Raw genomic sequence first — 71,899 nt, forward strand, 5'->3', positions numbered from 1 at the left:
GAAGAAGAGAGTTGGATTCAAGCTTAAACACACACAAATAACAACACTTAAAGAGCAAAATGAAAGAAGAAACAATAAAAATGGAAAGCATAGAAGATGAAGCAATGGAAGAAGCACGCCACTCATAGGGGGGATCTAAGCCAACCAAGCCCTAGAGATGAGTGATGGTGCCGCCACTTGCAAGCAAGATAAGGCAAAGGTGAGTTCACTTCTAGGAAGGAGAGCTCACGAAAATTTAAAGGTTGAAACACAATAGTTTAGAAACAAAATGATCAACCCTTTTACAAGGAGCACCCCTTATATAGAAGAGTTTAGGGGCCTCTAAGCAAATAAAAGATACCTAAGGATGTCTCTACAAAAACCTAACCCAAGCTTCTAGAAACTAGGTTAAATAAGGTTACAAAAATGAGAGACAAAAGAGCCAACTATGGTGTGTGCAAGGCTAATTTCGTTCTAGCACAAAAGGAGAAAAAGAATGTGTCTCATATGTCTCCAAAAAGTGGCCAAAGTGTGCTAAAAATAAAGGAGACCAAAGGTACATAGGTACACTTGTTTTATGCCTTTTATTTTATGCTTTATGCTTTCCTCTCTCTTTCACTTCATCCATGTGCTCCAATCACCATGTGCCACCTAGCCATGCTCTACTTTCTCTTAATTACCTACAAAACAAGACAAAAAAGGATTAGCATGTTGGTTTAAAGTTAATATAATCTTGGTCAAAAGTCAACTTTAGGTCAAAGTCAACAAGTCAACCAATTTAGGGAATTCAAACTAAAGTAATGCAAAACAAATATAAAGGTGATGGAATAGAAGACTCCCCTCTAGACATGCTTCTAGTGATCCTTCTTGAGGGAGCTTCTAAGGAGGTGGTGTAAGACCCGGGAAAAATTAATTAATTAAATAAATAATTAATTAATAAATGCGGGTAAAAGGCACTTTTATGGCATTAATTGTTGTTTGATGTGATGTGGAAAAGTATTAGCTCAAGTGGTTGAGAGTACTTGGTTTGTGTGAGAGGACTTTGGTTCGAGTCCTATGTATGCCAATTATGTGTTGTTGTTTTATGATTTATTTTAATAATATGTAAGAGTGTGGAACTTGAAATGTAAACATATGTTGATAGTGTATATCACCAAATGTGAATTGGCATGGTGGTGGTGCTTTGGCATTGTGGGTGGAAGGTCATGGGTTCAAACCTTGATGAGAGCAAATTAATCTCTTTATTTTTGCTATAATGCTTGTGGTCTGAATGTGAAAGGGTGGGAAAGCCCTAGAGAAAGTGGGCAGCCAAGGGAGTTGGAAAAACAGTCCATAATAACTTATGAAAGGTAATAATAGGCATTAAAAGGTCAATTTTCGTTTTATTCTTTTTACCATAATTGGGAGTCATATAAAAAGGGAGAATTAGGCCATTAGAAGGGTTTTGGAAGTCTAAAAATTGGAGTGAGAAAGGATTACGAGTTTTGAGTGCGAAAGCTAAGCGGGATTGAGAGAAAAGCGGTGGTGGTTGAGAGAGCAAAAAAGGGAGGGTTCTATCAATCACAAAGTCAAGGATTAGGCAACCTTTGGAAGCAAAGATTCACAGGTTAGGGGTGCTGTAATTAATTGTATATGAATTTTGTGTGTGTTCCCGAATTGTTGTGGTCAAATGAATACTCTGTGGTATGAATTGATCTTATACGTGTGTTGAGATTGAGAATTGGATACTTGATGTTGTTGTCGAGTCCTTATTGTTTAGCAAGTGTTGGATGAGGGTTTTGGGGTATGGTGTGGTTCGTTTGGGTAATTTTCGAGTTGAGGTATCTCTAATGGGTACAATGCATGTTATATGGGTTTAGTGTTGCATTAGAGTGAAGGGGAATGTTATACATTGTTTTGGAATGCTTGTACTGTGTTTTGGTATGGTTGTGCAATATTAGAGTGAACTGTGCGCGTAATCAGACTTGAAACCCTGCAAGTCTCGCCCAAGCGGGTCCATCTCGCCTAAGCGAGAGTTGCAGAGTCGCACATTGAGTTCTGGTTCGTGATTTCTCGTCTAGGCGACCAAGAAGGGGTTTGAGCGACATGGTCTCTCGCTTAGGCAAGAGGCACTCGCCTAAGCGAGTTCGCGAGGAGAACCTGGAAGTTTGAGCGCGATTTCTCGCCCAAGCGAGAGGCTTTGGAGTTTTGAGCGATTGACACTCTCGCCTAGGCGAGAGTGGCTCGCCTAAGCGAGTTCTCGAGGTGTGTTCTTGTGTGTTTTGTTGAATACTTGTCTAGGCGAGGTTTTGTTGTGGTTTTGGGCGAACGGGTGGCTCGCCCAGGCGAGCGCATCTCCCCTAAGCGAGAGAACTTGATGTTGTTGTTGTTTAAAACCCGCTCAGGCGAGGTGAGCTAGCTTAAGCGAGGCTGAGGGCTTAGCCTGGGCGAGGGGTCCCTAGCTTAAGCGAGTTTAAGTGGATTGTTATGTTTTTCATGCCTTTGAGAGTGCGTTGGCTGTTTTATGCTAAGGATAAGATGTGTTTGCATGTGGTTGGTGTTTGGACTTGAAGGACTAAGTCCAATAGGGGTCTGGGATGTGCTCGGTGGTTGGACACATGATGGGCATGGAACTGGTTAAGTTCCCATCGGCTACTAATGGGCGAGGAGTCCTTAGTATGGTGATTGCATGTGTCGGGCGCACGATGGGCAAGGAACTGGATGTTCCCGTCAGCTACTATTGGGCGAGGAGTCCATAGTATGGTGATTGCGTGCGTGCCAGGGTCCAAGTGTGAGACTTGGATGTTTATGCTACAGGCGAGGAGTCTGTAGGGTAGGACTATGAGCGGGATAGGCTCATAGGGTTGGACCACGAATGAGTCAGTTTCGTGGGAGCACAGGGAAGTCCCAAGACCTAGTTCATGCATATGACTCATGAAGGACTATGAGGTCATGGTTGGGTGATTTGGAAATTATGGGTTTTGTACTTATATGATTTGGGTGGGGAAGTATATTTATTTCAGATATATCTATTTATGTTTTATTGTGCATAGCTCACCCTATCTGTGTGTGTGTGGCGATGATCGAATATCTTGTTATCTGAGAGCAGATGATTTGACAGGTGAGCCAGGAGACGCTTAGATTCGGAGCGTGGGCTAGCTTGGGGATTTTTGTACATGTATTATTATTTTGGTTTTTGAGATAATTATGTAATCATTTCTGGAGCCATTGGATTTTATTTCAGTTTTATACATATGGACTCCTGGTTTATGATAGTTATTTTTAAGTTTTCAATTTCCCTCGTTTTTGGGAAATAGTTTATATTAAATGTGATATTTATTTTATTTCGAATTTTATTTATAAAAAAAAATTAGTAATATTCCTTACGGATGTTACAATTGGTATTAGAGCAAATGTTTTGAAAATATTTTGAAAATATTTTGGGGCTTTTGGGAAGTGAGCTTACTGTTTGATTGTGTGTGATTTAATTGTATGTAATAAAGATTTCAGTGGTATTGTTTAACTAAGTGAGTTGATTTTAACAGTTGTAATGTGGCATATCCAGGCTATGGCTGCTAATAGGAGGAGGAGGAATAGTGGTGCTGATAACATCACGGAGGCCATTCATCGGATGGTGGATGCAGACACCGGTAGCGACACAGCCCAGGGCGGCAATTGCACCAGTTAGGGTGCCAACTGTGGAGGACTTTCTACGCCACAAGCCAGCTGAGTTCACTGGCAAAGCATCTCCTGATGAAGCGGAGGCCTGGCTTCGCAAGTGTGAGAAGATATTCACGGTGATGAGCTGCGCAGATGAGCAGAAGCTCCTTTTTGCCACCTACCTTCTGAATGGTGATGCTGAGTATTGGTGGGCGGGTATGCAGCAGCAGATGCAGACCCGAGATGAACAGGTGGAGTGGACTAGCTTCAGGACGCGGTTCCTGGAGAAATATTTCCCCGACACAGCCAGACAGGACAGGAAGGCAGAGTTCCTCACACTGTAGTAGGGGGACATGACTGTGCAGGAGTACGTGAATAGGTTTGAGTATCTGGCGAGATTTTCTTCTCAGAATATGACAGAGGAGTGGAAATGCTTGAACTTTGAGCGAGGACTCAAACATGAACTTAAGAAGGTGGTGACTCCCTTACGAGAGAGGAGATTTCCCGTCTTGGTGGAACAGGCCAAGAGTGTCGAGCATTTGGAGAAGGGCTGATATCGCTGTCGTTGACGCGATCAAATTACCACTACTTTAGCAACTTCAGTATTGCCAGTTTGTAGTGAAGAAAATAGTTAGGGTTAAGATAACCCTGAGTCGTCTCACAACGAATACGGAATTGATCTCAAATATTTGATTCTTAAAAATGCAATTAAAACTAGCAATTATAAAAAATAGGGGGTTTTGATATGCAAATAAGATGACACGGAAGATTGTAAACACAATAATAGTAAATAGGTCAATTCCACTGCTTTTTCTAAGTAAGATTCTTCATTGGTTATCTAGAGATTTTTGTTAAATTAATTATTGTTGTTGATTTACAAATCAATCAATGTAAAGACTCAATTAATTTGTTGGCGTTCTCACTTTTAATCAAAGTACAGTCTCAATTAAAAGTTAGAACTTTTAGATTATCCATAGTAAATTCAATCAAAGTACAGTCTCAATTAATTTTACTATGCCTAATCATGTCTATTCCTTTGTTTCTTTACCAAATAGAAAACTTAATTAATCAAAGTAAAGTCTTGACTAATTTTAGTTAAAGTAATTACCTCTAATCAAATTAAAGTCTCAATTATTGGCAAAAACTTATTTAATCAAATGAAAGTTTCTAAACAAAATCAAAGTAAAGTCTCAATTTAATTTAAAAACCTTTTAACTCATATGATTAGCATGCATGTAGATTCAAAATCATTATTTTCTATTCGATTAAGAAGCAAAGGACATAGATAAACAAAAACCACAACAATAATCAAAATAACAAACACATAAATTCATCTAACTTCAGAATCCATTTAAGAAATTACAGTGGAATCAACCCTTAAAGCTTAGCCCTCCATGGCTTTGATGAAATACATGATGATATGAAGGAAAGAAAATAAAAGAAAGAATGAGAGATGTGGTGGAGACGGTATCTGCCAAAACTAGAGAGTTCTAAGTGTCTAAGCTGTCAGCTGTAAATTGTCAGTCCCTCTGCTTCTGCTCCCTTAAGTCTCTTTATATAGGCTTCAACTGGACTTTGGGCTTTATCTGTCAGTTGCTAAATTCTTTCATTTTTATTTAATTAATTAGCAACTCAATTTCTGTCCAATTTCCAATTCTGCCCCTCTTATTTAAGCATTTTTACAAAATTGACCAGAATTTGACCAGAGTTTGACCAGTTTGACCAGAGTTTGACCAGAGTTTGACCAGTTGACTGTCTATCAGATGCTGACACGTGGCAGTGCAGATTCTCTCTCCAGAATTAGGGTTTCACTCTCACACTCTTCTCCTTGGCTGCGCGGCTGACGGCGGCTGCTCCGGCTTCTTCTCCGGCGAGCGTGGCGCGACGCGGTGGTGACGGAACAGTGGCGGCACTGCTGCGTTTTTTTTTCTTCCTTCACGATCTGCAACAGTGCAGAGACGAGTGTGGCTGCTGGTGGTGGCTGACGGAGCTGCGCAGGTCGCGCAGGCGGTGTTGCGCGCGGCTGCCATGGCTGGAACAATGGCTGCTGCAGTTTCGTGAAGGTTGCGGGAAAGACAGAGGCGGCACGGTGGCGCGGTGGTGTTACGAACAGGTGCAAGTGCGTTCTGCGCGAGAAGATGGACGCGATGGTGGGGCGTCGCGGTGGCTGCGGAACGCGGGTGCTGTGACTGGTACGTCGCCGGTGACGCGAAAGAGGAAGATGGTGGTGGAAGCGCGAGGTTGCTGCTGTGCGCGAAGGTTGTTGCTGCCGCTGGTTTTGCTCCTGCATTTTCCGGCGTGGAGGTGGTGGCCGGCGAGGTTGGCGGCGGCGGCTGCCGTGGAGGGTGGAAGGAGAGGAGAAAATTAGGGTTAGGGTTTTGGGAGATGAAGATGATGACGTGGCATAATCTGATTGGTTAATTTGGTGAGTGGAGGATTATGACACGTGGCAGCTTATGGTTGGCTAATTTTAAAAGGTGAGGATTGCCACATGGCATGATCTGGTTGAGTGGAGTTTAAGTGGTAGGAGGGGTGCAACTTAGTGAAAACTGGGGGTGCAGAACAGGTTTTTGTGGTCCACTTGAGGGAGGAGTGTGCAAATAAAATCTGGGGGTGCATTTAGCTCCTGATTTATTCTTTTTCAGAATTTCTTGATTTTGGACTTATTTTGTAACTTTGAATATTTTAAAATCACACTATTAATTGACCAAAAATAAATTCCAGCTGCATCAACAAACGTTAGAATATCCAATAATATTTTATGCAACTAAAATCAATTTTTACGCCACTTTTACCAAACTTACTCAATAAATCCAATAATCACAAATCCTAATTAAATAAATCTTTAAGCACAGAAAATTCAATTAAATCCCCAAATTTAAATATTAAATGAGGGCAAAAATTTGAACTCATCACACACCCACACTTATCCTTTTGCACTCCTGGGCAAAATTTAACAATTTCAAAACTTTTTCTGAGGTCTTTTATTCCATATTTTCAGTGGATTAAAGAAATGAATACCAATGGAAACAGATCAACCTTCTAGAAATCATGTTGTCACGCACAAACAAATGGATAATATTTGTTTTTCACACATGAGTTAATCTTTTGAGTTTACAAGATAATCAAATATGAAAGAGAAACACTCAAGTCAATGTATATTTTCTCACCAAGATTCGCTCAAGTGTTTTGGCTTGTGTTTTCACTCAAAATACCCATGCAAGTAAACACTCTCAATGCTTAGCAAGACTCTAATATTCACAGCTTTCAGAAAACATGCATTCAAAAATCATGAGGACTTTTCAAGGTTATAATGAGGCCAAGGCAAAGGTAGGAAAAACTTTAGGATTTGTGTGTTTTTGAAATAGTAAGGAAGAAAGAGTTATGGAGCATAGTTTCAAAAACAATCTTTACTTCTTCTTTTTTTTCTCTTTTATCCTTTGTTTCTCTTTTTCAGACAGCAATCATTTTTCATTTCAACACTCTGTCATCAACAATTATTTTCCTTTTTGCCATTTTTACAACTTTGTGGGGGAAATACTCACCCCCACACTTTATTCCTCAACCAATCTCAACATAATCCACTAGCTCCTTCTTTCTCCCTAAGGTAAGGAAAAACATGGTCTTTTTCTTTTTAAGGTTTAGCAATATGCTCAAAACAAAAAAAAGGTTTAAGCTCAAGGGGCTACCAATGGATCAATGTCATGGTTAGCTTATTTGGCCAAGTAGCTAAAAACAAGAAATGCCTCAGTCATATCAAATCATGCATGTTCACCTAAGATGCAAAACAACAGAATCAAGCTAAACATTTAAGTACCAACAAGACATGAGCAAATCACACAAGAAAAATAGGAATGACACATGGTAGTTCATCCTTACAATAAAGCTCAAAACTCACAAGGTCAAAAACTCTTTCACAAAAGATTTATTCCAGAAACTCTCAAATCAACTCAATCAGTAAATCACAGAAACAATCCATTCATAGCACATGACTCTTATTTTCCCAGAATTATGATCGTTCCAATTAGTAAATCAAATCCAAAATCCAATGTCAATATGTTTTATTGAAACAAAACTTTTTTTTTAAATAAAAACAAACAGAAAACAAAATTAGAAAAGGAAAAACAAAACAAATAGAAAACAAAACAGAAAAGGGGGAAATCTCCCCACACCCCCACACTTTATCCATGCATTGTCCTCAATGTATTCAATATGTATAAAATGCAAAGAAAAAGTATGAAGTGTACTTACCTCCTCAAGGTGGAAGGTATGAGGGAGAAGTCAAGTTCATCCCATCCATCGTCTTGTTCAGCATATCTTGATTTTCATTGAATATCCGAAGACGATGCCCATTAACTTTAAAAGTTCTTGCTGAAGATTCTTCCTTGATCTCCACTGCTCCATAAGGGAAGACTTCTGTAACAATGTATGGTCCTTCCCAAGTAGACGCAACTTACCACTCATGTGACCAAGCTTGGATTTGTATAGTAACACCTTCTGGCCTACCTTGAAATCCTTTCTAGCCACAAGCTTTTGGTCATGGAACTTCTTGGTTTTCTCTTTGTAGAACTTTGAATTTTCATAGGCTGCAAGCCTAATCTCCTCTAGTTCTTGCAACTGAAGTTTTCGCTCATTTCCTGCTTCTTCCAAATCCAAGTTGCATGCTTTCACGGCCCAATAGGCCCGATGTTCAATCTCCACAGGTAGATGACAAGCCTTTCCAAAAACCACCCTGAAAGGTGACATACCTATAGGTGTTTTGTAGGCTGTCCTGTGTGCCCAAAGTGCTTCATCCAATCTTGTGGCCCAATCCTTTCGACTAGGCTTCACTACTTTCTCTAGTATCTTTTTAATCTCTCTGTTAGAGATCTCTGCTTGTCCATTGGTTTGGGGGTGATATGGTGTAGCAATGCGATGTGTCACCCCATACTTCTTCAACATGTTCTCAAGTAGCCTATTACAGAAATGAGTCCCCTGGTCACTGATGATGGCTCGTGGTATCCCAAATCTGCAGAAAATGTTAGACCTGACAAAACTCATAACAACTCGAGAATCATTAGTCCTTGTAGCTATGGCTTCCACCCATTTGGAGACATAGTCTACAGCAAGCAAAATATAAGAAAACCCAAAAGAAGGAGGAAAAGGACCCATAAAATCAATACCCCAAATATCAAATACCTCACAATATAGCATGGGTTGTTGAGGCATTTCATCCCTTCTTGTAATGGATCTGGCTGCCCTTTGGCACTGCTCACAATTTTCATATACCCTCTGTGCATCTTTAAAAATAGTAGGCCAATATAATCCACAATCCAACACCTTCCTACCTGTTCTTTGTGTGCCATAATGTCCACCAAAAGGAGACGAATGACAGAACTCAAGCACATGAGGTATCTCGATATCTGGAACACACCTCCTTATGACTTGGTCACTACCAATGCGCCATAAGATTGGGTCTTCCCAGATATAGTACTTTGCCTCACTTTTTAGCTTGATTCTTTCATATTTGGAGAAGGAAGGAGGAATAGCAGAAACAACCAAATAATTAACAATGTCAGCAAACCAAGGTTCAGGAAACATACCTTTCACAGCAGTCAATGCTAGGAGGACTTCATCAGGAAAGTCATCCTTAATAGGAATGTTATCTTCTCCATTTTCAATCCTGCTAAGATGATCGGCTACTAAGTTATGTGCTCCACTTCTGTCTAGAATCTCAATGTCAAACTCTTGGAGCAGTAGCATCCATCTGATCAACCTTGGTTTCGAATCTGCTTTCTTCAGAAGGAATTTTAATGCTGCATGATCAGTATAAACAATTACCTTGGAACCAAGTATATACGGTCTGAATTTGTCCAAGGCAAACACAACAGCCAATAATTCCTTCTCAGTCGTGGTGTAGTTAGCCTGCGCTGTGTCCAACGTTCTGGAAGCATAATATATCACATGTGATAGCTTCCCATCTTTTTGTGCAAGCACCGCTCCTACTGCAAAGTTTGATGCATCACACATCAACTCGAATGGTAATGTCCAGTCAGGTGGCTGGATGATAGGAGTGGTGGTAAGCGCCTTTTTCAATGTATCAAACGCATCTTTGCACCTCTCTCCAAAGTCAAATACTACATCCTTTTGCAACAAGTTGGAGAGAGGGTTGGCTATCTTGCTGAAGTCCTTGATAAACCTCCTGTAAAATCCTGCATGTCCAAGAAAAGATCGAACCTCTTTCACAGAAGAGGGGTAAGGCAATTGTGAAATAATATCAATTTTAGCAGGATCTACAGATATACCATTCTTGGAAACAACGTGACCTAAAACTATACCTTGTTCCACCATAAAATGACATTTTTCAAAATTTAGAACAAGGTTAGTTTCTTCACATCTCTCCAAGACTCTAGCAAGATTAGACAAGCAGTGATCAAAAGATGAACCATATACACTAAAATCATCCATAAAAACCTCAATACAATGCTCCAACAAATCTGTAAAAATACTCATCATACATCGCTGAAATGTTCCAGGAGCATTGCAAAGGCCAAATGGCATTTTCCTATAAGCATATGTACCGAATGGACAAGTAAAAGTAGTCTTATGTTGATCCTCTGGGGCAATACAAATCTGAAAATACCCAGAGAATCCATCAAGAAAACAGTAATGAGACTTACCTGCCAATCGATCTAACATCTGGTCCATGAATGGTAAAGGAAAGTGGTCCTTCCTGGTGGCCTGGTTTAGTCTTCTATAATCAATACAGACCCTCCAGCTATTCTGAATACGAGTAGGAATCAACTCGTTCTTCTCATTCTTGACCACGGTGATCCCAGATTTCTTGGGGACCACATGTACAGGACTCACCCAAGTGCTGTCAGAAATGGATATATAATACCTGCTTGTAGCAACTTGGTGACTTCTTTCTTCACAACCTCCATCAGCTGAGGATTCAGTCTCCTCTGAGGTTGCCTCACTGGCTTAGCATCCTCCTCCAAGAGTATTCTGTGCATGCAGAAAGAAGGACTAATACCAGGAATATCTGCCAAAGTCCAGCCTATTGCTCGCTTGTGATCTTTGATAACCTGCAATAGCTTTTGTTCCTGCTCGTCAGTAAGCAAGGCAGATATAATAACAGGGAGTTTCCCATCCCTCTCAAGATAAACATATTTCAAATGAGATGGTAAAGGTTTCAACTCCAAAGTGGGTGGCTGTTCCACAGATGGCAACATTTTACTGCCTAAGGTAATTTCAGCCACCTCAGCATCACACTTGGACGCCACAGAGGTATCAAATAGTGACACCGCGTCCTCAACATCACCTGTTTTACAATTTTCTCTTTCGTCTAAAATTGAGCCCGAAATATTCGAAAAAGAAAAATCCAAAGAAGAAGAAAAACCAGATAAAACGTCCAAAAGTCCAAAAGCATAATTGTTCACTACATTACTCAATAAATCAATACAAAACAAAGAATGGTCTTCAATTGGGTGCTTCATGGCTTCTAGCACGTTGAACTGCACCTTCTCATCTCCTATCTCCATAGTCAAGGATCCTGCATGCACGTCTATCTTGGTACGTGCTGTCATCATGAATGGTCTTCCCAAGATGATTGTGGTTGAACTCATTCCTTCATCATCCTTCATGTCCAAGATGTAGAAATCTGCAGGAAAAATTAACTTGTCCACACGGACAAGCACATCTTCTAGCACACCTGCAGGGTTAACTGTGCTACGGTTGGCCAATTGAATGACCACACCAGTAGACTTAAGAGGTCCAAGATGAAGTGAAGTAAAAACAGATAAAGGCATTACATTAATGGAAGCTCCTAAATCTAACATAGCATTGTCAAACTTAGTACTTCCTATAATGCAGGGAACAGAAAACATACCTGGATCCTTACACTTTTGCGGCATTCTGACTGCAGGCTTCTTAATTAAGCTAGAGACGTTTCTTCCCATGTTCACTACCTCTTTGTCCATAATACGCCTTTTATGTGTACATAATTCTTTGAGAAACTTGGCGTATTTAGGAATTTGTCTCACAGCATCCAACAAAGGAATGTTTATCTCCACTTTCTTGAAAGTATTCAGGATTTCTTTGTCTAACTCCTCCATCTTTTTAGTTTTTGGTTTCAAACGGTTTGGATAGGGAGGAGGAGGAGAATAAGGAGAAGGATTTTCAGAGGAAGTATTAGGGGATACCAACCTGGAGTTATCACTGGGTGCAGGCATCTCAGATGTTGCTTGTGTTGCTTCATCTGATCTTCCTCTTTCATCATTAGGTACAACTTCATTGTCCTTATCTTCATCTTCTTGGGCATCCCCAAGACCTTGTATTTGCTTACCCGATCTTAAAGTAATAGCACTTACATTTCTCGGGTTGATTACAGTTTGTGCAGGCAAATTGCTTGAGCCTTGTTGAGACTTCATCTGATTTAACTCATTTGCCATTTGTCCAATCTGGTTTGCAAATTTTGATTGGTTGCTTCCATCGTCTGTTTCAACTCATTGATTTGTCCCTTCATCATGTCAGCCATCATTTTCATCATTGCTCCATGTTTGAATCACCAGAGGTTGCAGCTGGTTGTGGTTGTTGCCTCTGTTGAGGTGGAACATAGACTTGTTGGTGTTGAGGCTGTTGATTTCCCCATTTCTGGCTGGGATATTCCTTCCAATCTGGGTTGTACTTGTTGGAGGACAAATCATGGTTGTATTGCTGCCGAGGTGGTCTATTATTGCCATAGATGTTTGCAGCATATGCCTGAGGTTGTTCATTGTCTAACGTCCCTGTCTCTTTTAACATAGAACAAGCCTCTGTAGGATGATTAGTAGAAGCACAAATTCCACATAAAGTAGAAGGGATAGGCTTTTTCTGTAAGTCTGTCAAGGTCCTTACCATGGCTGCTAAGTCATCCAACTTCCCTTCTAATTTCTTGTGATCTGCAACATATGAAGCTTCTACTCCATGGGTTCCCTTCAATAGAGTTATAGAATTACTCCTTGTGGAAAATTGTTGATGGTTCGACGCCATAGTTTCAATCAATTGTCTTGCATTTGTTGGCGTTTTGTCCACCAATGACCCTCCACTTGCAGCATCTATCATTTGTCTATCCATGATACTCAATCCCTCATAAAAGTATTGAATGAGGAGATGCTCGTTTATTTGGTGATGAGGACAGGAAGCACATAACTTTTTGAATCTTTCCCAATACTCGTGAAGACTTTCTCTTTCTTGTTGCCTTATCCCATAAATATCTTTGCGAATAGCAGCAACTCTAGATGCTGGAAAAAACTTTTCCAGAAATAATCTTTTCAGAGTCTCCCAGTATTGATGGATCCTGGCGGAAGGCAGTATAACCAATTCTTAGCGGCATCTTGCAATGAGAATGGAAAAGCCTTAAGCTTGATATGTTCCTCTGTCACTGTTGTAGGTCTCATGGATGAACAAACAACATGAAATTCCTTCAAATGATGGTACGGGTCTTCTCCTGCTAATCCATGGAATTTGGGTAAAAGATGGATTAACCCAGACTTAAGCTCACATTCTCCATCTGGATATTGGATGCACATGTTTTGTGTAATTGCTGCATCCGGTGAAGCCAACTCTCTTATTGTTCTTTCTTCCATTCTATCTTCTTGAATTTCTGGTTCAGGTGATGGATCAGAAGATATGTTAATCACCGGAGGTGATTCTAGTGGTACACTTTCAGTGGTAGGTTCAGATGATGATGGTGCTCCTTCAGTAGAACACCTGAGTTCAAGTCTCCTACGTGATTTACGCAAGTTCCTTTCAAGTTCTGAATCAAGTTGATAAAATTGACCCGGATTGGCCCGAGTCATGCACTATGCAGTCCACCTGAAAGTGTTTCCCTGTGTGTTTTTTTTTCTTCCTATTCTTGTTTTGGAGAAAGATTTCAAGAAAGAAATGAGTTAAGATGTCGTTGGGTCTACTCCCAGGAAAGAGAGGTGCGTCACAGTGGACAACTTAAATACCAAGTCTTTCCTAGACAGAGTTTTCCAAACTAGTCTCAAAAATTTCTTAAAAGAAATTCTTAATCAAAACAAAAATAGAACTTTGCTTGGAATATATTAACAGAAAACTAGATACTACAAAATAACAAACTATATCAAACGTATATGCGTAAAATAAATAAAAATAAATAAATAAAATAAAATAAATAAAATAAAATAAATAAATAAATAAAAACAGAATCAAAATAAAAGAAATACTAACCGTATTCCCCGGCAACGGCGCCAAATTTGATATCGCTGTCGTTAGGCGATCAAATTACCACTACTTTAGCAACTTCAGTATTGCCAGTTTGTAGTGAAGAAAATAGTTAGGGTTAAGATAACCCTGAGTCGTCTCACAACGAATACGGAATTGATCTCAAATATTTGATTCTTAAAAATGCAATTAAAACTAGCAACTATAAAAATAGGGGGTTTTGATATGCAAAGAAAATGACACGGAAGATTGTAAACACAGTAATAGTAAATAGGTCAATTCCACTGCTTTTTCTAAATAAGATTCTTCATTGGTTATCTAGAGATTATTGTTAAATTAATTATTGTTGTTGATTTACAAATCAATCAATGTAAAGACTCAATTCATTTGTTGGCATCCTCACTTTTAATCAAAGTACAGTCTCAATTAAAAGTGAGAATTGTTAGATTGTCCATAGTAAATTCAATCAAAGTACAGTCTCAATTAATTTTACTATGCCTAATCATGTCTATTCCTTTGTTTCTTTACCAAATAGAAAACTTAATTAATCAAAGTAAAGTCTTGACTAATTTTAGTTAAAGTAATTACCTCTAATCAAATTAAAGTCTCAATTATTGGCAAAAACTTATTTAATCAAATGAAAGTTTCTAAACAAAATCAAAGTAAAGTCTCAATTTAATTTAAAAACCTTTTAACTCATATGATTAGCATGCATGTAGATTTAAAATCATTATTTTCTATTCGATTAAGAAGCAAAGGACATAGATAAACAAAAACCACAACAATAATCAAAATAACAAAACATATAAATTCATCTAACCTCAGAATCCATTTAAGAAATTACAGTGGAATCAACCCTTAAAAGCTTAGCCCTCCATGGCTTTGATGGAATACATGATGATATGAAGAAAGAAAATAAAAGAAAGAATGAGAGATGTGGTGGAGACGGTATCTGCCAAAACCAGAGAGTTCTAAGTGTCTAAGCTGTAGTGTAAATTGTCAGTCCCTTTCTGCTCCCTTAAGTCTCTTTATATAGGCTTCCACTGGACTTTGGGCTTTATCTGTCAGTTGCTAAAATCTTTTATTTTTATTTAATTAATTAGCAACTTAATTCTGTCCAATTTCCAATTCTGCCCCTCTTATTTAAGCATTTTTACAAATTGACCAGAGTTTGACCAGAGTTTGACCAGTTGACCAGAGTTGACCAGTTGACCAGTTTGACTGTCCTATCAGATGCTGACACGTGGCAGTGCAGATTCTCTCTCCAGAATTAGGGTTTCACTCTCACACTCTTCTCCTTGGCTGCGCGGCTGACGGCGGCTGCTCCGGCTTCTTCTCCGGCGAGCGTGGCGCGACGCGGTGGTGACGGAACAGTGGCGGCACTGCTGCGTTTTTTTTTCTTCCTTCACGATCTGCAACAGTGCAGAGACGAGTGTGGCTGCTGGTGGTGGCTGACGGAGCTGCGCAGGTCGCGCTGGCGGTGTTGCGCGCGGCTGCCATGGCTGGAACAATGGCTGCTGCAGTTGCGTGAAGGTTGCGGGAAAGACAGAGGCGGCACGGTGGCGCGGTGGTGTTACGAACAGGTGCAAGTGCGTTCTGCGCGAGAAGATGGACGCGATGGTGGGGCGTCGCGGTGGCTGCGGAACGCGGGTGCTGTGACTGGTACGTCGCCGGTGACGCGAAAGAGGAAGATGGTGGTGGAAGCGCGAGGTTGCTGCTGTGCGCGAAGGTTGTTGCTGCCACTGGTTTTGCTTCTGCGTTTTCCGGCGTGGAGGTGGTGGCCGGCGAGGTTGGCGGCGGCGGCTGCCGTGGAGGGTGGAAGGAGAGGAGAAAATTAGGGTTAGGGTTTTGGGAGATGAAGATGATGACGTGGCAGAATCTGATTGGTTAATTTGGTGAGTGGAGGATTATGACACGTGGCAGCTTATGGTTGGCTAATTTTAAAAGGTGAGGATTGCCACATGGCATGATCTGGTTGAGTGGAGTTTAAGTGGTAGGAGGGGTGCAACTTAGTGAAAACTGGGGGTGCAGAACAGGTTTTTGTGGTCCACTTGAGGGAGGAGTGTGCAAATAAAATCTGGGGGTGCATTTAGCTCCTGATTTATTCTTTTTCAGAATTTCTTGATTTTGGACTTATTTTGTAACTTTGAATATTTTAAAATCACACTATTAATTGACCAAAAATAAATTCCAGCTGCATCAACAAACGTTAGAATATCCAATAATATTTTATTCAACTAAAATCAATTTTTACGCCACTTTTACCAAACTTACTCAATAAATCCAATAATCACAAATCTTAATTAAATCAATCTTTAAGCACAGAAAATTCAATTAAATCCCCAAATTTAAATATTAAATGAGGGCAAAAATTTGAACTCATCAAGGGCCCTGGCCTAGTGTTGAGCAGAAACTAGAGGAGTGTCGCAGAGGCGCGGCAAATGAAGAAGTCATATAGTCGGCCACAGACATATGGGGTCACACTTGCTATCATTGTGGCGGACCTCATTTGAAGAGAAACTGCCCACAGTTGACCAGTGGAGTAGGGGGATCCGGTGATCGTCGCAAGTGCTTCATCTACGATAAACCGGGCCATTTTGCTAACAACTGCCCTGAGAAAAAGAGTCCTGGTGCGAAGAAACCAGCAGTAGCCTCGCCAGCAGAACGAGCACGAGCAGCTGGGCGAGGTTTTGCCATGACATCTACCGAGGCGACTCAGTCAGGTAATCTTATACTTGAGTCTTGTTTACTTATGGGGCATGAGGTATTAGTTTTATTTGATTCTGGCACAACCCATTCCTTTATTTCTAATGTATGTGTGGGATGATTGAGTCTGATGACACGTGACTTAGGGTGTGAGTTGCTTGTTTCAACTCCTTCCTCGGGACAGGTAGCTACCAGTTCAGTCTGTGTTGGGTGTTCAATGGTTGTGGCAGGTCACAGATACAAGGTGAACTTGGTGTGCTTGCCCTTGGAGGGACTGGACGTGATATTGGGAATGGACTGGTTGTCTATCAATCACATCCTAATTGATTGTGGACGGCGCAGTTTGGTATTCCCAGAGCATGAAGGGTTGGAATTAATATCATCTCGGGAAGCGGAGAAAGCATTACAAGATGGGGCTGTGTGTTTTATGGTGGTGGCCAAGTCAGAGAAGAAGAGTGCAGTGGAAGTGATTCAAGCTATACCGGTGGCTAATGAATATGCAGATGTGTTCCCAGACGAAGTGCATGGGTTGTCGCTGAGTCGAGACATTGACTTCACCATTGACCTCATTCCTGGTGCAGGTCCAGTGTCTATGGCTCCGTACAAAATGGCACCGGCTGAATTGGCGGAACTCAAAAAGCAAATTGAGGAGCTATTGGAGAAGCAATTCATTCGGCCGAGCGCTTCACCTTGGGGAGCTCCAGTTTTGTTGGTAAAGAAGAAGGATGCGAGCTCGCGGCTATGTGTGGATTATAGGGAGCTGAACAAGCTGACTATTAAAAAAAAATATTCGTTGCCAAGGATCGATGATTTGCTATATCAGTTGAAAGGAGCAGGAGTGTTCTCTAAAATCGACTTGAGGTCGGGATACCACCAGATTCTAGTGCGACCGGAGGATGTGAAAAAGACAGCATTCAGGTCACGATACGGTCATTATGAATATGTGGTAATGCCATTTGGAGTGACGAATGCGCTAGCTGTATTCATGGATTACATGAATAGAATTTTCCGACCTTGGTTGGATAAGTTTGTTGTTGTCTTTATCGATGACATTCTTATCTACTCGAGGACACGGGAGGAACATGCCGACCACTTGAGGGTAGTGTTGAAGATACTCCAAGATCACCAGCTGTCTGGGAAGCTGTCCAAGTGTGAATTTTGGCTAGAGGAGGTGCAGTTTCTTGGACATGTCATCTCAGCTAAGGGTATTGCAGTAGACCCGGCTAAGATTGAAACAGTGCTTAACTAGGAAAGGCCTAAGACAGTGACAGAGGTGCGAAGTTTCTTGGGCTTGGCAGGTTACTACCGACGGTTTATGAAGGGGTTCTCAAAGAAGGTGAACCCATTGACACAACTGACAAGAAAAGATCAGTCGTTCTCTTGGACCGAGCAGTGTGAAGAGTGCTTTGAGAAAATGAAGAAATGTTTGACTACTGCTTTAGTGCTAGTGATTCCAGATACTGAGAAGGTGTTTGAGGTGTACTGTGATGCATCATATCAAGGTTTGGGGTGTGTACTGATGCAAGAAAAGAGAGTAGTGGAATATGCTTCTCGTCAACTGAAGGTGCATGAGAAGAATTACCCGACTCATGACTTGGAGCTAGCTGCCATAGTGTTTGCTCTTAAGTCTTGGAGACATTATTTATACGGCTCTCAATTCCGAGTGTTCAGTGACCACAAAAGCTTGAAGTACTTATTTGACCAAAAGGAACTAAATATGAGGCAACACAGGTGGATGGAGTATTTGAAAGACTATGACTTTGAATTGCTCTACCATCCAGGCAAGGCAAATGTTGTAGCCGATGCGTTGAGTCGGAAGAAGATACATGTATCTTGTATGATGATAAAGGAGTTGGAGTTGATTGAGAAACTCCGAGACATGAATCCGGGAATGCAGTTTGGGTCAGGCTCGATACAGTGTAACTTGCTAAGAGTTACCAATGAATTTTTGAAAGAAATTCGTGTGGCTCAGGGACATGACATGGAATTGCAACAGTTTGTGGGGTGGTTAGGTACTGAAAAAGGGAAGGACTACCAGATGGGAGAGGACGGCATTCTACGGTTTAAAGGTAGAGTGTGTGTACTAGGAGGGCCTCATTTCATGAGGCAGATACTGAAGGAGGGGCACCAAAGTCGTCTTAGCATACATCCCGGTATGACTAAGATGTATAAGGATTTGAAGGAGTCCTTTTGATGGAATGGTATGAAGGCAAACGTAGCAAACTTTGTTGCTCAGTGTTTAGTATGTCAAAAGGCCAAAATTGAACACCAAAGGTCGGGAGGTACACTGCAACCACTGGACGTGCCTCAGTGGAAGTGGGATAGTATCTCTATGGATTTTGTGACACATCTTCCGAGGTCGACGAAGGGTCATGATTCAGTTTGGGTGATAGTAGACCGATTGACAAAGTGTGCACACTTCCTGCCTATGAATCAAAAGTGGTCGATGGACAAGTTAGCAGAGTTGTATGTGCGAGAGGTGGTGAGATTGCATAGGGTACCCGAAAGTATAGTGTTAGATCAGGACCCTAGATTCACATCACGATTTTGGCAATCATTGCAGGCGGCCTTAGGTACACAACTGAGGATGAGTTCAGCGTATCATCCTCATACGGATGGACAGTCTGAGCGGACCATCCAATCTCTAGAGGACTTATTGAGGTCTTGTGTGTTGGATCACATGGGAAACTGGAATGATGTGCTGTCTTTTGTGGAGTTCACATACAATAATAGTTACCATTCCAGTATTGGTATGGCGCCCTATGAAGCATTATATAGAAGGAGGTGTAGAACTCCATTGTGCTGGTATCAGGACAGTGAAGCCTTTGTGCTTGGTCCTGAGTTTCTGCAACAAACGACCAGTAAGGTCAAGTTGATCCAAGACCGGATGAGAGCAACTCAGAGTAGGCAAAAGTCCTATGCAGATAAGAGGAGACAACCACTTGAGTTTGATGAAGGAGACCATGTGTTTCTCCGGGTGACGCCAACCACAGGTATCGGAAGGGTTCTTAAATCGAGGAAGTTGACTCCGAGATTTATAGGGCCCTATCAGATTACAAGGAGAATAGGAGCAGCGGCGTATGAAATCGCTTTACCACCTCACCTATCCAACTTGCATAATGTGTTTCACGTCTCCTAGTTGAGGAAATACATTGCAAGTCCAGATCATGTTTTAGAGTCAGATGAGGTGCAAGTACGCGAGGATCTGACTATGCCAGTTGGACCGGTGCGTATATTGGATACTCAGGTCAAGCAACTGAGAGGTAAGGAGTTGAAAACGATGAAGGTTCTCAGGGACGAGGCGACTCAAGAGATGACTTGGGAGATGGAGGACCTCATGAGGAAGTCTTATCCTCACCTCTTTGCTGGTAAGTTCTATTTTCGAGGACGAAAACTTTTAAAGGTGGGGGAATTGTAAGATCCGGGAAAAATTAATTAATTAAATAATTAATTAATTAATAAATGCAGGTAGAAGGCGCCTTTATGGCATTAATTGCTGTTTGATGTGACGTGGAAAAGTACTAGCTCAAGTGGTTGAGAGTACTTGGTTTGTGTAAGAGGACTTTGGTTCAAGTCCTATGTATGCCAATTATGTGTTGTTGTTTTATGATTTATTTTAATAATATGTAAGAGTGTGGAATTTGAAATGTAAACAATGTTGATTGTGTATATCACCAAATGTGAATTGGCATGGTGGTGGTGCTTTGGCATTGTAGGTGGAAGCTCACGGGTTCAAACCTTGATGAGAGAAAATTAATCTCTTTATTTTTGCTATAATGCTTGTGGTCTGAATGTGAAAGGGTGGGAAAGCCCTAAAGAAAGTGGGCAGCCAAGGGAGTTGGAAAAACAATCCATAATAGCTTATGAAAGGTAATAATAGGTTAAAAGGTCAATTTTCGTTTTATTCTTTTTACCATAATTAGGAGTCATATAAAAAGGGAGAATTAGGCCATTAGAAGGGTTTTGGAAGTCTGAAAATTGGAGTGAGAAAGGATTACGAGTTTTGAGTGCGAAAGCTAAGCGGGATTGAGAGAAAAGCGGTGGTGGTTGAGAGAGCAAGAAAGGGAGGGTTCTATCAATCACAAAGTCAAGGATTAGGCGACCTTTGGAAGCAAAGATTCACAGGTTAGGGGTGTTGTAATTAATTGTATATGAATTTTGTGTGTGTTCCCGAATTGCTGTGGTCAAATGAATACTTTGTGGTATGAATTGATCTTATACGTGTGTTGAGATTGAGAATTGGATACTTGATGTTGTTGTCGAGTCCTTATTGTTTAGCAAGTGTTGGATGAGGGTTTTGGAGTATGGTGTGGTTCGTTTGGGTAATTTTCGAGTTGAGGTATCTCTAATGGGTACAATGCATGTTATATGGGTTTAGTGTTGCATTAGAGTGAAGGGGAATGTTATACATTGTTTTGGAATGCTTGTACTGTGTTTTGGTATGGTTGTGCAATATTAGAGTGAATTGTGCGCGTAATCAGACTTGAAACCCTGCAAGTCTCGCCCAAGCGGGTCCATCTCGCCTAAGCGAGAGTTACAGAGTCGCACATTGAGTTCTGGTTCGTGATTTCTCGTCTAGGCGACCAAGAAGGGGTTTGAGCGACATGGTCTCTCGCTTAGGCGAGAGGCACTCGCCTAAGCGAGTTCGCGAGGAGAACCTAGAAGTTTGAGCGCGATTTCTCACCTAGGCGAGAGTGGCTCGCCTAAATGAGTTCTCGAGGTGTGTTCTTGTGTGTTTTGTTGAATACTCGTCTAGGCGAGGTTTTGTTGTGGTTTTGGGCGAACGGGTGGCTCGCCCAGGCGAGCGCATCTCGCCTAAGCGAGACAACTTGATGTTGTTGTTGTTTAAAACCCGTTCAAGCGAGGTGAGCTAGCTTAAGCGAGGCAGAGGGCTTAGCCTGGGCGAGGGGTCCCTAACTTAAGCGAGTTTAAGTGGATTGCTATGTTTTTCATGCCTTTGAGAGTGCGTTGGCTGTTTTATGCTAAGGATAGGATGTGTTTGCATGTGGTTGGTGTTTGGGCTTGAAGGACTAAGTCCAATAGGGGTCTGGGATGTGCTCAGTGGTTGGACACATGATGGGCATGGAACTGGTTAAGTTCCCATCGGCTACTAATGGGCGAGGAGTCCTTAGTATAGTGATTGCATGTGTCGGGCGCACGATGGGCAAGGAACTGGATGTTCCCGTCAGCTACTATTGGGCGAGGAGTCCATAGTATGGTGATTGCGTGTGTGCCAGGGTCCAAGTGTGAGACTTGGATGTTTATACTACAGGCGAGGAGTCTATAGGGTAGGACTATGAGCGGGATAGGCTCATAGGGTTGGACCACGAATGAGTCAATTTCGTGGGAGCACAGGGAAGTCCCAAGACCTAGTTCATACAACTCATGAAGGACTATGAGGTCATGGTTGGGTGATTTGGAAATTATGGGTTTTGTACTTATAAGATTTGGGTGGGGAAGTATATTTATTTCAGATATATCTGTTTATGTTTTATTGTGCATAGCTCACCCTATTTGTGTGTGTGTGTGGCGATGATCGGATATCTTGTTATCCGGGAGCAAATGATTTGACAGGTGAGCCAAGAGACGCTTAGACTCGGAGCGTGGGCTAGCTTGGGGATTTTTGTACTTGTATTATTATTTTGGTTTTTGAGATAATTATGTAATCATTTCTGGAGCCATTGGATTTTATTTCAGTTTTATACATATGGACTCCTGGTTTATGATAGTTATTTTTAAGTTTTCAATTTCCCTCGTTTTTGGGAAATAGTTTATATTAAATGTGATATTTATTTTATTTCAAATTTTATTTATAAAAAAAAATTAGTAATATTCCTTACGGATGTTACAGGTGGTATGGTGGGTCACGCCTTCATCATTTCCACAACTTGTTCGGCGCTTAGTTCATCTTCCTCCATCAGGCGACCATCGATGAATCCTTGTTAACGTTGTATTTAGGATCCACAGCATCCACCTCCTTACAAAAAAAGGCTGCCTATGTTAGACCTTTGTTGAAGTTGTTAATATGCTCTTGGATTTCATGGTTCTTTAAATCCTCCAGTTCGCTCTCAATGCCAGCATATGTCTCGCTTAGTTCCTCATTATCTTCCTCCAGGTCTTTAATTTTTTCTTTCATCTTTTTCTCATAATCTAGACATCTAACTTTCCATGAACCAAGGTGCTTTCTCTCAGCCGCCCACTCCTCCCTCTCTTTATCCCAAGACGCCCTCTCTTCTTCATGCTTGGCTGCTTGAGTCTTCAATTCTTCTTGGACTTCCTCCACCTTCGCTCTTCCTCTTTCTTTTAACTCCCTCTATAGAAGGCTGCCCACCCTACAACCCAGAATCAAGGCCTTGTTGTTAAATTCCAACATGGCCTTTATCATTGCATTGGGCTCCATGTTATCTATTGGAGATATCACAACTTCTGGTAGATTGATGTCAATATCACAATGAACCAATGTCTTCGGTAACTCTATCAAGCACGCCTCAGGCTTTTTTATCCCTGATATTGACCTTATACCAGGCAGTTTAGCTTTGACCCTCTTCATATCTTTTCCAATACCATTATAGACAGGAATTATCGCTTTCCTTTTCGAGCAGTCATGAACAACATGCATAATAAAATATAGTTATATGTGAAGTAGTACATGGCAATGGCGGACCTAGGTTAGGACAAAGGGGAGCCATGGCTCCCCCAAACTTTTAATTATATATATATATATATATATATATATATATATAATTTTTATTATTTTTATTAAGTTATATATATATATATTATATATTTTTATTGTTTAAAAAGTAAAATAAAAATTAATTTGATGGATTAGTAACTGGATTAAAGAGATTAAGGTTTTATATCTGGTTATAAGGTTTATCCACAACAAGTTATAAAAAAGTATAAAATAAAAGAAAGACAGATTAGGAAAAAGAAATTAAAGAACAAAGATAACAAATATGCATACTCACACGATCTCATGAATAAGTATCCTAATATGATATATGCATGTTAGATTTATGATTCTTCCATTACAATATTTCTCCCAAATTAAGTTTCCTCAAATTAGTATGAACCCTAACTATGATTTTAAGAATTTTTTGTATGAAATTGGCATAAACCTTAATTATATTTTCTCAAATTAGTATAATCCAACATTATAAAATGTTGATATTTTGTATTTTCAACTACATACAATAAATTAGTTGAATACTCTTGAATTGAAATAAAAATTAGAATACTCATTTATGTGAATTCAACAAATTAAAAAAATTAAAAATTGAAAAGTTTGAATTACATGATTTAAATAAAGAAAATAATTTTTTTAATTAAAAAAATTATATATAAAACATCTAATTTGGCACCCCTACATATTTTCTTCAAGTTCCGCCACTGGTACATGGTTACAATTTTTATGCTAATTTATTAAATTAAATTAATAATTATGTTACTTATGTTTTTTTTATGTATGAACTCAACTTTTTTAATTCGCTTACAAGTGACATCTTACATAAATTAATAAAATTTTGAGCACTTCTAGTGCTATAGGAATGGACCGTGTGAGTGACCTTTTATCAAATTTTGGCTTTTTCTTTTATAATTTCTTTTATCTCTTTCTTTCTCTTTAACTTTAATTAGGTCTGATAATTGCATTTTATTTTTCTTTCTTTCCTTACTAATTTCTTGTCCTTTAAATTGGGTCTACTGTATATGTGTAATTGTTCATGTTCTCTCTTCCCAATGCCTCATGACTACATTATACATGATTTATAAGAAACTTATTCTTTCTGTGATGAACTTTGTCACATACCAATTGTTATTATTAAAAAGTAAAGGATATTTCTAACAGCTGTCTTAAGACATTGGTTAAGTAATTAAAAGAATTTGTTTAGGAAATTATATAAATTAAATAAAAAAGTTATCAAAAATGTATTATAGGCTTTATTATATAAAATAGAGAATATTTACGTGCATGAACCAAACACGTCATCACCGAACATTTTCTTAAATAAAATTGTTTCCGTAATTGTGCGATATTATGGGTGGATGCATGTACGTAAGTTTAAGAGAAAGGAAGATGATATTCTAAAATCTTTTGTTTTCCAATTATTATATATAAGCCAGAACAGCATAGGGGATGCATATGAACATAGATATGAATGAACGAAACCTTAGAAGAATGAACATGAAATATTCTCCAATCTTATGTATTATCATTATTATTATTATCTTATTATTTTTAATATTATTACTATGTATAAGAGGACCATTTTGTTGTCTTCCCATGTTTCATAATACGACGTAGGCACCATTTCAACCATTCAAACTGTCGGAAGATGATGAATTTTGAACATACATAGAAAAGTCAAAGAATAAAAATGACATAAAACATGCTATGATCTCATAATTATTTTTGATGATCATTGATGACCCTTTTGAGGCCATATAGATTCAAATGGGTTTTGAAAAACTGAGATACACAATCAACGGCAGAGCTTCTTACGGGCGGGTTGCTATGGCCTCCCATAATTTTTAATTTTTTTTATTATATATATTTACTTTTAATTTTTTTTAATTTATATATTAAAATTAATAGAAATAAATTAAGTATGTTTTTATTTTATTCATAAAGCATAATATTTAATATTATTAAATAAATGAACAAAAAATTAAATGTGATGAAGAATAAAAATATTTATTAAGATTTTTTTTATTGTGTTTTTGAATTTTCACACATTATATACATCTTTTTTTGTTTTGGAAAACAAAAACTTAGATATCAACTCATTATTTTTGCTTTTATTTCTTATTAGTTGTCTTTCATTCATAAAGAAAAAAAAAACTCTCTTGTCCACTTGATACAGAAGTATTTGTTAGTATTTTTATTTATCTCATAAGTCTTATATTCATTTTTTATGAATATAGGAGAAAAAGTATTGTATCATAATCATCTTTTAATTGAGACTTGATTATCATAAATTTTTCTTTTAGTAACTCTTAATTTGTTATTTTTTTATTAAATTATGATGAATTATTTTTGTTAAAATTAAAAACATAATATTAATAAATAATATATTCATTTTTTAAAAGTGATATAAAGGAACGATGAAGCATGATAAAAATTATCATAAGGTATCATATTGTTAAATTAGAGGAATCCTTTCTTAAGGTTCAACAAATTACAGATAAGGAGTTCCATATTAAATTTTAGTTATGATTCAACTATTGATAAGTTAAAAAATATGAAGGAAGAAAAGACAATCCTTTATATGTGTGATTTTTTTTGTAATTACAATTATACTAAATTATTTATTCATTATTTTATCTCTTCCAAAATTATCGGTCAAGATCCACACCACTGTACACAATATACTACTATTGATGATCTGTGAACTAGTTTCTAGTTTCTAACTGATAATGCAAAACCAAGATTAACCGTGTATATGAGTTGAACTTTAATGTTGTTCTGAGTGTAAGCCATTATGTAGTGCTTTTGGTATTAATTTCTTCTATGATTTATGCCGACCAAATAAAAATATTCAAATACTGTGATCTATCTAGATTAAATATTTTGGGAATTATTTTGTAAAATATCCTTAAAGTAGTACGTAGGTTTAAAATAAGTGTATAGACTTTTATTATTATTATTATTATTATTATTATTATTATTATTATTATTATTATTATACACTGAGAAAAAAAAAGTATAAATAATTCCTAGTCATAGTTGGAGATGATATCTAATAAACATAAGGATTTTATTTTTAACTAATAACATTAAATAAAATTGAAAAGGATGTTTTCTTTGACAATGCATATATTCATCTGGTTATAGACGCATTTGTGTGATTGGCTTGCAAAAGAGAATGCCTCTCTTCATTGAATCAATTTCGGTCATTTCCAAATTGTCTTACTCAAGTTCAGCATATTTTAATGGTTGATGCAATAAGTGTTGCTAGTTTGCGTTTGTAATGAGTTTGTTATTTTTTTTTCATTTCCAATTGATAAATAAATAAAAGATAATTTATATTTATATTTAAGTCTAGAGAGTGAGTTTTAGTGAAATGGTTGTCCATCTCAAAAGATACATGTTGGAAGAGAAAGGTACCGCTAAAAGAAAGGCTGCTCTATTTGAGAAGATTTTATTTAGACAAAATGAAAGTGTCTAATCACAAGTATGGTGAGCAAGGTATACAACTGAATGAAAGAAAGGACTGATATATAAGTCAGTACCGAACAAACTAAAACAGATTTTTTAATTACAACCGAACACCCTTCTATGATTAAAAAACTTCTACAAATGAAAATCAAGAACATTCAGGGATGTTCTCATCTCATTGAACCTCTCGTACTTCAAAGCTTTAGTCATGATATCAGCTAATTGAAGTTTAGTCCTGCAATGCTTCAATTTGATGCTTCTCCTGCTGACTTGATCTCGCAAAAAATGGTATTTAGTGTCGATATGCTTTCTTCTTCCGTGAGACACTGGGTTTTTGGCTAGATCAATAGTTGATTTGCTATCCACTAGTAATTCTACAGTGTCATCATTAAACATCTTCAATTCTTTGAGTAAAGTCTTGAGCCAAAGTTCCTGGCATGTTACAGAACATGCAGCAATGTATTATGCTTCACAAATGGAAAGGGTGATCACTGTTTACTTCTTTGAACTCGAAGATATTGGAGATCCGAACAGCAGGAAAACCTGTCCTGAGGTACTTTTTCTATCAGTTGTGTCACCAGTCCCATCAGAGTCTGAATAAGCTAGCAGTTTAGGTGATCACCTTCTTTGCTTTGATGAAGAAAAATAAGACCATATCCCAGGGTGCCTTTAAGATATCTTAGAATGTGTTTCACTGCAACCAGGTGTGATTGTTTAGGGTCACTTAGAAATCTACTTACAATTCTAACGCTGTAGGTAATCTCGGGTCTGCTATGGCATATGTATCGTAGGCTTCCAATCATCTGCCTATATAAAGTTTCATCCATCGAGGCTTCAGTTTCATCTTGTATGAGTTTCAAGCTAAGCTCTGTAGGTGTTGTTGCTGGATTACAATCCAACATGTTGAACTTCTTTAACACTTCTAGGATGTACTTTCTCTGATGCATGATAATTCCTCTCCTATCATAAGCAAACTCTAGTCCTAGAAAATATGATAGGGCACCCAAATCAGTCATTTCAAATTCTCTTTTCAGATCTTCTTTCAATTGATTTATGCAAATTGAGCTACTTCTAGTAACTAAAAGATCATCCACGTACAAACAGATTAGCATTATCCTTGTAACATTTAAAGACTTGACATACACTTCGTACTCCGTGGTGCACTTCACGAAACTAACTCTATGAAGGAAATTGTCAATCATTTTGTTCCATGCTCTTTGTGCTTGTCTTAGGCCATACAAAGCCTTTCTTAATCTTAACACCTTATGTTCATTGCCCTTACTCACAAATCCAGGAGGTTGAGTAATGAACACTTTTTCATCCAACGTTCCATTTAAGAAGGCGGACTTGACACCCATCTGCCACAGACTCCAATTCTTCCAACTAGTTAGAGCCACAATCAGTCGAATGGTCTCCGGTCTGGCTATTAGAGCAAACACTTTTGAAAAATCAATTCCTTTTCTTTGCATAAAGCCCTTTGCCACTAATCTTGCTTTGTACTTTGCAACCGATCCATCTAGCTTGAGTTTAGTCTTGAACACCCACTTTACCTCAATGGGTACCTTGTCTCTTGGCAGATTTACCATCTCCCAGGTCTGATTTTTTTTCAATGCTCTTTATTTCATCCTCCATGGCAATTCTTCACACTTCACTTGAAATAGCTTCATCAAGACTTACTGGTTCAAAATTGGCCATCAATGTCAGGTGCTGGACCAGATTGTCATCGTCAATTATGGAATTGTCAGGATACACCTGATAATCTTGAAGGCTTGAGGGAAACCTTATTTGTCTTGTTGGTTTGTCATTTGATTTTCCTTCTATGCACTGAGTGTTGGTTTTGGTATGACTTTCTTCTTCTCAGTTAAATTCCATTTCTGCAGACGTCGTGGAAACCACTTCATACTAAGATCTGGACTCCTCAAAATGAACATCTCGGCTAAAGCATACTTTTCTTTCTTTGGGATTGTACAGTTTATAGGAACCAATAGAATTATACCATACAAATATCATTGGCTCTTCTTTATCATCTAGTTTTCTTCTCCTTTGATCTGGTATATGTTTGTAACACAATGAGCCAAAGATCTTCAGATTTTTTATAGATGGTTTGACATCAGTCCAAGCCTCTTCCGGAACCATTGAATTAAGCCTTTTGGTGGGCAACGATTCAACATGTACACTACAGTCATGGCAGCCTCTCCCCAAAAGCTGTGTGGTAAATTCTTTTGCTTAATCATGTTTCTTACCATGTTTAGAATAATGTGGTTCCTTCTTTCTGCCACTCCATTATGTTGTGGGTGTATGGGGCTACTACTTCATGTACAATTCCCTGTTCTTTACAGAAGCTTTCCATTTCACCTGAAACAAACTCCCCACCACCATCAATTCATAACACCTTCACAACTTTACCAGACTGCTTCTCAACTAAAACTTTAAATTCTTTGAAGATTTTATACACCTCACTCTTAGCTTTCAATAGGTATATCCACATTTTTTTGCTTAAGTCATCAACCAACAGCAAAAAATATTATTTCCTCCCAATGAGGAGACTTCAAATGGTCCACATACATCACTATACACAACCTATAGTATTTCACTACTTCTTGATGTAATGAAATTACTAAATGAGGTTCTGGACTGCTTATTAATCCAACAATTTTCATAAACCTTTATAGGAGTCTTGATCAATGGAAGACCACTCACCAATTTTTCAGAACTCATTCGACTCAAGTCTCTGAAATTTAAGTGCCCCATTCTTAGGTGCCACAACCAGGATTCATCAGTATATATCACAGCGGAAAAGCATTGAGTATCAAGGTTGTTCAGGCTAACCTTAAATGTTATGTTCCTGACTAATGACACTCTAATCACAGTCTTCTTTGTTGTGTCACAGACCTCAAGAAAGTTGTCAACTATTCTCACCGAATATCTTTTCTCGAACAACTGACCCATGATGATCAAATTGCTTTTCATCCCAGGCACGTATAAGACATCAGAATTGATGGCTTGTTTACCATCTTGCTTTGTCACAACTACATTTCCTACACCTTCGGCTTGTATGAACCTGTTATATGAAAACCTCACAGTACTTTTCTTCCTTTCATCAAGATCGACTAGCCACTCACGATGACCAGTCATGTGATTCGAACAGCCCGAATCAATATACCAGATTTCATCACTTGATCTCTTTGGTTGGGTGACCATCATCAAGATCACAGGTTCCTCTGATATCTCACTACTTTCCTCCTTCGCCATATGCGCTTGATAGTCTGTCTTTGACTAATTATCCCTATAATCGGAATTGTTTGGTGCTGCTTTACATTCCGTTGAGAAGTGACCAATTCGATTACAATTGAAACACTTTATTCTCTTTTTATCACTCTTTCTCTTTCCTCTTCGCCAACCATTGGAATTTCGCTGCATGTTATCAGAATGATCCTCGCTACCTTTTTCTTGATCTTGATTCTGACCACCTCTTCCATATCCACCTCTGGAGTTTCTCCTACGACCTCGACCTCGGAAACCACCTCTGGAATTGTTTCCGCTTTTCTTTGATGTTTGAGCCAGCAAAGCTTGATTGTAATTGGGCTTCTCTGACTCTCTCCAATAATTTTTGTTCATGTGCCTCTAAGTAGCCTTGAAGTTCTTTGACTTTCATCTCTTCAATTTTCTTTGTCTCTTCAATCGTGACCATAATATGGTCGAATCTTGGATTAAGAGGCCTCAAGATTTTCTCAACAATAGACTTATCCTTCACTTTTTTCCCGCAGCCCTTCATTGCATTCGTATGAGTGATAACCCGATTAAAGTACTCTGTCATTTTCTCATTGCTCTCCATTTGCATCAATTCGAATTGACGGCGCAAAGTTTGTAACCTGACCTTCTTTAATTTCTTGACCTTTTCATTACATTGCTCCAAAATCTTCCAAGCTTCTTCTGAAGTTGCAGCCCCTGCAATCTTCTCGAAGTGTGGTTCGTCAACACACTGATGAATCAAGACGGTTGCTCTACAATCTTTCTTCTTGTTTTCTTTGTAAGCAGCCTTCTGTTCATTTGTTGGAGCTTTACCCAGGGCTGAAAATCCCTCTTCAACTATCTCAGCCACATCTTGAGAACCAAAAATGGCCTTCATTTGCACACACCATCTGGTCCAGTTCTTTCCATTAAGAATAGGAAGATTTGTTGAAAACGCACCAGGTTCCATCCTCAAACCTTTGCTCCAGATCACAATTGTTGGAACAGAAAGGCATCGCTAAAAGAAAAGCTGCTCTATCTGAGAAGATTTTATATAGACAAAGTGAAAGTGTTGAATCACAAGTATGGTGAGCAATGTATACAACTGAATGAAAGAAAAGACTTATATACAAGTCACACCGAACAAACTAAAACTAAAATAGATTTTTTAATCACAACCTAACAATACATTTGGTATATATTTACTTTAGTGTCACATTTCTTCAAATATATACTCACTAATTTGTGTTAGATATGTAATTGAAAAAAAAAATTGTGAAAAAAAAGCAATAAATAATTGCTTTTTTACTTTAATAAATATCTTTTAAGATTAGCCAATAACCAACAATAATCATTTGTTTTCATTGTAATATAAGAAAAAGGAAAATGCTGTAAGTTTCACTCACTATTAAAATAAATAAGAATTAGGAAATTGTAATGAGGTTAATTTTTTTAAAATAAAAAAAAAAACATGGATAATCAAAAGTTTGGTGTACAAATCTATAACGCATCATAATACAACTTCAAGTAAAATTTTTAATCTATACAAGAATATTTCGTTCTCAACAAAGTGAACTGAGAATTCACGCGACAAAAAACTCTTAAAACTCGTATACAAATAAAATTAACTAATTTTACATTAGAAATGATGGTTAGATTTAATATGTTTTTCTACTTCATAAGTACATGAATATATTTTCCAAAGTACATACATATGTATTGGAGATGATTCCAAAAATTAAATACATGATTTTTTTTTAAATAATAACATTAAATAAAACTTTTGAAATTGAAAGTGGCTTATATTTAATAACAATGAACATAATTCATTTTTTTTCGCATAGTGTTTAATCCTAGCATAAAACCCATTAGGTAACCATGACCAAATGTTGCTATCTTAATTTTGTGCAAAACTCTCTTTAATTTTGAAATTATTATGCAAATTTTCCAAATGTTTTGTGGACTAATGTCTCCTAATTAGGAGAATGGTGGGTTCTAAATTAACTAATTTTTTGCAACTTATGATTAAAGCTTAAGGGCCACTAGCTTTGCCTTTCTTTCTTTTTCTTTTTCTTCCTCATTTTAGGGTCTTTGGTAGTCTTAATCATTAGTCAAAAGATTTCCTAGGGCAATGCACATTAACAAAAATGATTAGCACTTAGGTTAAACCAATGTTGTGGTTTTGACATTTAACATGTGTGCATATATAAGCATATATAACCGTACCCTTGTACTTTATTTCAGTCTCACTCGCAATAATTGATTACTTGTTTTAAGTTGTAAAAAAAACATAGGTGAAACACATGGTACATAGTGAAGGTACCAAGTAGATAGATAGATCCCCTTTTTTACTAACCTTTACTCTTTTTAATGATTAAAATCAACACCCCTCTTGGTTAAATTTATGAAAATCAATGCTCTTTTCGGAAAGATTTAAACTTTTTAATAAAATATTGGACTTGCAAAAACAGAAATTACTCCTACATTTCTTAAACTTACTATGAATGTTAAAACATTTCGTCATCACTGTTTTATGAAAAAGGGCATTGGACAAAGAGCTGGTAACTGTTTTGTAACTGAGCTAAAAATTCTTGGATTGAAATTTACTATAGAAAGGAGAAAAGGAAGATAGTAAAAATTTCAAAACATAATTTAGAGACCATATCATTAATGTAAAACATTCATCAATCTTAATTAATTTCTATTAAAAAATTGCAACACTACAAGAAAATCATTGATTAATAACTAATTTTAGTGACAAAATAATTAGTCATTGTAATGATCAATTTAGATGCAAATTTATAAATTAAAAATTATTGGTAATTAAAATAGTGTCAAAAAATTATAATTAGTCTCTAAATTGATAATTAAAATAGTTTTAATTATAAATTAGTCACTAATATTAACTACCTAGGTTTTGACTATAAAAAAATTGGTCTATAAATTAATCATTAATTAAGAAATTGATTTCTAAATCGGTCTCTAAATATATTTTTTTTATCATAAAATTGGTCATTATTTGATAATTTTCTTATTGTGTAATTCTATATTTTTAATACACAAATTTTGAATATAACAATTTCCTTTAGAAACTTAATCTCAATGTCACTAACTATAAGTGGTAAAAACTTGCTAAATTATCCAAAAGATAGTATGAAGTTGAGATAGAACAACTAAAGAAGGCACAAAAGTTTGATATAACATATTAAAAATATATGTTCTGACTGCTTACATATGCTTTTGTTGTACCTTATTCATTGTCAATTTACCAATGTTCCAATCCCCAAATCAATGGAAGAATTTGATGATATCAGTACATAATATTGGTGAAGGTAAATGATACATTTATAGTGAAAGATGAAAAGAGTGAAGTGCTTATTACAAGGACAAAGCTTGCCAGCCATTTGGGACCAGGGAATCCCATCAAACTCAATATTTTGATGGTGCTTGCAAGGGATAGTATCAAAAAGAGGAGATTTTGGGTCCAAATAATGAAAAATTGTCAAAAGGGTGGACTCACATATGGTTATTTTTTCTTGAATTGAAAAATTTTGTTGTTGAACAGAAACTCTTGATCTTGTCTGAAGAAGGGTGGTGTTGTTGAGCATGATTTTATAATGACAACCCTTGCATGCCTTTCACAGCTTTCAACTAAAGTAACTTCCATCCAATCATTTGTCACCCCTCTGAAAGGACACCCTGCCCTTATTTAAATGGGTGAATGAACTGGCAGCATCTTTGCTTCAACCTCAATTAAGCTGCTTTTTAAGTGCCCTCCTTTTCATTTTTAAGATATATCTTGTTTTTTGGCAAAAGGGTAGGTTCCAAAATGGGAAGACAACCTTGTTGTGATAAGGTTGGTTTGAAGAGAGGTCCATGGACTATTGAGGAAGATCACAAGCTTATCAATTTCATTCTCAACAATGGTATTCACTGTTGGAGAGTAGTTCCCAAGCTAGCAGGTATTTCTTTTGTGAAAAAAAATTAAATTGTTCACTTGTGATTTTGCCTTAAAAGTTGTGTTATTTGAATTCTGCATTTTTTTTTTCTTTTCTTTCTGTTTGGCTTTGTGGTGAAGGATTGTTGAGATGTGGAAAGAGCTGCAGATTGAGATGGATTAATTATCTGAGACCAGACCTCAAGAGAGGTGGTTTTACTGAAATGGAAGAGGATCAAATTATACAACTACATTCATGTCTTGGTAACAGGTATATCTATATGTATATATGCCATCAAAATCACCATCCTATGCAATCTTTTTGAACTTTTAACTCACCTCCGAACAAAAGAAATATCGATGTCTTCTAACACAAATGAGACATTTTTCAGGTGGTCTAAGATTGCCTCACATTTTCCAGGGAGGACAGACAATGAAATCAAGAACCATTGGAACACAAAAATAAGAAAGAGGTTGAAGGTCCTTGGTTTGGACCCTTTGACCCTGAAGCCAAATGAGCAAAAGCAGCAACAGTGTGGTGAGGATGACAAACTCAACACAGAGAAACAGCAAAAAAGCACTTCAAAAGGGTGTGACCAAGGTGTGGAGAAGAAGCCCTTGGACATGCATGGCACCACAGGAAAAGAGCCAAAAACAGAAGACAAAGTTGAAGAAAACAAGGTTACATCATGGGATGACACCACTGGTTTTTTGAACAATTATGAAGTGTTGTGGTCAGAGTTGGAGTTGGGATCATGGATGAGCCAAGAAACCAAAGCCAGCACTAGCTCTTATTGTAGTTCTTGTTTCTCAGTGGATGATTCTAGCAACCTTTCTTCTGTGGGTGAATCCTCTTACCTTCAGCAAAATTCCTTTCAACAATGGGTTCAGGGTTTGGATTCTTTTTTCTCATGGGATAGCTTCAATCCAATTCACAGAGATTTTCCCTTCTTGGAAAATAGGCAATAAGCATAATTCCATCATAACACCACCCTATTTTTACAATCTCTCCACCAATAAAATGCTACAAAATATCAAGAATGCCACTTTAATTCTACAAATCAACGTGTGATTCCATATTGTTGAATGTGAATTGGATACATTGCCATTGTTTCCGTACAAACTCACCTAATGAAATTTGTTATTTGCATTTGAGAGATGATTTGAAGAAAAATTAATAGATAGATTTTATTGGATATTGAAAAAAAAAAAGTAGAGCTATTTATTTCAAGGAACAGATATGGAAAAATACAAGTAATTGTAAAAATTTTGAATATTTCACGACAAGAAAATATTTAATAGATTAAAATTATAAGATTATAATTTTATTTTTATGATTAAAGTTAATATAAATAAAATTTAATTAGTTAAAATAAAGTCTGAATTATTATCTTTTAAATAAAAAATTTAATAGTTTTAATTAATTTAAAAATAAAATTAAAATAGGATACATGCTTTATGATTTGAAATTAAAATTAAAATTGACACAAACCTTATGTACACATCACATTTATCCGCTTACACAGTAAATAAGCAGAAATAAATTTTATAAAACTGAGTTCTCCATTTGTATTCCAGAAAAATTAAAACTTTTTTTAAGAATTATATATATTTTTTATAAATATGAAGTAGACGAAATTTAGTTTAGAAATGAAGTAATTTGAGCGTATCTTTGTTAGATGGGTGGGATGAGAAATGGGGGGAGTTGATAAGATCACCACTTTTTCTTGTCTCCAATGTATCTGACGGTTTTATTAAAGTTGTCACACACATCATCATCAAGTGTCCAAGGTTTTCCTTCTTTCGTCACTTTCTACTGCGTGTTCCCATCAATCCTTTTTCTTCTTCTCCTTTCGTCACCAAGCTTTATTATGCTTTTAAATTTCCTTACTTAAAATGTTTGGATAAGTTCATGACTTCTGCAATTTTTATTTCTTTTTGTGATGGATAATTTTATAATATATTCATACCTCCACTTAACATTTGAATATGTGTCATCTTTAAAGTTTATTCCTATTTTAATAATTAATAATTCACATTTGATTTGAATGTGAAAATTATTATCATTTTTAAATAATAAAAATTATTACACTATTTAAAAAGGTATTTTTTAATAGAATAATCATTTATTATAATTTTTAATATATTTATATAAATTCATTTAAAAGATAGAAGAAAAAAAACGAGATGTTTTTGATAAAAAAAAAAAAGTTATAGGCGGTAGAAGAGAGGAATAATTTTAAAAAACATAAACACAAATCTCCATTAACTATGAGAATGGTAGATGGAACATTATTGAGTGAAAGAAACCTACGTGCTCTTTATTTATATACGTGTGGCAATTTGTGTTAGATCATCTTCGTTAGAAAGATAACTATATCAGATTTTAATTTACTTCTTATGAATACCTCTATGTAATGTTATTTTTAAGGTTTTAAGGTTACATTTTCTCAAAAATAAATAAAAGTTTTATGAAATTTTAATTTTTTTAAATTTATTAAAAAAGGAGCTATTTTTCAGATAAAAAGTTGTTTTTACTTTAATAACTTAAAGTTTTAAACTTTGTAGAAGTCATGATTGAAGTTAAATTACTTATTGCATTAGTAAAAATTTTGGTTAGAAATAAACTCTAATCAAGACCTTTTTTTTTCTAATTTGAAGATTGTATCTTCAGACATTAGAAACAAATCAAAATGTTGTCTAATCAAATTGCAAAATCAACACATTTATATATAAAAAATAAATATGTTAAAATTTTAATTAATGGAATTGACTCTCAGGCCTAAATTCACCTAACATCTTTCTTAGTTTTTCTAGTATTACATGAGCTTTTGCTTAATCCCTCCACAATATCTTTATTTTTCTTATTTTATATATTATATATCCATCCCTTAAAACTACTCAAAGATGAAATTCATAAAATAAATAAATAAATTATTACATCAGATATAAACAAATGGTCAATTGGTTTTCCTTCGGAATAAATAGTCATGAATAAAGTTAGGTATACGAACAGAGCTATCCGTTTAAGCTCACATCTCCATGAGTTTACACACAAAAAAAAAAAAAGGAGAAAAAACTCATTCATATGGTTTTCATTTCAAACGTCTTTACTTTCAGTTTTCAAGCCACACCCACCTTGCAAAACCCAAGTTTAAAGAATAACAATATTTTTACCTAATACATTAAATAAAAAAATAGATTTTAATTAAATTAAATATGTTTTTTTTTCTTTAACTTTCATACAAAATTAAATTTCATTTTTATTTTAAATTTTGAATTGTTTACATTCTTAAACTTTAATAATGAATGAATTTAATTCTTATGATAAGTTTGTTAATGTAGAAAATACATAGACACATACGTGATGATATTATTTGATCCCTAACAAATATTTAATATTGTATGAGGATTACATCCGTTCATTGATAGAGTTTGAGGATAAAAATTATTCAAACCTTAAATTAGAGACAAAATTTAATTTCACATGAAAACTATGAGACTAAAATCATATTTAACCCATTTTAATTTAATTGAACTTGGTTACAAGAGTTGTGGATACCCAAACCCTAAACCTTATTTAATTCCTGAGTTGAGTCAAATATAAAAAAAAAAAACTCATTAAGAATTTACTACATAATACAAATTGCACCTTTAATTTAAGTATAACTTAATTTTACAAAATTAATTTAATAAAATGAAATTTGTCTCCATTTATATATTATAGATTAGTTTTGTTTGTAACTGATGTAAAATCTTCAATATCCTCTTACACCGAGAACATTGTCCATTCACACCAAAATATTGAGCTTGAGGATCAAGAGAATCAATGAATATCAAGATATATTTCTAAGATTAGATGGCATGGTAGACCCAAATCTCAACTGATATAAACTCTTATAATGACTTTGAAAGCATAACAAGTTAGTGAAATTTTATCCATCTTGGCTCAATGCCATAATTTAGCATTTGTTTTCTTCAAGACATATATTTTGTACGGTGCATTATATCAGCAGGTATCACTTTATCAGCAAAACATATAACCAAGAAAGCCCAACTTTAAAAAACATTACATGAAAATTCAATGTTAACACTAAAGAATCCCACTAAACTCTTTAGGGTTCAAGAATTGACAATGGAAGAACCAAAAACCATTTTGAAAAATTCAGGCCATCAACAAATCCCACAATATGTATTTAAGATCACAGAAGCACCAAAATAGACTTGTCTTGGAGGTTCCGCTAAAATCATTATTTTAGATGTGATTTATGGTTTAGGCACAATCATGGTCTAGAATTGGTTTAAAATGGCATGCATCAGTTGTATTTTTTAGTTCTAACAGGTGGCCGAACATATGAACTCAAGAAAAAATGTACACTTGGTGAAAACATGAAGCATGAGCTAAAAAACTCTCACTGATGGATTATGGGACGTAAAATCTTTGAAAAGTCTTTAATATGAGGAATCATACCAACCAAGAAATCCGCTTTAGATTAGTTCAGAATAAGGAGGCACATTGAAGTAATCCACAGCTAGAGTGTACGTTCAGCAGCTATTACTCCTGTTGAACAAAGGATCCCAAAAGCTAAAAGAACACATAAATGTTATTCAGAAGCATAGAGAATTTATCAACAATCAGCATTGTTTCTTTTTGATGATCATTGCAAACTCTAGGGAAATATATCAAAGAAATAAATTCAGAACAACTCATTATAACTTTAGGGGCAATAATGTGCTGCTCTATTTACTGCAGAGATCATTTTGTGATGTTTCATTTCATTACAGCAGCTTGATAACAAGACCAACATTCTGGCTAGCAAATCTATATGAAAATGTGTAATATTATTTAAAATATCAAATGCAATTTTAACATACGAGTTAATTCTAAACAGATTTATAAACTAATCTTCAGATAGTATCTGCATTTACTTCAAAGGTGAAAAGTGTGAATCATCAGAGTTATATTATATTCCAAATCCTTAAATAGTACACGTCTTTTTAAGCATCACTTTCACACTGTGCAGCACTCTACGACAATGGACTAACCATAAAAGTTTAAATGCCAGTAACTAACCATAGATATCAAAACTGTTTACATTTCCCTGACTGCAATGAGAGGCTTAGGAGGAGATAGAGATCTAACTTCAGGTGCAGAACTAGGGAAAAGTATGTTGAGTCTGTGCATTAGAATATCAGACCTAGATGGAATTTCGTTAAGAAGAAACTGCTGAACAATTGGCTTCTTAAACCACTCCATGACTGAATCTCCTGATGCCCTAAGAACCACTTTACTCACCTCAAAAGGAGATTCTACTGAGCTAAACATCTGTGCAATCACAATCTTCAAAGTTGCTCCGGTAACCAATTTTATCCGTCTTGGCACAATGCCATAATATAGCATGCGCTTTCTGAATCTATGAAGAGTATGCACTACTGCAATAAGAGCAGCTCCAACTGACAAGTTTCTAACATCAAGGGACCAAGCAATGTGCTGATCAAACACTATAGCCTTTGGGAAAAGTTTATTCTCATAAGCAACCTTCCAAACACACCGAGCTCGATTTATCTGCCCCATAAGAACTAGGTAATTGAGAAGAACATTGACAAAGTACTTAGCAGCACCCTCCTCCAATTCATAATCAATACCTTGAAAGAATTCCCGGACAAAAGATAACACCGGCTGTCCCCTGTGTTCTGGGCCTGTGAAAAGTCCACACATAAAAGTGTGTGCCTTATGCTTTGTAGCACTGAGGATAGACATCAAATGCCTCTCATTTTTCTCATCCTGACACCTAACAAGATGAGCTAAAATGGAGGTGTAGAGTATCAAATCAACTTTAGCAGCAGAGTTAACATATGTTTCCAGAAGAGGCTTGGCTGATTCATACAACCCACTCTTCATGCATGACTCAAACAACTGCCTGATGATAAAATTATTGGTTCTGATCCCAGATGAACCCATGAAACGCAACCACCTCAAAGCAAGATCAACCGAACCTTCCTTAATATACACCATCAAAACATCACTAGCTGTCACATCTACAGAATACCCCATGGCCTTCATTTCAAGTAGAATTTTGGCAGCCACATCCACCAGCTTCTTTTTAGCCAGTAGAGTTAAAAGCACGGTATAAGTGCTTAGGCCAGGCCTTAAACCTGCATTAGTCATTGAATTGTACAGTTTCATGGCAGGATCAATTTGTCCTGCAGCAGCATGCATTTCCAAAAGACAAGAATATGTAGATGGGGTGGGTAGAAACCCTGCTTTTTCCATATCTAAAAACGTAGACATAGCAATGTCAAGCTTCCCTGATTTTGCATGGGATTCAATGACCAAAGTATACAAACCAAAGTTAGGCCTGAACCCTGCCAACCTCATCTCATCCCAAAGCCTTAGAGCAGTTTCTAACTTCCCAGACTTCACATAAGACTCAATCAGAGAAACAAATATGGTAGGAGGTGGCTTGTAGCCATAACCTCTCATCTCCATGTAAACCTTCATTGCACTGTCCAACCTACCCGCCTTCCCCATAGAATCAACAAGAGACACAAAGAGATTCAAACCAGGCCGAAAATCTCTCCCTTTCATCTCTTGGAAGAGTTTAAAAGCAGCATCAAGACGCCCTGATTTTGCCAAGTTGGGGATCATCAATTCATATGTCGAACCATCCAACAAACACCCAACTTTCTCCATGGTCTCATACATTTCAAATGCCTTGTAAGGCAAACCCTTGTTCAGAAACAAAGTAATGAGCGAATTATACGTCTCGATATCAACTTTGCAACCAGCATCCACTATTTTCTTGAAGCAGCAAAACGACACCTCCAACTTCTCTGCCTTAGCCAAGTACCTAATCACCCTATTACACGCAGCAGACAAGGAAACCCCATCAGCCGAATCACCAACCATCTCATCAAACAACAACTGAATCCCCTCAAAATCCCTCTTTTGATTCAGCCCATCAAACAACATGACATAACAGTCATCACTTGTAGCATACCAAGCCTGCCTCTTAGCCCACCTAAACAAACTCAAACAAGCATCAGAATCACCAATAACTTTCAATGCTTGAGCAATGTGAGTCATGTTGGGTACAAACTGTAGTTTGTCCAACTGGGTCTCCAATTCCGGCCCCCACTTCCACCTCTTCACAACCTCAACAATTTTTGCTACAGCCAGAGCATTCACAAAGGGCTTCTTCACCTCACCCACCATCACATGATCGTCAAGACCAGGCTCCACAGACCTCACACCCTTACCCTTGTAAATAACACCACCCGCTTCATCTAAATACTCAATTTCCTCAGTCCACTCCCTAGACCCACCACTGTCGTGGCAGTAACATCTCATGCCTCTCATCCCCACGAGGTTTGAGCCATTGCAGAAACGTGGGGTGGAGGAAAATCTTGATGAAGAGGCCAAAAACGTTAACTTTCGGATAAAGGGTTGTGCAGAAATGGAGGAGTGAGCGCGGGAGAGAAGAGAGAATTCATGGGTGAGTTTGAAGAGATTGGTAGCAGAAGAAAGCAATTGGCGATTATAAATCATCGATCAATGTGAAGAAGCGAGAAATAACGAACGAAATGAAATGCTTACAGCGTTTATGTTCCTGTTCAAGCAATAGTTTGGAGTTTCCGAGGTTCCATTCCACACGGCTTAAACCCTGAAATGCGTTTCCTAGAGTGTCAGCGACACCTTAATCCAAGGTGGTCTCTCTCTCCATTCTGAGTTTTAACTTTGATGTTTAGATTGGAAATTTTGTCACCTTAAATTTTTCATGGGTGATTTTTTTTAGTTTAATCCTGAAAATCCTGAATTTTAGTTTAATTTTTTATTTTATATTTATTATCTTGCATTGAATCTTAAATTTAACATATTTATTTAAGATACTAGCAAGAAATAATTTAACTAAAATAAAGAATTAAGTTTTATAAGATTATACACTCGTTGAAAACGTGCAGCAAAATTATTAGTGTTTAGACATAAAAAATAAAAAATAGGTGAATTGGGTTTTTAATAAAAATTGTGTTTTTAAAATTTTTTCTTTTTAATATCAAAGTTCAATTAAGATTGTTTTCTTTATTTTAATGAATAAAAATAAGAGAGTAGGGAAGATAAAATTGCACAACATATTTATACTAATTTGGATCAAAAGATCCTATGTCCAAATGTTAATCTGATAAAAAACGAGATGAACTTAATCACTAGAATAAACCAAACCAAACTTACAATCAATGATAAGAAAGATTAGGATTTAAAGAATACCTCTCTTGAATCACACAAGAGACGAAGACACCTTCCTTGAAATTCATAAGGATGAAAATACCTTCCTTGAATCACACAAGGAATGAACCCCTCCTTTAAATCACACAAAGGATGATCGGCTTCTCACAGAGAGTTTTCAAGTACTCAGACTTCTCTAACTTATGTATCTTTGTAAAATGAACTCTCACCTCCATTTATAGAAGCCTATTTAGAAATTAGATTAAGAATATAAAATGTTGAATCCTAACTGCCATATATAATCGATTATCATAAGTGATAATCGATTATCACATAAACCTTTTTTAAAACATTTTTCTCCATGTGATAATCTATTATTAGTCACGATAATCTATTATCAACATGTGATAATCGATTATTAACAATGATAATCGATTATCACATATATTTTTCTCAAAAATCAATTTTAATTGAGATAATTGATTATCACTAAGAATAATTGATTATTCCAGTGAATTTTACAAATAAATAAAATTCTTTTGGTGCTTTATTGCTTGGTTTTGCCTTTTTGACTATTGACATACTAATTTAATTATTTTAAATAATATACACAAATTACTATACCTAAACAACTAAATCACTAAGTCTTCAATGCATCTTTTGAATCGATGCATTTTTTAAAGTCTTCAACATTTTTTCATGCATCATCGTTAAGTCTTTCATGCTTTTTCATAAGTCATCATCATCATCATCATCAAAACTCCTTATTACACGAAGATGTTCATCTTCTTCTTTTTATCGATATTGATAAAAAAAATACATAAAATATTAATTTAAAAATCACATGTTAAAAATTAAAAAAATATTATTATTATACATACATAGATAGATATGTAAAAAATAGATAGATTAAATTTGTTAGAATGAGCATCTAAGTTGTATTTTGTCCATGAAAACTATTGAATTTATTGACTAAAAGGTAGATGATAATGATTCAAAATGAAAACCTGAATGTAATGTTTAAAGACTATAAAACAAAGGTAGGATCTGGGTTGCTCGTGATGGCTGTGGAGCGCATCCAATAACGAATAAAAGGACAAGTTCCATCTATATTTATTTTGAAATACAATATAGAAAACAAACATTTAGATAAATAATTATTAATATTTAATAATGAAACTTCTTATGATTTCATTGAGATAAAATATCAATGGATAATTATGAGATAATTATTAATATTATAGTTATTGGTGTTAAGCTTTCAAGTTTCCACAAAGTAAGAAACAAAATAACCTAGGTTGTTTATGGAAAGATTTAGAGATTTGATTCCCATACGACTTTGTCAAAACTACGTTCGAAATTTGAAAAATCAAGTGATCATATTTTTTCAAGAATGTTTTGATCATGATAGTATACTAAGATTTGAGTTTTTCACGAGTTATAAAGTCTCCTTTTATCTTAATTTGATCATTTGTTAAATGAAAAGTTCTTTGAAAATATTTTTGGGTCCTTTATGAATTTTAGGTGCATTATAATAAATTAAAGTACGTTTTAATATATTAAAATATTTTAAAATTTGCTAGAAAAACAATGAAAAACATTCTAAAAATTTAAAATGCATTGGGTTGAAATGATGCTATTTTTCTTTCTGTTACAACAAATTAATTTGATGTTACTAACACAACAAAGGATGTTTAAATAAACACTTGTTGTCACGTTAACTAAAGACTACCCATATGTGATAAACATTCCTTCAAGTAGTAAAGTTTTGTAAGAAAGTTTCAATGGTCTAATTATATAATGATATATTATCATATTCCTTTATAATTTTCCTTTTCATCTCACATTATATATATAATGTTTATCTTATTTTATGTATATTTTATATTTATTAAATTTCAATTAATAAAAAATGTATGGTAAACAAAATATAGGCATCAAAAACTCCTATAAATTTTCCTTCCTCAACATTTCCCTAACATTGAAAAAAAAAAGGAGCGAACCTTATCTCACTTTTATTGCAAAAAGGGGTAATTTTTCCTCTTTTGAATTAGGAAAAAGCAAGGTGCAATTGATTTTTAAAGTACAATAATGATTTAATGAAGAGACAGGCTAACGAACAGCAAACGACGACGCTTCATTGATTAGGTTAAGAGAATAATATATCTTCCTCTTCCCAACGAATCAGTCAGGCACAGAACAGAAGCTAGTCTCCACCAACATGCACGAAGAAAATCAAAATCAAAAACCCTTTCTTTTCTCGCACAACAAAACAAAAAATAAATAGAAAAACCTCAAAGCGTTGAAGATTCAACGATCATATACGTGTACAGTATGCACTACTTTCTTAAGTAATAACAACTACACTCGCACTTTCAAGATTCGTTCCCACATTAATAATTGCTTAATTTAATTATCGAGCTGTATAATATCATTCTTTAATGGGTTTATTTAACACAAATTGGAAAATTGCACAATATCTCCTCTGTCTCCCATCTCCTCGTATCATAATATTAGTATATTGTTTACACAATTTTGACTTCAGCATTTCAAGCTGAGAGCTTGGGAGATCAGAGTCGTGAGATGAAATTCGGATCTTTGAGGCGGTACCCATTTGATTTCTGACCTTGAAATCGAGCTGGGATGGGGAAAGTTTGGATTTTGATGGTGGTGGTGTTGGTGGGTGTGGTGGGCATTGAAGGTGCGAGGAAGTCTCCATCAGGGAGGATCCACACCCTCTTCTCTGTGGAATGTCAGAATTACTTCGACTGGCAGACTGTGGGGCTGATGAACAGTTACAGGAAGGCCAAGCAGCCTGGACCCATCACAAGACTCCTCAGTTGCACTGATGAGGAGAAGAAGAACTACAAGGGAATGCATTTGGCACCAACCTTTGAGGTGCCCTCCATGAGTAGACACCCCAGAACTGGTGACTGATAAGCAAATGATAAATAATCAGTGTTGCAAATGTTTCTGTTTTTGGGTGGGGTGGGGTAAGTCTTGGAAGGACAACTGTTAGATGCAGTTTCAGAGATGTTTTTGGAGTTTCCCTTTGGTAATTCGTGCAACAGAATTTTTTTTAAGGTCAACATAGATTATTAAGGCGAAACTTCAATTTTGGCTGGAAATCAGCACAATAAACACCTATGCAACTGTATTTAAGTTTAGTCGTTTTTGGAATTTGGAGTGTGGAATGTGGATTCATTTTGCGTGGCTTTGTTGTGCAGTGAGATTAATGACATGGTTTTGGTTCTGGTTGTCCAACCTTAGTTGGTTACTTACTAGGGTAGTTTTTAACTCTGATTTGTTGTTCTGTGTAGTTGTGAATCCTGCTGTTGATCTTTTTCTTAGGCATGTCTACGGACAGGATCTGCGAGTTCTTGAAACAGTGTGTATAAATTGTGGGTTGGTGTGGTGGTTAAATTCTTCATGGGAAATGAGCTGTGGATTTGTGTGGTGTACAAAAATTATGATTGGCACAGTTATGACATGTGATGTTGACAAGAAATTTTCTAATGTCAGCACTATCCCGTTTTCTATGAGCATAAGACCCCCGAGTGAGCTTGCATTTGTCACCAATTAGCACAGGGCATTGGATGACTAATCTTAATACTCTTACTTCATAATGAATTTATTCTGCTAGTACTTTGGTATTGATTAAGTGACCATTTGATTTAGGAAAATGTTTCTTTATTTTCATTTGTCTGTTTTCACTTTGATTTTTTGATTTTTTATTCAAAACTTTATACAGAAAAAAGTGAAAACCAAAAATGAAAACAGTAGAAAGTTATTTTCAGTGTTTCCTGTAGAAGCATTTGAAAATTGGAAGCAAAGTAAAAACAAAAACTGTTTTCTCAAACCAAATGCTCGTAAGTGTCCGTTCGTTCTTATATGATTAGAGTATGTGAGTGTGTTTTTTTCTTTTAATTTTTTAATTTTATTTTATTTTAACACGCCCCCTTGGCATATATGACATGTGCCTATGTTATTACAAAAGCAGAACCATTTGCTGAAGATAGCAGGATGAGAAATAAATCTCCTATCCACTATGCAGGTATCCTGCAATAAACAAACCTGCTGGGGTTGTACATTGGCTTAAACACAGTAAGGATGCAAAAAAGGTTGACTGGGTTGTCATTCTGGATGCAGACATGATAATCCGAGGTCCAATTGTACCTTGGGAGCTTGGTGCTGAGAGAGGAAGACCTGTTGCAGCTTATTATGGGTATTTACCATTTTCTTGCTTCTTATTCTTTTTAATTCACTCCTTTTCTTTTTGTGATACATGGTATTTGAATCGTGAGAGAGCTTAGATTTTGAATCGTGAATCTAACGATTCATAAACATTTTATAAACATTAAAAGAATGCAGTTAAACTTAAATATATAAGATAGATAAATATGTAAAGAGAAAATTAATAACAAAACAATCTCATATTTAGATAGAGTGGTTGTATTTATGTGTATCTACCACAGAGTTTCACAATTTCAGCAACATGGCCTTCAAAAAACAATGTGGATGCTGCATAAGATTCCTTCAACTATAGTTATATGCTACTAAACAAATTATGCATTATAGCCATCCAAAAAATAAGTGTTTGCTCCTTGTATCCTAAACAACCTAAAAAAATATTCTATTCTAATCATTCATAGTTCATCCTCATCCTCTCTAAGATTTACCACCATGTCACCACTGTACTACAAACGCAGAAGCTCAAACCCACTGAACAAACGAACAAAGGCATGCACGAGATGACACGGAACCACCACTGCAACACCGCGCAACCAACACTGCACCATTGTGCAACCACCGCAACAAACAGAGATGACGTGATCACGAGAGGCAAGGAGGAGAACATGCTTTCGAGCACACTAACCTTAATAAGTAACGTTAATCAGTTTCAATGTGCGAAAAATAAAGGAGGAAAAATTAGGGTTTCAATTTGGGGGTAAATTTGTAGAGGGAAAAACTAGGTTTTAAATTGGGATAAATTCGTATCGTGAATCGAATCATGATTCACACGATGCGGACTCGTATCGTACGATACAAGTACGATACGGGAGTAAAAACGATACAACTCACGATTCATATCGTTAGGAACCTGAATCGTTTCGTATCGTACGATTCATATCGTTAGGGACCTAAATCGTTTCGTATCATACGATTCGTATGGTGAATCGTACGATACTTACTACACTGTTGTGATGTAGTGTAAACCACTTGATCACCACTTCCATTTCAGATACTCTTGGAAGGATGCTAATGCACTAGTGCATCTTACATTGGCTATTATCAGTTTTAACAATATGGAAGTTCTGGAAGCCTAGGCCTTTTATATTTACATTGGCCGTAATGCATAAGCTAGAGAGCTTTGCTTTATGTTATAAACTTGATTAAATCTCTTAAAGTAGTATTTAAATATTGTATTTTGTATTATTGCTTCTTTCTTTGGCTCACCATTAGAACTTGAGACATATCTAAATTCTGTCTCCAGGTACTTAAAAGGTTGTGACAATATTTTGGCTCAACTGCACACAAAACATCCAGAACTGTGTGACAAAGTTGGTGGGCTTTTGGCCTTTCATATAGATGACCTGCGAGTTTTTGCTCCCTTGTGGCTTTCAAAAACCGAAGAAGTTCGGGAAGATAGGGCTCACTGGGCAACAAACATAACTGGTGACATCTACGGGAAAGGATGGATCAGTGAGATGTATGGATACTCTTTTGGTGCTGCAGAGGTGAGTTCAATGCCTTAAAATGATTTTTTATTTCAGGCATTATAAACTATATACTTGATCTAGCAATTGACTGTAGTGTTTAACGATTCAATTTCCACTGATTATTTTGTATTTATCCTTCTTTATGTCTACCCGTCTGGGTTCCCTCCTCTTCTTCACAGGTTGGACTTCGGCACAAGATCAATGATAACTTAATGATTTACCCAGGTTATAATCCTCGAGAGGGAATAGAGCCGATTCTTCTTCACTATGGGCTGCCATTTAGTGTTGGGAATTGGTCATTTAATAAACTGGCTCACCACGATGACGGAATTGTATACGAATGTAATAAACTCTTTCCAGAACCTCCATATCCCAAAGAGGTACATAAACCATTATACTTGTATAGGGAAACTTATGGTTATGGTGTGCTTCTTTTTGGGAGAAGAAATTCCTGTGTCATAGAAAAGGATGTGTTTTTGTGATGCACTAATGATGCTTCATCATTTTTTAATAAGAAAGCACATATTCCTTTTACATGAATTTATAATACTCAGCATTTTAATCCTTAGTTTTTGTTCAACTATGCTGAATTTATGAAAATAAATATGGCATCAGGTTTTTTCAATTTTACTGAAATTGGAAAGCATCTTATATTGCAGGTAAAACAGTTGGAACTTGATCATAATCGAAGGCGAGGCCTATTTATAAGCATAGAGTGCATAAACATTATAAATGAAGGCCTTTTATTACAACATGCAGAAAATGGTTGCCCTAAACCAGTATGGTCTAAATACTTGAGCTTTTTGAAAAGCAAAGCATATGCGGAACTAACTCAGCCAAAATATGTGACTCCTGCTACTTTACAAATGATGGAGGATATCAAAGAAGAACATGTTGATGATGGTGCCGCAAAGCCACATCCTAAAATTCATACCATTTTTTCAACGGAATGCACCACATACTTTGATTGGCAGACTGTAGGACTTATGCACAGTTTCCATAAAAGTGGACAACCTGGAAATATTACTAGACTTCTCAGCTGCTCTGATGAGGAATTACAGAAGTATAAAGGCCATGATTTGGCTCCAACACATTATGTCCCTTCTATGAGTAGACATCCACTAACAGGAGATTGGTAATTACGTTTTTGTATTTCTTTCAAATTTCAGTGGCAGTATGTTAACATTTTTTGTTAGTTTCATTTTATTTCTGCACTGACATTTACTGTATGATTGGGACAAAGTGGTTAACATTAAATTCCGGGTTTTGTCTATCAGTGTTTGGTGGAACTTAAATTTACTGTATGATTGAGAGCCTAACTCTTTTCAATGTTTCATATGGCTGATTTATACTATAAGCTAGAAAAGCATGACAAAGTGTGTTTTATTTCAGGTATCCAGCAATTAATAAACCAGCTGCAGTCCTTCATTGGCTTAATCATGTAAATATTGATGCTGAATTCATAGTGATTCTTGATGCTGACATGATCTTAAGAGGCCCAATAACACCATGGGAATTCAAAGCAGCTCGTGGTCATCCTGTTTCAACTCCTTATGAGTAAGTATATTAATTTAAATTTATGTTTATGAGACTGGTTAATGTTGGTATTAATGCAATGCTGTTGATTGAGGTTGGTTAGTGGTGCAGTATATAGATGATATATTTTTCTGCTGATATCTGCTTATCTTGTGTCTTGTCTTTGGTGACTCATTTGTTTGTTTTATTTTTTCTATGCTAGCTACCTTATTGGCTGTGACAATGAGCTTGCAAAATTACATACTAGCCATCCTGAGGCTTGTGACAAGGTTGGTGGTGTAATCATTATGCATATAGATGATCTCCGGAAATTTGCAATGTTGTGGCTGCATAAGACTGAGGAGGTCCGAGCTGATAGAGCTCATTATGCAAGAAATATAACTGGAGACATATATGAATCCGGTTGGATTAGTGAGATGTATGGTTACTCATTTGGTGCTGCAGAGGTATTTTGCTTTTACATTCTTATAATTATAATCAGTTTATATGTTGATATGATTATGGGTGTCATAGTGTTAGAGATATATCCTGTTTCGGGTACAGATCTATTGTCTTTTGGGTTGCTACTTGCTTTGCAGCTTGTGCTGTCCTTCAAAGAGCTAGGCAAATATGAGCTTGGACCTTTTGGCTCTTATTTGAGTGGCTATCACATCTATTCTAGAAGCTAACCAATCAAATCTCAAATTTCAATTTTAGCTATTTATTTCACTTTTATGATTATGAATTTTTTCCACACACAATTCAAGCGGACTCATGCAAATTGAATATAAGTTAGGTCTTTTTGATGGTAAAAAATCTAGTCATCATACATTCAAACAGATAAAAGATTACTTTGAATGTATTGGAAGAATACAAATAACGCTTAAATTAAGCATAAGCTGTTATGGGTAAATGAGCCTTTGTTATCTTGTAGGAAGAGCTATAAGCTCCTCCATCTCAAGGAGGAGGGAACTCTTGATAAGAAATTACAACTGTGTTCTAAGATTTGGTGCACAGCTGCAGCCATGATCACTAGGTTGATAGGAGACAGGTGCTCCCAAAGAGATACCCTTAGTATTAATGTTTTGAATTCTTTACACAATTTGATTAAGTCTTTCAGTGATTAGATCTATCACCCTTTGCTAAATAAAGAAAGAAGCATACTATTTATTGGTGTAGGGTACATAGAGTGGGGAAAATACACAATGGCTTTTCATGGGTATTACAACATGGCTTAATCTTAATTCTTAATCATTTTATCAAGAAAAATTGGAGACAATGATAGAAAACATACAACGTAGAGTCTCCATAAATAAACAGTGCCCTTTACATTCTTTCTTCATTGATGGAGACCTTGCCACTTTATAGCTTGAGACTGAATCGAACAAAAATCCATGAGATCTGCAATTACATACATACGTACTTTATCTTGATGTTACATGTCATATCTATTCATGATCGAACTCACTTTGGCCAACACCAATTATTAGAAACTAGCATAAGCAATTGAAGTGTAAAACCTTTGCCTCTATTGCTTAACTAAAAGGGCCAGACACGTCTCCCTACTTTATGGGAGCAGGCCAAATTATTTTTTTGTTGTGTCATACAGACAATATTGATTCTTCGTGTTTATATAGGTGGACTCTTAATGTTAGATGTGTCTGAATTCGTCTCTCTCTATATCAGCGATCCTCAAGTAATCAAAGTTCCTTTGAACAATTTAGATATTTCATCTTTACTTTAGTTTCTTATAGATTACCAAGTGTATCTAAATTTTGTCTTGCCTTTTCAGTGTGTTTTTTCTTTTTTTTTTTGTTTAGCTCTCTATGTTAATTTGCCCTGGATGAGTTGAATTATTTTCTTTGGTTCTCATCTATGCCTTTACTGTTTGGTCCTTAAAAGAGTCTCATTGAGTTAACTGATGAGGGTATTTATAAATTATGCTTTACTTCAATTCTCATCTTAACCAGTACATTTTTGGTGTATTACAACAAGTACCTATAGCTATTCACTAGTTAGTTCATTAGCTAGGTATCCATAGCCTTAATCTTCAATAAAATTCGTATTTCTTTTTACTTTCTGATCCAATTTCTATTATTAATATAAATGCAAATGAATTTTATTGAACTTTCATGGTATTTGAGAGACCTTGTTCTCTTCCTCCTCTCTAACAGAACAATCCTTTCTCACAATGACTGATAAATCTCTTTCAACCTCTCCTTTTATTTGTTGATCAGATGTCTTATTCAAATTATTTCATCCCTGCAACATAATTAAGTAACTAATTAATGTGACTAACTAACTAATCACTATCAGTACCTAACATCATATAGCTGGGAACCACTTCTTCTTAGGCTTCCTTAATGATGCTTTTGGACATTATAACTTCTAGAACAATATAACACATTCTTTCAGGACACTACTTCGAGAATAATAATTATATTGTTTTGTGGCTGTCCAAATGAGAAGCTTTTCCAAATATCAGTTTCTTCATTTGTTAAAATAAATAAATAAATAAATAAATAATAAATGCAATTGTATACGGTTTGACTGATTGCCAATTTAAAGGCTCTTATCTAAGTAAATTAATGAAGCAAAGAAAATGTCATCTTTTCATGGCTTTTTCCCATTGAAGTTCTACCCTTGTAATTTATTTTATTTCCATTCTAACATTTGTAATTTGCAAAACTTATTTTACCTTGAGAAAATTCCTTCACTCTACCATTTTAAGCACGAATACCATTTTGGTGCCTTGTTTGTTTTAGTGTTGATTGCATATCTAATGTTTCTTCATACCGAGTCCAATTTATTTATGCTTTTGTTTCCAATTTCCAACATAGCAGGTTGGCACAACACAGAAATGGCTAGGACGCCATTTAAAAGAGAAAGAAGAAAGATAGATGTTTGAAACAACTACGAAAATTTTCAATAATAAAAGAGAATAAGGCAGGATTCCTTTGAGCACAATGTCTAAAGGGATCAGCCCATCATGAATTAAAATTTTAAGATGAATTACAATAATATCCAAATCTCACAAAGTTATGTTGGAAATGTTTTATCATCTTTATTGTCTACTGATTGTACCAGTAGGCACTTTGTGATGAGTACGACAATTCCTTGTTCAGTGGCATATATATTGAGTAGATTGTTCACTATTTCAGTGGCATCTCGGAAAGCAAGGAGATAATAACAGAATCCCTTGCTGGCAATTCTTACTAACAAACTTAGGAATGTGCCACAATTTACTTTGCTCCTATATGAAATATATCAAGATACCATAAATCTTGAAGCATATACACACACTTACTGTACCTTGTGTTGCATGTCAACAATGTTTGTGCTTCATAGGCTTGATGCTTTACTTCAGTTGCTATTGGCTTTTATTATTGAGGGGTGAGTGACAATACTAAATCTTATGGTGTTCACTTTTGGGTTGAGTTGTTCAGAACCTAATTGTGGACAAGAATGAGCATAAATTTTCATTCCCTAATCCCTATATGTTACTCTATGTATTTCTCTTTCATGGTGTATTGCATCACGTTATTTTTACTTCCTCTTTAAAGTACGAAAAGTATTTCACTGCTGTAACCAGTTCTTTATTGATGCAGTTGAAATTAAAGCATACTATAAGTGATGAGATACTGATATACCCGGGATATGTTCCTGCAACTGGTGTCAAATATAGAGTCTTTCATTATGGATTGCGATTCAGTGTTGGGAATTGGAGCTTTGACAAAGCAGATTGGCGCAACGTTGACGTGGTCAACAAATGCTGGGCCAAGTTCCCAGACCCGCCGGATTCCTCAACACTTGGTGAAGATAACAAGGAGGATTTACAGCGAGATCTGCTCAGCATAGAATGTGCTAAGACGTTGAATGAAGCACTGAATCTTCACCACCAGAGAAAGTGTTCAAGTGATAATTCCTTGACATCAGAAGGGGAGGAAAAAAAGAAGAAATTGTAGTGTCAAGGGTCAGTAACCAGGATGCAAATGATGATTCCACAAACAATAATATCACGACAGAGGAATCAGAAAGTGTGCAGAAAGATGAGATGCCTAGTTCTTTCAGGTTTTGGATGATATTCTTGTGGGCATTTTCAGGAGTAGGTTTCTTGGTTGTCATTTTTATGGTGTATTCAGGTCATAGAAGAAGAGGAGCTAGATCAAAACAAGGTAGGAGGAGAAGAAACTTGCATTCAGGTTTCATGGAAATGAACGGACGTGATCGCCGCAGCGATGTTTCTCTGTAGACATTCTGTTCCTTTTCCTTTTCATGGTGTAAAGCTGGTTGGTCAGAATTTCAAGTCTTTCATGCTAGGGTCACAAATTGAAGGTTAAAAGACTTATTTCTTGAGTGAGCCTTTGTGACATCATTTATGCAAAGCAAGCTATTCTTCTGAGCCTCTAGAAAGCCTCCCATTTTTTGATATTGTTAATGAATATTAATGATTGAGAAATTTGCAAAGGGAAAATAATCTTCTGTTCTTTAATTTGAGATTGCTTGTACTTTTTTGTACCCAGAGAACATAAGATCTTAGCAAATGTAAAACAAGAGATTGGATTATCCTGCAGCATGGGTGAGGGATATACTGTATAATTCTCATTTTCATTTTTCCCTTCTGATAGATAACAAAGGGATTTTCTGAGTATGTAGTCTTCATGTAACATTTTTATGGATCTTATCCCTATCAACATTTGCTGTAAAAACTCACTTATATAATAAAAAGTTATGTAACTTGTGTTGAATTTAGGCATTGCCAACCAACTGTTGTAGATTAACTGTTGTATGCACATGCTAGCTTGGGTTTCTTGGCCACCAAATGAACTAGGTAACCCTTATGCTATGACTTTGATCATGGAGATATACCACTAACGATTACGTTTATTTATTAATGAGAAATACTAGTTATGCTTTCTCTTGCTTTCTCTGGCACTCTCTTTCTAAGACTATCTCTATTTTTAGTTGAAATTCATTCAAAATTTTCAGTTTTGGTAGATTTCACTTCTAAATCAGCAGACAGACATTAAATGAGGAAGTAAAACTCATAAAAAATTATGGTTTCCATATTTCAACCAATCACGAAATGAGTCTTGGAAAGAGAATGACATGTAGAGGATTTTAGCATTCCTCTTTTTTAGCATTGACCAAACAAGTTTTACCAAAAGTAATATCCACTTGGAGTTGTTTTTGCTGTCACCCAAAGCTCACCATTGGTAATATTTTGTTTCACATGACTTTTATCTTTCTCTTTTTACACAGACTTGTGTTCACATGACAGTATTGTTTTGAAAAGTGTACACATGTCATGTGTAAATTCTAGATGGTGTGGTGATTTATACAAGAAAATTCCAGTGAAAAGGGCTTAAATATTATAGAAGAAAACTTGAAAATTTTGAAGACAAGACAGGCTAGTCCCTTTTAGTTGGCATAAGTAAATTAATTGAGTTATGAGGACATTTTGTGATAGTCATGTGAGTGAGTCATTTTGAGGTGGATTAGGTAGAGAAAACTTGTTATGCTTCATTAGCAAGTAATTTTTCTAGCTTAAATAAGATATAATAGTCGTGTTATGTGTAACATGGATTTAAGGGAAATAATGCTATAACACATGTTTATGAATTTTAGTGAAATAATGCTATAAGTTGAGTTTAAATGTACTTAAAAGTGACTCAATCATGTTAAGCTCTTACTAGGACTTCATTAGGATCAAGGATCTATAAATACTTTAGTTTCTCTAGGTTGTAACAACTTTTGCATAATTGAAATTAAGTTTGCTTGAATGAAAGATACTAGTTTATGAGACACATTAAAAATAGTGTCGGAGTAACAACTTCACCATTATCTACCAAAAGGCTTAATTATCATTTTGGTCCCCTAATTTGTTGGTTTGGTTCATTTTGGTCTCCTTATTGTTTTTTGGTTCAATTTGGTCCTCTAATTTTTTAAAAAAGTTCAATTTGGTCACTGCCGTTAAGTTAACGTTAACACCGTCTCCGCACATGCCACGTGTTTGTGGAATTTTATAATTTTTATTAAAAAAATACAACCACGTGGCAGGTCACGATTGTGCCATATGTCAAGCTAACATGGGTTGTTTTCAATTTAGTCCCACTATTTGAATTTTTTATTCAATTTAGTTCCCCAATTTTTTAAAATGATTCAAATTTGTCCTTTCTAATTTGAGACCAAATTAATAATTAAGCTTAATTACAATTTATATATTCATGTTAAAATAATTTTTTTATCATTTATACATTAAATCACTCCCTAAATACTCATGCTATTTTATTTCTTACATTTTTCACTTATATTTCTTTACACTTGAAATTTTGTACACATACAAAAAATAATAATAATCTGAATAGGTAGATGGAGTAATTTGATCTATAAATATAATAAAAATTATTTTAATATGTATATATAAGTTGTAATTAAGCTTAATTACTAATTTGGTCTCAAATTAGAGAGGACACAACTGAATCATTTTAAAAAATTTGGGGACTAAATTGAATCAAAATTATAAATAGAGGGACTAAATTGAAAACAACCAATGTTAGTTTGACACGTGACACAATCGTGACATACCACGTGGTACTTTTTTTTAATTAAAGTAATTAAAATTAAATTTTTTTATCAAGTTGATACATGGCACAACCATGACGTGACACATGACAGTTTAATTATTTTAAAAAATAAAAAAAAATTTAAAAAAAATTTAGAAAAGATTTTAAAAAAATTTAAAATTTTACAAAATGACACGTGGCATGTACGGAGACAATGTTAACATTAACTTAACGACAAAGACCAAATTGAATATTTTTAAAGAATTAGAAGACCAAATTGAACCAAAAAATAATAAAAAGACCAAAATGAACCAAAAAATAATAAAGAGACCAAAATGAATCAAACCAACAAATTAGGGGACCAAAATGGTAACTAAGCATTTACCAAAATAAGTACAATAAACTTAAGTAGGGGTTACCTTGTCATTAAAGACTAGAACACCAATAAACTTAAATAAAAGTTTATCACCGATAAAAATCCAATAAAATTAGTATAAATAGATGGTGATCCTAAGATACACACTATGTATTAATTGCTCGTTTGTTACTTTGCTCTAAAAAATCAATTTCAATATCCTATTAACACTATATTAGCACTAAAGGAAGAGATTATAATGAATCCTAATCAACACAAAACAATCTAAGAATGCATCTAAAATTTTATGAGCAAGTTCAATCTTCAAATTCTTCAGAAAGATGTTTTTATGTCGATGTTTTGATGAAATTAAATTATTATTTGTTTATTAATAAAAATATTTCCTTTATATATATAATTACTTTAAAAAATTAATTTTATAATTTATCCTTGTAAATGTTTGTTTTATGATATTTAATAACTATAATATATATATAAATTTAATTTCTTACAAAATAAAATTATAAACAAAACTACAATCACTTTTCATAGATTACTCATGCACTTATATATATATATATATATATATATATATATTGTATATATTTAATTTTGTATTTTGAAAATTATATATTATATACAAATCCTGTCAGGTTTAGTTCCGTGAAGATGTTACATTCTAAAAATTGATTTATACAAACTAATTCTTTGTCGTGAAATGTGTCCAAACGTATCTTAATAAAGTAAAATAAAAATATTTTACACTAATCATAAATGACTTTTTTTAAAAAATAAATATATTTATTGATAAATCTAGGCTCATAATTCTCTTCCTTTCATTAAGTCCCACTTACGCTCACATGGGACTCACCTCATGTGATTCCTGCATAATCTCTAACGATGAGAAAACGGGCATGTGCCCTTTGATCATTCTATTACAGTCACTGCCATTATTACATCATGTGATTCTTCCTTTTCTTTTTTCAGCTTTACGAAACATCCTTTTATTTATTTATTTGCTCCTAAATTATCGGTGTCTATTAAGTTTTTCTTAGGTAACTCAAATTATGTTCGGATTTTAGTTAATTCAATCTTCAAAAATGAAAATTTTTAAAAGTTTATTTTCAGATAATGTTAAAAAATTTCATATCAATTTAAAATATAATAAAAAATTATTATATATAAGTGAGTTTAAATCTAGTCTTAATGATAAATCTTAATAATATATTTTTGACAGGTAAAAACTTTGAAGAAAATTCTTAAAAAAGGCTCAACAGTGAACCAACATCACTGTATCAACTACACAACAACGTTTCCATCCTGATGACTACTAGAGATTTTCACATTTGTTCACACCAAATAATTGGTGATTACTGCAAAAAGGAAAAACCACACAAGAAGATAGACACAGACAAAAAGGTAAACTAGAGTAAAAAGAGATTTTTAACATGGCATTTAGCAAGCAATATTAAACAGTTCTCCAATAGGCAACAAGTAGGCATTCAACACATGTTAACAAACAATGCAAGACTCTATGACTCAATTATCCGGATACATATAATAAGATTGGATTCATTGGATGCTTGCACTTGTGGTGGCCTCTACTGCTCTGCAGAGCCATTGTCAATGGGTTTCACCCTACCACACACAAGGTTAGTCTTCAATCATCTAGGCATCTAGGACCATTATCCTGCCAAAGACTAGGTACATGAGACTAATTGATTCTTTAGAGTTGTAGGATGCAATCCTTACTTGAATCCTTATCTAATTATATACACTACAACACCACCATGAAATCTCACCAAGACATTCATGGAATTACGTCTATCTCATACCACATTCATGTTTCTCACACCAAAACCATATGTTATCTCAAAACATCCCAATCTCATGCCAATACTCAACCAACCAGCCAATTCATGATTTATCTCACACCAAGCACACCAATTTCAGTTCATAAAATTCCATAATACATGCATACTCCCATACTTCATGCTTTAAAAAGGGTAAACCAATCAATCATGGAAGCATACAAACATTTGAACAACTTTGTTGTCAATCTCGCTCAAGCTAAGGAGCTCTCGCTTAGGCGATAGGAGACCCTCGCTTAAGCTAAAAGCTCTCGCCTAAGCGAGATTGCAAACAGAGAGTACTGAAGCATCCATGAGTTCTCGCTTAAGCTAAACCATCACGCTTAGGCGAGATCACTCTCGCTCAAGCGGACAACCTTCGCTCAGGCAATAACTCGTGATAAAGAGCAGGGACGAGCTTCTGCTGTTCTCGCTTAGGCGAAAGCTCCTCGCTTAGGCAAGAGCATCTCGTTTGGGCGACAAACCACTAACTTAGGCGAGCCTAGCAGATCCCTCTTACTTTCACGCATGCAAGCCAGAAATCAAGCAGATACACAAGGTACAAGTATTTTCACACAATCACCAACATTATTCATGCATTTATAACTCGAAATAGGCCCAAAACAAGCAAAGTAACTTAAAACATGCAAGACCCTAGCTTTTCTTACCTGGAAAAATGCTAGCAAATCTGCACAAACACCCTAAGAAGAGCACCACTACACATGATAGCTTACAAACCTGGAAAAACAAGCAAGGAGAACGAAACTAAGACCCTAGCTGAGGTTAAAGCGGAAATAAAGCTTCCAAACAGAAGAGAAACGAAAAAGGGAACAAGACTCTAGAGTTTTACTTACTCAGAAGTAGAGTCCGATTAACCCAACAAAGAAACTAGTTGTGCCCTAGCAGAGCTTCTGCTCAGAAGACAAAGGAGAGAGAGTAGTTGTTTTTAGAAATGAGACACAAGTGAGAATTAAGGGCTGAACAAGGATGTTGGGAGTCCCAAATGGACTGACTCTATGCCCTCTAGGAAGGCCAGATCCAAAAAATAGGGCTTACAAAAAATATATATACTTTGTTATAAATTAATGTTCATATATAAAACAAAATTAGGATTAAGGCTTCTTATAAACTTTTAAAGTTCTACAAACTTTTAAAGTTTTACCATTATTCGTTTTATTAGTCGATTTTTTCGATTTTGTTAGGTTAAATTATATTTTAAAATTTACTTTTTAAAATAATATAAAAAAAATTCAAAATCTATTTTAATAAAATTTATTGTTTGTTAAATATATCATACAATATGTCATCGAAGATCACCCAGAAATACTTAATATAATCTCATACTCATTATATATATAATGTGTTATTATAAGAAATATATTGAAGATCTTACAACGAGACTAGAGATAAAAATGTATTACAACATACATAATTACAAACTTCATTTTACTGTTAGATTTTATAAAATTAAATTAAATTTAAAAAAAAAAATCATTTTTACCTACACATCCAATTATATAACACACTTTAATTTTGAAATTACCAACGTTGGGTAATGTTGCAACCACGAGTAGTTGAACCTGTTATGTCTACACCTTCCCTCACTCATTCTTGTTTCTTGCCATTGCTACCAACATGTTAATGAAACAGCCTCTTGGGTTCAACAAAACAAATATCAATTCGAATTGAAATTTCACCAAATTCAAACAATTACATACTAACAAATTTCTCATCATTTTGTATTATGTCCAAAAGTTTCACATAATTTAAAAGCAATTTAAAATGCACAATACTTCCAATGTTAAATTATATGGAGACCTGGTTCGATATTAAAAAGGAAAACAATTAAAAAATACAAGAGAAGATTTCTTCCACACTTAATGAAAGGATATAAAAAATTTTGATATACAAATTTTGTGTCAAAAAAATTCATGTTTAGTTTCAAAATTTTCCAAAGTTCCATATTTAATTCCATAGTCAAACACCAATAGCAAAAAAAGAAATTGGTTTTTGTTACTTTTTTTTTAAACGTGGTATAGTTTCAGACGTTGAAAACATTTTTTTTTTTAGTTTTGAATGGTTAAATTAAATTTTTAATTTAGAGATCTTTAGCAGATTTATCTTAAATTTTATATGTTTGGATGACCATTTACCAAATTAATTTTGAATGAAATTTATTTTGCGACGTTGATTTTAATCAAATTTATTTTTTAAGTAAAATGAACGATGTTTCAAAGATTCTTACTCTCAAAGCAAAAAAAAAAAAAACGTAAAAGTTACTTACAATTGTTTGAACGATAAATCAATTCTAAAATTCACCAGAAAAAGAAAAACTATAAATCAATTCTTAAGTTACCGTTGATTTGCATTCAAGTTTTGAATGTCACTATCTTTCACTTTCATGTCAAATTCATATAAAAATGTAAAAGTTATAAATCCTTGCTTCGATTTGAACAGATTAACAACTCTAAACCGTATTCAGACTCAATGAATTCTCAAATATAACAAATCCCATTGACTATTTTTTAGTTCAACTTGATTTTGAAGAATTCAGCTTAAACCAAATGCACACAGTTTTTCATAAATTTGAACTAATAGTAAAAAATAGTTTAATATTATGTATTGAAATAAACTTTACACTATAATATAATTATATATAATTAGTAATAGAAATATAACTTTTAAAATAATAAAGAATTTGATTTTTCTTTTAACACTGTCCGAATTTAATTCTTGACTATAACAATCTTGGACCAGATTGTACCTATTTTTTCACTGTGTTAGATTAGTAAAAAAAAGACATAAAACATTATCATTTGTAAATTTTAACTTAACTTATACAACGATTATAACAAAAATAATAAAATTTAATGTAATCTCATTTTAGACATTATTAATATTATTAAAAGTGTGAGGCTCCTTGCAAACACCTTTGAGTGGGCCCCACAATCTGGAAACTAAGAAAGATTGAAGATTGCAGCACACTACACTTTTTATAATCTGTTAAAGTTGTCTGCTTTTCCAACACAACCAACCATGCTTTCTGATTTGAATTTCAAATTTGAATGTGGATGTACGTACCCACAAACAAACGGTCACATACATAAAAAATATATAACACTAATACTAATAATGCTAATACTAACAAAGGGAATCATAATAATAATGTGGTAAAGTTTGGATCTTTTGAGGTTTCGACGTTGCAGGGAAACATGGGTGACTCAACTTGTCTCATGCAGCAACCATTCTGTTATGCTTCAGGCATTTCCAATGAAGCCAACGAGGTCCGTTCATTCATCACTCGCTTCTGTTTTCCAGAATATATGTATTGATGAATTCTTAATCTCTTCAAATAACTTCCATATTTTTAAAATCTTTTTCATACTCTTTTACTTGGGCATGCATGTAGTGTGTGATTCAGTAGAATGAAAGGAAAAAGATTGCATTTTCAAAAGGGTGTTTGTTCCTGCTTTCGCTAGTGAGATTCATACAAGTTTTTGATGTTTGATGGGGTTGTGAGTTGGGTTACAGTAACATAATCGATTGAAGCTTTGTGTTTTGGTCTGTTGTTGGGTGCAATTAATGAAGAGGAGATTTTTCTTTTTCTATGTTGAATGAAGGTTGATCTTGAAAAAACTGTGAAACTTGTGCGTTTCAGAACAACCCAATTCATGCACTGGGGCAGTCAATTTCGTTTGGGAGGTTCATGTCAGAGTCACTGGCATGGGAGAAGTGGTCTACTTTCTCCCACAACCGGTATGTGGAGGAAGCAGAGAGGTACTCAAGACCTGGTTCTGTTGCACAGAAGAAGGCTTTCTTTGAAGCTCACTACAAGAAACTTGCTGCTCAGAAGGCTGCTGCATTGCTTGAACAAGCAAACAATGGAGCACAAAACAATGCCACTGTTACTCATCAAAAGGACAATGACACTGTCACTCATCAAAATGACAGTGTCACTGTCAATCATAATTCACAAACAAGTCCAAATTCTGAAATGGTTGTTGAGGTAGAGCAAGATGCAAATGTTTTGACTGTTACACCTGAAAGTGTCAAGGTAGAGGGAACTGAGGCAGAGATGGAAGAAGTTGCTGTTGTAGGAAATTCAATGGAGGTTGAATTGCAAAACCAGGTTGAAGATCTTGATGATGCACAAAGGGAGCAAAATGAAAAGCTTAGTGTAAATGTAACACCAGTTTTGACACCACTAGCAAAGGTTATTATGTGAATTAATTTCCCGGAATCTTTTTCTTTTGAAATTTTGAGGTCATATCATAACACTTACTTGCTATTGCAGCAGGTATCTATATCTGATCAGGAAGTTCTGGCTGATGTGGGAAACAAGAAACCTCCAGTTTCTTCCTTCAAGTTGTCATCAAAGGCTAATAATGGAACCTCCAAGTTCACCTCTACACCTGTCAAGTCCACAGCTGCTATTTCTTACAAAAAAGAAAACATTGCTTCACCAATTAGCATAAAACCTGCAAATGGAACCTCCAAGTTCACCACTACACCTGTTAAACCCACAGCAGCTACTTCTTTCAAAAGAGACAACATTGCTTCACCAATGAGCAATAGACCTTCCAAGTTCACCGCTACACCTATTAAGTCCGCTGCTGCTATTTCTTTCAGAAGAGATAATATTGTTACACCAGTGAACAATATGCCTGTTGGATTAAACACTGCAGATAAAAAGAGATCTACTCCAAGATCAGTTAACTTTACACCCATTAGGGAACTTAATCGGTTGACTGCATCAGTCATGAGAAAGTTTGAAAGCACAAGAGTTGGTGCTGGTCCTTCCAAGGCTTCAAAGGATAATTTGACTCCTATGAGAACTCCAACTATGGTATCTCAGCCATTTTGCTTCTTTTGAAATTTTCACCCAATTCCAAGCCTCCTACTTTCATCTTGTCATGCTCATTCATGTTGCAATGTCTGTCAAGGATGCTAAAGTGAGTCATTTTCCAATTGCAGGCTTCCAAGGAGATTCAAAAGCATACATTGACCCCATTAACTGAAAAGAAAGGGTACATGATTTCTAACATGTTTAATTATAATTCTAATGTGAAACTGTTTGCTTTCAGTTTTTTTCTAGCTGCTTCGCATCCTGTATTGAGTATGCAAATTTGTAAAATTTCAGGAACAAAACACCTCTTGATTTATCATCAGCACCACGCAGCCATACGGGTGGTCCTAAATGGAACTTTCTTTCTGGAGAGTAAGTTATCTCCACTTGGGGGCTTTTGTTTCCTTAGTTACTGATTGGGAAGGTCTAACACATATGCAAGTACTTTTACCAGTATATTCTGTTGATCCTTAAGGGGCTTTTGTTTAACAATGTATTATTTGCATGCAGAAATAGAATGAAGTCTCCACTTATATCATCCCCTTTCAGCTTGAGGACAGAAGAAAGGGCTGCGAGAAGAAAGAAGGCAAACTAATAACCTCATTTTTCTCTTATATTCAGCTGATTTTGTGACTTTGAATATTAAAGTACTTATCTGTTGATCTTCATCAATTTTAGAAACTTGAAGAAAAGTTCAATGCTAATGAAGCACAAAAAGTGCAGTTGCAGACCAAACACAAGGTGGGTGACAAGTAAAAACTAATACTAAGTGAGACATTGTTGTGAGAATTATGTTACTTTGTTCCTTAAGTCAATTAATTACACCCAATCCTCTTGTTTGCAGGAAAAAACAGAGACTGAGATTATTAGAAAACTACGCCAAAGCTTTTGCTTCAAAGCAAGGCCACTGCCTGATTTTTATAAGGAAAGGAAAACATCGAAGGGTGAGACAAAAAAGGTATTTTTCTCAAATTGTTAACAATTACAATGACCATTTGCATTTCAGGATTGGACAAAACAGAGAATTCTAGGGTTAGGGGTGATTTTTTATTTGCGACAAGATTTTGTTTTCACTTTAGTTTCTGTTTTTAAAAGTCTTCATGGATAACAGTGAAAACAAAGTTATGTTCTCTGTTTCCAACACACTTTTGTTTTTTTCAAAAATAAAATACACACTTTTGTTTTAACGGCTATGCAAACTTTCGAAATTAAGACAAAGTGTTTATGTGTCGTTTTCATAATTAGAATTAAAAAAACAAGATAAAAACAACGAAGATTTTTCAGACCAGATAAGTCCAAATCCATGGTGAGCAAATACCTTATAATCCTATAAAATAAATAAGTTTTAATTTCTGTGTATTTTAAAATCACTACTTTTGGTTCTAGTATGATACTAGTATTATATGACTATTCCCAATAGTAAATACTAATATTATAATATAATTTCAGCATAAGATATTTAAAAAAATTCTGAATATCTTAAAAGAATTGTTATTTATTTATCAAGAATTATAAGTAGTGATTTAAAAAAGTTCAGAAAGATGAAGATAAAAAAATATTTTATGAATGATCTTCAATTTTTTAACAATGAAAACAACAAATTTTACAGAAGTTTCTGTAAAATATTTCCATCAGAACTTTCTGATTACTCTACTAATAGCTAGAAGTTCAATTGCTGCCTTTCAGGACCTACTGACACATTCTGAAACACCTAAAGATGGAAGGAAATCCACTCCCACAATGGCAGAGAACAAAACTTATTTTCCTCCCAACAGACCCGTATTGAAAACCAGTGGCACTAAACATTTCCAGGGAAAGAGTGGTCGCACCTTGACTCATCCTCTGACTTCAACTTCCCACGTAATTCCAACTCATGAGAATGCATCACCAAATATTCAGCACGGATACCTGCATTCTAGAGACTACAAATATTAACCATGTTGATTCCAAATTAACCATGGGAGGAAACATTAGTGCAGACTTGTAAATGTAGCTTGATGGGGTTGTATTGTATCACATTAGTTAGACCCAATGATCATAAGTATGACCCTTGTTGCACTCCTGGTATATAGCAACATTGGTCATTACTGTTCTTCTGACATGTATTCCTTTTTCTGTTTCCACCCTCTCACCATTGTTGAGCAATTCATTATTTTAAAATGTATTACAAGTTTTGTAGAAGTCACACTCAAGCTGTAGCTAAATCAGAATCATATAACTAGAATGGCAAATTGGTTTATAATCACCGAAGGAAGGATATGCCAACAGTCGCCAATTCTCAGCAACAAAATGAACAAACGAAGTTTCTATTAAATTCCTTAAAAAAATCCTTTTTTTTTTATAACATTGTGGAGCAAAATTTGTTGCAACGATTATCAAGAAATATGCATGATCGTGTATAGTGTGCAGTATAGTTTCAAACATAAATAAGACAAAAAATATTTATGACAATTAAAAAAGTTTTTTATTTCCCCTAAACTTCATTGAAATTTGATATACATAAAAATGTCATTCAAAATGAAGCCTAAATTAAATGAAGGATATTGTGCAGATAATAATATCCTTAAATACAGTGAATTATTTGAGACCAATCATTTATGGAAATTTATTTGCTTATTTCAAAGTCAGAGGGTGTGTTTCTGAACCTAGGTCTTCGGCTTACAAACTAACCTTTCAGGAAGATGCTGCACATCTGTCATAAGACTAATACATTACAATTACATAGGCTATCTGTTTGGTAACAAAACGCTACTTTGTATCTGCCATGGTTACAAAACGGCGCCCTTGGCAAATTTAAACCCTTCAATTTACAAGTTCAAATTTGCCTATAAAGTTCAGAGGTCAAACTCTAGCATCTTTTGTCCATATCTTTAATATGTACCGAGATGGAACAATCCTTATGTTCACATAGTCAAGAACTTTTAATGCATGGCAACATAACATCCCCACATACTCAAATTTCATACAGCTACAACTGATTGTCTCATCAGAAGAATCAAATGTAACTGAATATTCCCGTGCCTGTTCATATACGCTAACTTTATAATTATACAACGATCCATTTTCAGTGCAATGCTTTATCACTAGATTCAAAGATGCTTCATATTCTTTCTGAAATAACTCAAATATCTTTGGTGTGTATGGAGCTCTTGCATGCTTTAACGTAACGATATCCCCCAGCAGCGGTGGCATACGCTGGTTCATGTCATAATTGGCTTCTAATTCCTTGTAGTGCCAATCAGTAACCACTTTAACAAGATACTTGAAAAGTGGAAGAATGTCGGAGTCATGCTTTAGGTACCTTTTCAGGTTGCCAGTAAGATTTTCTCTCAGTAGCATGCTTTCTATGTCAGCACAAAAATATTGTCTTCCATATGCTATAGCCCATCGATTTCTGCTTCCAAATATTTGTTGCAACCATTTATTTTCCCACAGATTGTACTTGTCCAGGAGAGCATTCCATTCATTAACAAAATAATCCTCCTCCTCGTGATGAAAAAGGCAGCTTCTTAAATCATTTACGAAAGAATCAGATCCAGCAGAAACATGACTCAGATGCTTGAGGGCATCTTGATAGACATGCCATACACAAACTCGATGATTTGTTTGGGGTAGTATGACATTGATTGCTTCAGCTGTTACAACATCTAGATCTGTAAGTATCGTCTTTGGCTTTCTTCCAGACATTGCCTCAAGGAAAACTGTAAACAGCCACTTCAAAGATTCTACAGATTCATTCTGAAGAAGTGCAGCCCCAAAGATAGTCATTTGCTGGTGATTATTTATACCAAGGAATGGAACAAATGGCCGGGAGTCCTTATAGTATTTATAACTGCTATCAAAACAAACAACATCACCAAAATCAGTGTAATCAACAATCATCTTTGTATCAACCCAAAATATATTAGTTATTTGATCATCAGCATCAACCTGGAATGCGTAAAAGAAAGAAGGATTCTTTGTTTGCTTGATTTGGAAGTGAAGCTTAATCTTTTCAATATCTCCCTCCTTCATGTTGCTACTACATTTGAAAGGTAGTTTATACTCTCGGTTGACGGGATCATAATCAAGACGAGCCTTGCAATTGGTTTCAGAGGTTGATGTAGGCAATCCATCCATTATGTTCTTTTCAATTTGAGTAGCAGTTAACCCCTTTTGTTGTGATCTTAACATGTGCACTCTACATGCATCAACAAGTTCATGATTATGCTTTTCCTCAAAGTGGGTAACATGATACCTACCATCAGGTTGGCGAGAAATAACCATTTGGGCCAAACATCCAATTCTAGTATCCTTCCGAGGTTTCTTTGCGTTCATATCTCTTTTGTCTTTCTGCCGAAAACCTTCTCTGAAGCAAGTAAATCGTCGAGATGCCACAGCACCATCAATTTTACTCCTATTTACATAATCTTTTCTTACACTGAAACCTACTCGTCCAGCATATGCATTATAAAATTCATATGCGTCCTCATCTGAGTCAAATCCCATTCCCAGTTTTGGTGTCTCATCCAACCCGGATATAGTTAAGTTTGCTTCAATAGCTTGAGCAACACTCAATTTTTTCTGTGATGGTAACATATGAGCAGTACAGGGTGTTACAAACTCATGATTGTGCTCAGTTTCAAAATGAGTGACCTGAAATTTACCATTCGGCTGACGAGCAATAGTCATGTGTGCCAAGCAACCAGTTCTTGTTTCCTGCTGAAATTTCCTCAAGTATGTACCATTTTTGTTTGGCCGATAACCCTGTCTATGGCAGGTATATCTTCTGGATACCACTGCACCATTGATCCTACTTTTGTTGACAAAATCCTTTCTAATGCTAAAACCTTTCAGGACACCATACATGCTATAACATTTGTAAGCATTGTCTTCTGATTCAAACTCCATACCAATCTTTGGAGCCACATATATTTCGTCCTCATTTTTCACATCAGTACTAGTCATTGATATATTAACAGAGGTAGCACAGGGGTTCTCACACAACTCTCCACTACTGACATTATCATTATGAAATTTGTCATCATGGAAAATATTTGATGTCTGGCATTCATCATTAATTTTAATGTGACTATGGTCAACAGGACAAACATTTGGACCTGTACACTCATTCTCAGTGTCAATGATCTTAATAGCGTCTTCAACAGAAGAATCACAGGGGTTCCCAGTCTGATTCTCTTGCCCCAAAACCACCTCGGCGGATATTGGACATTCATTTTCTGCATCTTCCAGGGGATGCCTTTGTACATCAGGTTCAGTACCCTCCATCACCCTGTGTTCAAGATATACACATGGAAAACAAGTAAGGGAGAATAATGCAGCAGCAACAAAAGACAGACTGCGGGTTACATACATTAATAGTGTGTTTAGGGTTGTGATGAGGTGAGAAAAAAACCAATTTTAATTTAATGGCAAGCAACTGGTTGTTGCTTTGGAAAAATAATGTTTTTTACATGGTTTCAGGGTATCCACTGTGACTTTGAAGGTATCCAAATACAGGATTTCAAATTAGATCAGAACAAAACATTGACATACGATCTCTAGGTTACAGTTATGAAGGAAAAAACAAAAACTTGAAAAGTTTTAAATCATAGTTATGAGTTCTGGATAGCAGTGAGTAGCCCCCAAACCCAAAACCCAAGGGTGGAACAGATGTTATACATATTATAATTGTTCAAAATAGTATATTATAGATGAAATAGGTATAAAATATAAAATAGTATATTATACAAGTATTAATACACAAAATGCCCGAAATTTTAAAACATCCAAAATTAAAGACAATTTTAGACTACCAAACATGGAAGACATACAAAAGAGAACACAGCAATGAACATAAAGATGAAAGACATCTAAAAAGGCTAAAAGAATCTCAGTCTCAGATAAAGAACAGAGCACTGTCAAAGGGAGAGAACTAAATGTTGCTGCAGAAGGCATGGGTTGTCTCAAAACCAGAGAGCCCAAAGAATGTTAGAGATGGCACCAAAGAGCTGATGTGATTCAATGAAAACCAGGGTTTCATTTCAGACCATTTGATTCAATCAAACATCATATGGTCGCACATATGTTCATTTACATCACTTTACATTTTTCTTCTCTAGAGGGAAAAAGGGTGAGAAAAAAAAAGGAAAGGATAACTAATTTTAAACTTTAACAAGAAAAAAATGGAACAACGTAATTTTAACATGGGTTTTGACATTTGTTATGCATAAACAGATTGGACAGTGTTGATATGACTTGAATTAGGATGTGCTAAGAAGTCAGTGAGTTACATACTCAGATGATGTATGTTTCACATATATGAAAAAGAGAATAGTACATTAAAAGGAAAAGTTATATGTGATAACACAATACCCTTATGCAAGGTACATACACCCAAAAAACAGCTTTATAAAAGTTGTACAATGCAATAAACAATTATAATTTTAACACATTCCCTCAGTTGGAGCATATAAATCATAAGCACTAAGCATGAAACATATAAACTGAATTCTAGGCCCTCTAAAAGACTCAATGAGAATGACTACAAGTTGGTCTTAGAACTGATAACGATGTTCTGTACCAATTTAAGTAGGAATAGAGACCTGATTGTTGCATTATACTGAATACCAAAATCCAAATGCTTCATTTGGAAATCTAATAATAGGTGGAAAGAAAAGCAATTGAATTGGGATATTTAATGATGAAATGAAATAAAATAAAATTACCACAAATGTTAGACAGAAGCAAGTACAGCATGTTGTTAAACAATAGGACACGATTGCAGTCTTATTACAGGAGAAGGTTTAAAAACAATAACTTTTTACATCTTAGCGTTTGCTAACAGTTAGGATAGGACCCCTTTTTATAGGAAGTTTAGGAGGAAATGGGGGGAGTTTGACAGCGAATTGAGTTTTGTAACTAGAATAATCCAATAGGAAGGAGAGTGCTCCTTTGTATCTGTTGTTGTATGATTGGTGAAATTAGAGAAGTTCAGATTTACTTTACTTTGTTTTCTCAGAAAATAGTGTTGATTTATAACATCTATTGGGTTATTTAATGATGAAGTGAAGGGAAGTTTTTATTTCATTGTTTGGGAAGTAAATGACATCATAAGAAGATTAGTAAACAATAAGTTCATTCAATCTCATATTCCTCCCACCCTCACATTACGAAGCAGGACAATATTGAATGGGATGAGATGAGGTAGATTCCGTTTTATTCTAAGCAATTTGAACTTCCAAACAATAGCAACTACTGTTATTCCATCATCGCTTTCCATAATGTAAACACAGTCATAAAGTTTAATTTGCATCATAGTAAAACCATTTTGCACCATTATCCATGATGTTTTGACAATATTTCACTTTGCAAGACTAGAAATTCAAGAAATATACACAAATAGAAGTTCAAAATGATACAAACAGACACTTTAATTCATGAAAGAACCAACCCAGCAGAGGCTAATAATTCAGGAAATTAATCACAAACAATTGGGGAAACAAGATATTACTCAACCGGCAGTGCTGAAAACTTGCACTACCCACTCTCTCAACACTCGGTTTAAGTTCATTCCATATCACAAATCATCTGCCACATCATCACAAACACATAAAAAACAAAATGTGGAAGACTTCAATCAACCGCTTAAAGATACACACACCAAATATGAGCACTAGTGAGAGAGCAACGTTTTAGGGTACCAAAAGCAATGAAAGAAATCATCAATCAAACAAACTTGACTAGGGATGAGATTAGCATGAAAAAAAAAAAAAGAAACAGAACAAAGAGGAGAAAATTAGATTCAACTAATGGCACTGAAAATGAGCTTAAATCAAATTGCATTGATTTCTGAGTTAATAATTGCATTAATGATACAAAAACTAAAAAATAAGAGCAATAAAATTGAAAGCACAGAGAGTGTGAAAGAGATTGGAACCTAACCTAAAGAATTGAAAGAACAGTAGGAATTAATAGGCTTAAAATAATTCAGAGCAGTTCGTGCGGTTACCTGTCACAAAACGAAACGGAGAAAGCGAGTAATTGTTGTCTCTGCAGTTTCTTGTTTACAAGCTCAGTACAGTCTTGCTTGAATATTCAATATTATTAGTAATTTTTATCTGTAGTATTTTACATGGGTGGATTAATTAGTTTGTAAAAATTCAAAAATAATTAATTTAATTAATCATACTAAATTTATCAATAATACTATTATAGGATCAGTTTTTCTAGTATGTGACTGGTACATTTTAATAATTATTAAAAACTAACTTTTATATATTTATCTAGTGAGAAAACAGTTTATATTTACAACTTTTATACTATTTATTTTTCAATTTTAACCTTCTTTTCTTACCATTTCTAATTTATCACAATTTTTATAATTTTTAATTAATTGACTGTTTAAAAAAATGTAAAGATGTATGAAATTTAAGCTTTTGAAAAATAAATTAAACTTTTGATATAGATATTTATATTTAAAAATTATTTTAGTTTTACATTCAAAGAAATATTTGAAAAATATATTAAACTTTTGATATAGATATTTTATATTTAAAATTATTTTAGTTTTACATTGAAAGAAATATTATATATGATTATCACATTATTGATCAGCAGTGATATACAAAAGTTCATTTTTTATTACAGATAAAATTGATATTTTCTATTTTATATATATATATATATATATAAAGTTATACAAATAATAATAGAAATTATATGAACTAATCTAAATAAAGGTGTTGTAGCACCCGTTCATGCACTTTTAAATATTACGTTACTGTAATTTCTCACATTCAGTTAACTTGACTAATAAAGAATAACATGTTAAAAATGTTTAAAAATAAACAATTAATGAAATTATTAGAAGAAAAATACAAATTTTGATAGTTACAAAAATGTAAGTTAAAAGTTTTTGTAACGTCCCATTTAATAAACAAAATTACTTAAATGACACGTTACACAATACAATAATAAGAGCA

General features: G+C 35.2%; 6 protein-coding genes across 10 annotated transcripts; 3 read left to right on the forward strand and 3 right to left on the reverse strand.

Moving 5' to 3' along the window:
• Positions 1–29,272: 29,272 nt before the first annotated feature.
• Positions 29,273–29,944, reverse strand: LOC114180534. Its single transcript, XM_028066847.1, has one exon. The coding sequence runs from the start codon at positions 29,942–29,944 to the stop codon at positions 29,273–29,275; it is 672 nt and encodes a 223-aa protein (XP_027922648.1).
• A 3,743-nt stretch (positions 29,945–33,687) lies between these two features.
• LOC114182456 (myb-related protein 315-like) lies at positions 33,688–34,982 on the forward strand. The gene is made up of 3 exons (XM_028069326.1): positions 33,688–33,885; positions 34,002–34,131; positions 34,253–34,982. Exons 1-3 carry the CDS (start codon positions 33,753–33,755, stop codon positions 34,827–34,829), a joined length of 840 nt encoding a protein of 279 aa, XP_027925127.1. The 5' UTR covers positions 33,688–33,752; the 3' UTR covers positions 34,830–34,982.
• A 3,085-nt stretch (positions 34,983–38,067) lies between these two features.
• Positions 38,068–41,605, reverse strand: LOC114182271 (pentatricopeptide repeat-containing protein At1g79490, mitochondrial). The gene is made up of 2 exons (XM_028069103.1): positions 38,935–41,605; positions 38,068–38,421 (listed from the first exon to the last, which is right to left on the reverse strand). Exon 1 carries the CDS (start codon positions 41,407–41,409, stop codon positions 38,953–38,955), a length of 2,457 nt encoding a protein of 818 aa, XP_027924904.1. The 5' UTR covers positions 41,410–41,605; the 3' UTR covers positions 38,068–38,421; positions 38,935–38,952.
• Positions 41,606–44,275: 2,670 nt separating this feature from the next.
• Positions 44,276–54,067, forward strand: LOC114181811 (peptidyl serine alpha-galactosyltransferase). 3 transcript variants are annotated; one of them, XM_028068380.1, is made up of 9 exons: positions 44,276–44,435; positions 44,630–45,020; positions 46,139–46,309; positions 47,579–47,822; positions 47,984–48,184; positions 48,464–48,939; positions 49,197–49,361; positions 49,543–49,786; positions 52,928–54,067. In XM_028068380.1, the coding sequence occupies exons 2-9, from the start codon at positions 44,728–44,730 to the stop codon at positions 53,282–53,284; spliced, it is 2,151 nt and encodes a 716-aa protein (XP_027924181.1). In that variant the 5' UTR covers positions 44,276–44,435; positions 44,630–44,727; the 3' UTR covers positions 53,285–54,067. The 3 variants fall into 3 exon arrangements, with proteins under 3 accessions (XP_027924181.1, XP_027924182.1, XP_027924180.1); XM_028068381.1 differs by having other exon boundaries at positions 44,284–44,416; XM_028068379.1 differs by lacking the exon at positions 44,276–44,435 and having other exon boundaries at positions 44,533–45,020.
• Positions 54,068–61,218: 7,151 nt separating this feature from the next.
• On the forward strand, positions 61,219–65,181 carry LOC114181236 (protein WVD2-like 4). Of its 3 annotated transcripts, none has more exons than XM_028067631.1 (9): positions 61,219–61,374; positions 61,749–62,303; positions 62,385–62,936; positions 63,065–63,117; positions 63,231–63,308; positions 63,447–63,522; positions 63,615–63,677; positions 63,781–63,894; positions 64,623–65,181. In XM_028067631.1, exons 1-9 carry the CDS (start codon positions 61,303–61,305, stop codon positions 64,869–64,871), a joined length of 1,812 nt encoding a protein of 603 aa, XP_027923432.1. In that variant the 5' UTR covers positions 61,219–61,302; the 3' UTR covers positions 64,872–65,181. The 3 variants fall into 3 exon arrangements, with proteins under 3 accessions (XP_027923432.1, XP_027923433.1, XP_027923434.1); XM_028067632.1 differs by having other exon boundaries at positions 62,388–62,936; XM_028067633.1 differs by having other exon boundaries at positions 61,268–61,374; positions 61,711–62,303.
• Positions 65,182–65,530: 349 nt separating this feature from the next.
• Positions 65,531–70,987, reverse strand: LOC114182287 (protein FAR1-RELATED SEQUENCE 5-like). Its single transcript, XM_028069127.1, has 2 exons — positions 70,927–70,987; positions 65,531–68,208 (listed from the first exon to the last, which is right to left on the reverse strand). The coding sequence occupies exon 2, from the start codon at positions 68,202–68,204 to the stop codon at positions 65,778–65,780; it is 2,427 nt and encodes an 808-aa protein (XP_027924928.1). The 5' UTR covers positions 68,205–68,208; positions 70,927–70,987; the 3' UTR covers positions 65,531–65,777.
• Positions 70,988–71,899: the final 912 nt, after the last annotated feature.

Source organism: Vigna unguiculata, chromosome 4 (assembly GCF_004118075.2).
Source record: "Vigna unguiculata cultivar IT97K-499-35 chromosome 4, ASM411807v1, whole genome shotgun sequence".
Classification (NCBI taxonomy): Eukaryota; Viridiplantae; Streptophyta; class Magnoliopsida; order Fabales; family Fabaceae; genus Vigna; species Vigna unguiculata.

Excerpts from the sequence above, each read along its gene's own strand:
- LOC114181811 (XM_028068380.1), top strand. The coding sequence starts at position 44,728 with ATGGGGAAAGTTTGGATTTTGATGGTGGTGGTGTTGGTGGGTGTGGTG. Across the intron at positions 47,823-47,983 it reads ACTCTTTTGGTGCTGCAGAG|GTTGGACTTCGGCACAAGAT; the intron begins GTGAGTTCAATG and ends TCTTCTTCACAG. Across the intron at positions 48,940-49,196 it reads CATCCACTAACAGGAGATTG|GTATCCAGCAATTAATAAAC; the intron begins GTAATTACGTTT and ends GTTTTATTTCAG.
- LOC114182456 (XM_028069326.1), top strand. The coding sequence starts at position 33,753 with ATGGGAAGACAACCTTGTTGTGATAAGGTTGGTTTGAAGAGAGGTCCA. Across the intron at positions 33,886-34,001 it reads AGTAGTTCCCAAGCTAGCAG|GATTGTTGAGATGTGGAAAG; the intron begins GTATTTCTTTTG and ends TTTGTGGTGAAG. Across the intron at positions 34,132-34,252 it reads CATTCATGTCTTGGTAACAG|GTGGTCTAAGATTGCCTCAC; the intron begins GTATATCTATAT and ends GACATTTTTCAG.
- LOC114180534 (XM_028066847.1), bottom strand. The coding sequence starts at position 29,944 with ATGGCGAAGGAGGAAAGTAGTGAGATATCAGAGGAACCTGTGATCTTG.
- LOC114182271 (XM_028069103.1), bottom strand. The coding sequence starts at position 41,409 with ATGATTTATAATCGCCAATTGCTTTCTTCTGCTACCAATCTCTTCAAA.
- LOC114181236 (XM_028067631.1), top strand. The coding sequence starts at position 61,303 with ATGGGTGACTCAACTTGTCTCATGCAGCAACCATTCTGTTATGCTTCA. Across the intron at positions 61,375-61,748 it reads TTTCCAATGAAGCCAACGAG|AACAACCCAATTCATGCACT; the intron begins GTCCGTTCATTC and ends TGTGCGTTTCAG. Across the intron at positions 63,678-63,780 it reads AGTTGCAGACCAAACACAAG|GAAAAAACAGAGACTGAGAT; the intron begins GTGGGTGACAAG and ends TCTTGTTTGCAG.
- LOC114182287 (XM_028069127.1), bottom strand. The coding sequence starts at position 68,204 with ATGGAGGGTACTGAACCTGATGTACAAAGGCATCCCCTGGAAGATGCA.